The sequence below is a fragment of the Podarcis filfolensis genome (assembly GCF_964270895.1).
Source record: "Podarcis filfolensis genome assembly, chromosome: 1".
Taxonomy (NCBI): Eukaryota; Metazoa; Chordata; class Lepidosauria; order Squamata; family Lacertidae; genus Podarcis; species Podarcis filfolensis.
In genome coordinates, this window is record NC_139604.1 from 51,875,510 (window position 1) to 51,941,168 (window position 65,659).

Consider the following 65,659-nt stretch of genomic DNA (forward strand, 5'->3'; position numbering starts at 1 on the left):
CAAGGTCACTTAACAGCAATGCATTAATGTTAGGCAAAGTCACCTTCATACCACTCTAAATGCTCTGATTAGATAAGAACATAATAAACCCTGTTGCTAGTTCAGACCAAAGGCCCAAGCAGCCCAGCATCCTATTCTTAACAGTGGAGCAACCAGATGCCTATGGGATGAACAAGAAAATAGTTTAAACTTCTAATTAAATTACTCATCTGTATTAAGTGCACTTGTGAACACTTCCTTTTGCAACAATGGATTAAGACACTGTTAGTTTAAATAGCTTTATTAATGCAGAGAGAAACAGCAGCCCCAGCTGAAGGGGGGCAAGGAAGCCATGGGAGTGAGCAGTCAAGCTCAGGGAAACCTCTGCTGTTCTCTCAAACACAGGAAAGATCCATTAATAAATGAGGCACAACACTTCCCTCCAGGGAAACTGTGCATGGCCTATAGTCAGAGACCCACATAGGACCAAGATGCTGGGGACGATGGTGGGAGAATGTCAGGTGACACCAGTCTCCTGTCTTCAGGAGTGTATGTCCAGTCAATGAGTAATGGAGGCGCAGGGCCTGCCACAGAGGAGGTTATAGCCAACAAGTGCTGGAAATTGCCGAGAACCAAAGTTTCAGAAACAATCCATTTCCATGCTCTGGGGATCCAAGGCAGTCCAGAATGAACCATGTTCCCTCAAACCCATAGCAGGCTTGATTATGCTCCCTGTCTTTGGATTCTGTGGCAAGTTGGGCATCATCCTTGCCCTCATGCTCTGGGCCATCCCTGCCCAGTGTCCTTTCTGTACCCACTCAAATGCATAAGCTGTGCTCCTTGCGTACTGTGCACTTCCGGCACTGCACCACACAGCACCAATGGAAGCGGCAAAGGCAGTTCTCTTCCAGGAGAAGTGTTTCGTCGTGGTGGCCGCGCCCACAACATAGCAGGTCGCAGCCACTCATGTCCATGGCGGTGCTGTTGCACACTCGTCCACGCGTGCCCAGCGAACCTGTCTTGCGGTTAGCCACGCAGAAGTCAGGTGAGTCGGCAGAGTAGATGAGGTCCTGCCGGTCCGGGGGCTTGATATTCCGTCCCACAGGGATGAGTGTCTTGCCATCGTTGCCGCCCATCACTTTAAAGGCCCCATTAAAGCGTTCAAGGAGGCGGTCTCCCACCTCCCGGAAAGGGGGCATCTTCTTCCAGCAGGTGCGTAATGCACAGGAACCCGAAAGTCCATGACACTTGCACTCTGTCCGCATGTGGTTCTTCACTGCCTGGAAAGAGGAAAAGAAACAGCCATTGGAAAAAACAATATTGAGGGTGGTGGGTTGAAATTGCCAGTTGCCTAAATCTACCCCTACAGAGCTTGTTGCTACTGGATTTGATCCAGGCTCATGCACCTCCCACATTTCAGTACTACATCACATGAGCTCTCTATGCATGTAAGTGCATAGATCTGTCTGCTTTGCATACCTGTTCATAAACTGTCTAACTGTCCCCTCTGGCCTTGTGTATTATTATCCATTGATAAATTGATGGTTCTGATGGGGATCATGAAATCTTCTTGTTCTGCCAGCCAGTATGTTTTTGGTGGTAATCCAGCATGAGCCCCAGGAATGATTGAGGGGATGGAAAAGACAGGCAGAGGCAGGAGGAGGAAGAGGATACCTAAAGATTACAGAGGGAAATTTAGGTGGCAGGCAATGAAGGCAGGTTGAAAGAGGCATCTAGCCTATCAAGGGAACATGCTTTGGTTATAGGGCATACAGGGTTGAATCATGAAGTTAGAAGCAAGCTTGCAGAAAGGGAGGGGAAATACAAAGAGTTTGATGTGGGTGGGTAAGAGAGAGAGTGCATGCTTGGGATGGAGAGTTGGGAATAAACACTTCATCCAACTCTAGCATTTTTGCACCATTAAAAATGATGGCCAACTAAAGTTAAGGAACAACAGCTTAAAGCAGGCCTGATCAGCTAAAGGATGATTTTTAGATATGAATTTGAGGTGGGTATAAATACTTTTGATAATCAGTTGTTACTCTGATGTGTGGGATTTTATGATACAGCTGTGTACGGATCCTCTGGCAGGGAAGTGTTCCTCCAACTCCCAATAGTAAAAAGTGTCCAAATTGTTCTACACATATTTCAAATGAATTAACAGTTGGGGCAGGAACTCTGGCTTGCTGTGCCATGGAAATGAGGCCCAGTGAGGCAGGGATGGCCAAATACCTGGCAGTGGCACTTGTGCCCTATATTGCCACCCACTGCAGGCTGCAGCCCTTGATCTAATTTTATGTTGCCTTTGGCCAAATCCCTCTGCAAGCGCTGAATTCAGCCCTCTGGAATGAGCAATCTACCCAATTTCTGGCAGCCTGCAGGGCAGTGAGGAAGGGGGCAGGGGAAGAGAGGGAGAGGAAATTGAGGGTGTGTGTGTGAGAGAGAGGGGGGTGTCAGAAAGAATGGGGAGAAAAGAGGTGGACCCTTCCACTTTTGGCTCTGGGCCACTGCTGGCTTTCCCCTCACTCACCAACAGATTACCCCAAGAAAATATGCCCAACAGAAAAACCTAAACTGATTTTCTCCACTTGTTGGTACTAAAGCCCCTACCTCCAGGTTTATGTGCACATATAGATGTGCCTGTACAGTATTAGCAGATAACATGGCAGCAGTAGTGACAGTGTCTGCAAGCACAAGGGACTACAGCATGCTGCTGTAGCCACAGGATACTCTGCCCCATTACTGCATGGAACAGAGCATGGCCAAATGCACATGTATAACAGCAATCCTTAGCCCCAGAACTGGATGAGGGCTCAAGCTGTGTGAGAGCAGTTGGGGTGATGACCTTGACCATAGAAATAGGTCTCAACACAAGGCAGGGCTGCGTCACTGGAGTGGAAGTGAGGATGTGACGGGCAGCCAAGTTAAGCCTAAGCAGGCCATGTTCTGGCAAGTAATGGGGCAGTCACGGTTCTCTCCACCCACCAAGGAAGAAGGCAGGGTTGCCTGTGGAAGGAGGATTCCAGATACCCAAGTAGTGAGGGGAGGCTGCCCTTACCAGGCGTCCCGCTTCGTTGTTGTGCAGGTCAATGAGAGTTCGAATGTCGCTCTTGCCACGCTTGCGCTTAGCGTCCATGAACTGGCGGGATTTCTCATAGCCAAAGTCAACATCATCCCCGCAGCCGCCCCACTCCCAAGCGGAGCCCTCTGACCCTGTGATGGCGGGGGGCAGAGGAGGCGACCGGCTCCGAGTCGCCTCACAACCGCATGGCAGCAACTCGCCCATGCTGCAGGCCTGGGTGACGGCATGGCTCACGCCGGCTGCTGTGATGGCATAGACAAAGGCTGTCTCCCGGATATCTATGTAAGAGAGTGAGAGGGCAGAGCAGGGAAAGAAGAAAGAAATGGAGAACATCAAATGGAGTCAGGTTTAAACAAACAAACAAGCCACTAGTTCATGGGCCTGCCAGGGGTGAGTCTGGCAAAAAGCATGGCCTTTAAAAAAGCATAACAAGCAGAAATCCAACCAGTGAAGATTCCCCCACTGCAGTTCCAGGTGGGGTGGGTGCACCTGTTCAGTTTCTGCCTCCCCGCTGTTAAACACATTTTAAAAGTAGGGCGAAAGGAAGTAAACTCTGCTCCTTAGTAGAACTATTTGCCAGGCTTAAGAACCTCTTGGCCCTGCCTCCAATCAGCTATCACCCAAAGAGGCCTATCTCGGCCTCCAATGTTAATTTCAAACTCCAGCTATCTGTACAAGTCTAACGTTGCAGCCTTATGCTGGGAGTAAGGCCCACTGTAATCTGTAGGCCCGCTGCTGACATTTTAAAACTAGTGAACGCACTTCCCCACCCCCCAAAAAATACTGGGAATTGTAATTTATTAAGGGTTTTAGGAATTGTAGCTCCGTAAAAGGTAAACTACAGTCCCCAGGATTCTTTGGAGCGATATGCTTTAAATGTCTGCCTACGGCTGCGTGGGACTGGACTACACAGGAAGTACTGCAGCTTTCCCCGCTGCGGGGACACGAGGGCTGGCTGACTGGGCAAGAGGCTGTCGCTCGAGTGGCGACCACGGGCTGTTTTTGTTCGTTTGTTTTTAACCCGAGTTAGGCAGCAGCTTGGGGTGCCATGCAAAGGGGGCAGAGCGGGAGGCGGTCATAGTTGCCTCACCCGGCACAGTCCGGCGGGAGATTATCCCGCGCAAATCTCAGCGGGCAGCTACGGACGAGAATTGCGCGGCCCCGGTTGAGCTCTTCTTGTTCAGCAGCCCGTCGGAAAACGCGGCGGGTGGAAAAATCAATCTACTCCAATAAGGAATTGCTTTGCTGCCCGAGCCCGGCAACCAGGAGGGCAAGGCCGGGTTGGAATGCCCCCCGCTCTCCTCCTCCTGCTCCTCCTTCTCCACCCCAATAACCTGGATTCTTATTGACAGCGGGGCGCCAGTCGCCCCTCCGCCGCGGGACACGAGTTCCAGGCATCCCTCGCCATGCCGGGACCTGCCACAGCCAAAGGGGGATTCTCCTTTTGCTTGCTCCGGCACCAGGCGCCGCACCCGCCGGGGGCTCAGTCTCTCCCGTCCGCCCGCCCGCCCTCCTCCTCTCACTTTGCCAGCAGTCGCCCGGCTTGTTACAAACGCGGAGCCGCCCGCCGAGCTGAGATACCAGGAGCGAAGGACACGGAGGGAGGACAGGATGAAAACGCGCGGGCTTCTCTCTCTGCGTTGCAGGAGGGCATTCCTTTACGTGGCCGGCTACCCGGCTCGGCAGCAACAAGCTCCCATGCATTTTGCCCGCAGCATCTTCGCGCAATACCTTCCTGCGTTGCACAAATAACACCACCCCCGATCCAGTTTCTATCCATGCTCCGCTGCCACCAAGGTTCACTTGCTTAGTCCCTTGGACTCTAAGCGTCGCCTTAAGACATATAAATGTCCAAGGGAGAAGCGCGGGTGGAAACACAATGCCGCAGCTTGCTAATTAGGGAGTGAAATGACCGACAAGGGAAAGAGCCTTCCATTCTTTTACTTCCGTAGGTTTCGAACTACACCTGATGGGCTTCTGCTCTGGCTGGAAAAGGCTCTGAAGATCAAATATCTAAGGGAAATAGTGTCATCGTCAGCATGTGCTCTCAATAGAAATGTCAGCCACTGTGTATAAGCCCCTATAGACTGGTGAGGGTGTGGGGTTTTTTTTAGGGGGGGGTTGCGTTTTGCAACATGTTATTAATGCAATAATGGGGCATTGGTGGTGGGTTTATATTGGATCATCCCTGTACCATTCTGCTTTATTAGTTGCATTGTAATGCTTCCCCAGTATTAATGTATTATTGCCATCTGAAAGGGCAGAACAAAATCAAGAAAAACAACAGCACGAGTGGTTTAAAGTTATAGGATTTCAGTAGGAAGTTATGGGACATGAACTGATTGGAAGCAGAGCAGTATGTCCACCCTGAGACTTTTGCAGGTATTGGGAGTGGGATGTGTAGAGCTACTTGTTTTGTATTCCAGTAGATAGAAATTATAACACTGACCTCCCAAGTTGGTGTCCAAAACGTCCCATGAAATTTTCCTCAAAAGGTGGCTCTTATTTTTACGAACCCTTTTTTATGAGCCTGACAACATTAGTCGTGCCCATAGTGTGCCTGTTGCTGGCCCTAGGGCAGTGCACCAGGATCCTGCCATGTCCTTTTGACCTGCCTGTCCTCTTACATTTGGGGCAGGGCTGAAAAAAAAGACACCATCCAGTATTGTGGCAAGGGGGCTTCCTGGAGTGTGTGTTATTTATTGCCCAGGCCCCTATTCTGTCAGGTTGCTGGGAAGCCTGGAGGAAGCTATAAGGACATGTAGGAGCACAGTCTAATTTGGGGGGGGGGGCGGAATGGGGGGGCAGTAAATCACTCCCAGACACGGATACATTCTTGGGCTTTATTAAAAGCTGCTGTATTGTCTGGGAGCACCCATAATTGCTTCATTACAAGGACAGTGAGACATGTCATAGCAGTAAACCTTCGGCCTGTAGCAATAACCTGTGCCGCCCTGAGGACCCAGCAATTCGCTTTCCTCACATACTCTAATGCAGTGTTGTCCCGTGCCTTCTGTGGGAGCGAGGGGAGGGGGAGACACAAAGCAACCCCCCCACCTAGGAAAATGTAACAGATCCTTCTGCTCCCAGAAAGGTCCTAGTCCAACATCTAATTCCCGTACCACACTGGCTATTGCATCCAGCCACAGTGCAGAAAATATTTGGACAGGGGAAGTGTTTTTCCCCCATGATTGACCTTGATTTCATGCACAAAGCAATGAAAGGCAGCACCAAGTTTCATTTTGAGGACTGTCCCCAGATTAAAGAAATCTTACTAAATCAAGTGTTTCAATCAATCACTTAAATTTGTGTGCATTTGCATATGAATAAATCGGTAGCTATACATAAAATGCATATTTCCTTTGCCTTTCAGTGATCTAGGCATCTTAAAAGAGCCATTTCTTCCTTTGGATGAGAAAAGGAGGGCTGCTTCTGAGAAGAGCCTGCTACTGTGGTTTTTGTAAGTACCTAGCAATTAAAATAATTACAATTTGTTTTTAAATATCTGCTGCCTGGAGGAACATTTTTAATTGATCAAAAAGGTTTCAATCAATTAATCAACCATGTTGCAGCCCTTCAGAAAAATGGATAACCCTTCTTCCCTTATAAATGATATAAATGAAATTAGTTGTAGGGCTTGTAGCATATAAAGGTTTCTTCCCAATATATTCCAACATGGAAAGCACTTCGGTGCGGGAAATGATTTGAAACCCTTGTGTGTATCATCACATGCAACAGCTGCAGAGACATGTACGTTTCATCCAAATTATGAAATGCACGTGGCAACTGACATGCAGAATGCAGACTACTTCGTACCTTGACATATTTTCTGTGTACACACAAAGTTGGAGCTGGTGATGTGTGAAGTTTTTGAAGGCTGACTGAAAAATATGGTTGCTGTCTGGAGGCCTCAGTACTTTTCAGCATATCACAGTGGGGAGGGGGGATGCTTCTCTTCATGGATACACTTCAGCATTCAGGCATAGACAGAAGGTCACACACACACACACCAGGTCTCCTATTCCACTTTAACTACCATAGAGAATTATGGGAACTGCAGTTTGTTAAGGGCTCTGGGAACCGCAGCTCTGTGTGGTCAGCACTTTTAATAAACGACACTTCCCAGGATTCTTTGGGGATTCCATGACTGCTTAGTAGGATACTGCTTTAGATGTATGGTGTCGATGTGGCCAGACAGAAAAGCATTTCTGCTGATTCTGCATCGCTTTGCCCAGTGGTAGAGCTAGACCTGCCTTCTAGTCTCTGGGAAAATCCCAAAGGGAGAAATTGCCTCCCCAAACAACAGCTCACCCTGCTGTAGGATCTTGCCGAAATATTTGCTGTGGCTGGTGCAGTTCCAGCGACGAAAGCGGAATTGGTACTGGCACTCCCGCACGCCCAGCCTGGCCCCCTTGGCCACCTCCTGCATGATCTCAGGCTCCGTCTGGCACAGCTCAGCCTGCTTCCCAGCCAGCCGCTTGGTCTTCCGGCAGATGCTGTTGGGATCCATGACCAATGGGCTGCCCACTGCCCTGGAGAGGTTGGAGGGAAAAGAAAAGGAAAAACACTCTAGCTACATAGAAATGGTTAGGCCTAGGATAGGCATCAAAGATATTGGGTGTTTTCCAGGGGACATTTTCATTGAGCATTAATCCTGATTTGTTTGCAGGGAGTTTAGATGATGTTGGCTATTAAATGAGCATTCATTCTGCTGTTATGCAGGGAAGCTAGACAATGTAGCATCAAGGCAAGTGTTATTCCACACCTCCCAGTCATGGGCATAGAAACAAGAAGACTTTTTTTTATTTCCCCCCTGATTTTTAGTAAATTTGTTGCAATTTTATTAGTTTTAATAGTGGCACAGTTATTAGAGGTTTTGAGTCCACATCTTCCAGCTGACAATTGTTCTTTATTGGGGTTGTTGTTTTGGACAGGGAGGCTCCCCCTACATAACTTTGGGTTGGGTTATTGATGTTCCTTTTTAAGTCCATCATATTTATGGGCTTTATTTCCTATTTTGTTCATAGTAATGCCTTGAGGTTTTAGAGTAGGTGACACTCAAATAACTTACACTGATCTAATGAGAAAAAGGAGGCAGAATAGAATGCCGTCTTCTAAAAGGATGCAAAGCCAACTTTAAAAAGCATTGGGGTTGAGTATTTTACAATACAAATGCTCTTATAAGTAATTAAAAAAACACTTTATTGTATTCAAAGTTTGACAGTATGTATTTTCAAGGAATATGGATGACTGATGTAAATCCTAGCTAAAGTCCCAGGAATAAGCGTAAACCTCATTATCTGAGGAGCATCCTAAGTGCATATTGTTTCTGCTCCTACTTGGTGACTTTACTGTACTTTGAATTATATATATTTTTGTATTGTTTTGTTTTAATATTTATTCTCTGCTCTGGGCCCTTTAGGTGAAGAATGGATTACAAAAGTTCTAAAATACCTAACTACTACAACAAAAACACCTGCTGTTCTAGGTCAGACTGAAGCATACTTGCTGTCTGTAACAATGGCAAACCAGATGCCCTGGGAATACTCACTAACAGGGCAAAAAGCACTCATTGCCTGTGGTTTGTCCTCAGCTTAAGTACCGGTACATAGGAATTGCTATGCTGGCTCACACCAAAGGACCCTCCAGCTCTGAATTGTGCTTGGCCAATGAAATTACTTCCGGTATATACAGAACCGGCATCCACACAAACAGTGAGGATTGGGACTGTTACATCTACCTCCCTGAAGCTTAGCACTGGCACCCCACAGGGATGTGTGCTAAGTCCCTACCTGTACTCATTGTACACATATGACTGCATATCATCTGATCCATCCACAGTAATTATTAAGTTTGCAGATGATCAGATGATACTACCATAATGGGCCTAATTGCAGGTGGAGATGAAACAGCGTACAGGGGGGAGGTTCAAAAAGTATCTACATGGTGCTTAGAGAATAACTTGCACCTAAATATTAGTAAGACAAAGGAGATGGTGTTGGACTTCCGGAGGAAGAGAGGGGAACCTGCCCTGTTGTATATCGGGGGGGGGGGGCTGTGTGGAGACAGTCTCCTCCTTTAAATTCCTGGGAGTTTACCTTAGTGAGGACCTCACTTGGAAAATCAACATAACTCAGGTGGTCAGAAAGGCCCAACAGAGACTTCATTTCCTCAGGGTCTTGCGAAAGAATAATGTTAAACAACAGCTGATGAACTTTTACCGGTCCACGATAGAAAATGTCCTTTCATATTGTATCACAGTGTGGTATGCTGGCCTGACAGCCACGGACAGAAAGTCTCTACAGAGGATGGTGAATACAGCACATGATATCATGGGCTGTCCCTTGAGTCTGCTAGATGACATTGCAAGGGATGGTTGCCTTAGGAGAGCGAAAAAAATTCTCAGGGATGACTCACACTCGGCTAGGTAAAGGTAAAGGTACCCCTGCCTGTATGGGCCAGTCGTGTCCGACTCTAGGGTTGTGCGCCCATCTCACTTAAGAGGCCGGGGGCCAGCGCTGTCCAGAGACACTTCCGGGTCACGTGGCCAGCATGACAAAGCTGCATCTGGCGAGCCAGCGCAGCACACGGAACGCCGTTTACCTTCCCGCTATAAAGCGGTACCTATTTATCTACTTGCACCCGGGGGTGCTTTCGAACTGCTAGGTTGGCAGGCACTGGGACCGAGCAACGGGAGCGCACCCCGCCGTGGGGATTCGAACCGCCCACCTTTCGATCGGCAAGTCCTAGACACTGAAGCTTTTACCCACAGCACCACCCGCGTCTCGGGTGACTCACACTCGGCTATCACCTCTTTAATCTTCTACCCTCTGGCAGGAGATATAGAAGTATATTTAATCAGCTGTACCAATAGGCTAAAAAATAGCTTCTATCCGTGGGCTGTTAGGCTGTTGAATGGAACAGCGAAATTGACTTGCGAGGTGGTGTGTTGTTTGAAAAGGGATTGAGTGTTTGGGGGCAGAGGCTTGTTTAATTTCATTGTACACAGGTTGTACAATGACAATAAAGGTATTATTATTATTATTATTATTATTATTATTATTATTATTTCTTTTCCTAACTGCCACTTTCTCAATCTGACAGCTGTTTCACATGACTCCACCCCCCCAAAAAAAAAAATCACCACCAGTTGACTTTTAGGTGGGCTTTTAGTGAATTGCTCTGACATAACTTGAGACTTGTTTTCCCCCTTAGGCCAGGGCAGGGTGATCTTCACTTGTCACTGGGAAGCTGTTCTACACACTGGGAACCATTCTACACAGAATAGAACAGGAGACTTGGGGTTGTAGAATTCTGGGCTGTACTTCAGACTACAAGTAAGAGGTGGGTCATATTTTTTTTTGAATACTTCCCCATATTTTCTTTTAATTCCCTGAATGTAGCAACCTTAAGGAAAGGGTTACACTAAATCTCTTCTTCAGCCATGCTTGTTTTCTATAGACAGAGTGGGTTTTTAAAAATAAAAATAAATACTCTTATCTACAGTCTGACATGGTATAGTCTAAGAACAGGTCGTCTCACTATCACTTTATTCTATGCAGAATGGTCCATAGTCCTAAGCAAGTCCATAAAACACAGTGGGTTGTATTTTACCAAGTCATACCCAAGAGCAGACCAATAGAAATCAATTGACTTAATTTATGCATAAATAATAGCTGTTCTCAATAGGTCCATTCTGTGTATTACTTAAGTTGGATACAACTTAACGAATTCTAGAAATGTTGCTTGTTCTGGGGTAGGGAACAGCACAATCCAGAGAAACAGGGGAAACATCTTTATTGCAAGGAAACAGCTGACTGGCCTTGAGAAATGATAAAGGCCAGTAAACAAGCTCTGGGTTTATGCCAACTTTCCTCCTTGGTTTACCAGGCGATTCTCAGTGCAGGGGTTTTACTCATCACACTTAAGAATGTGTTGTCAACTTTTTGGGGAGGCTAGTCCCAGGAATCTCCTCACCCTAGAATCCAAGGGGCTTCAATTCTCCTGGGAGAAACTTACAAACCTGTTTCATGTCAGATGGAGTCACATGCAACATCCAGATACTGTAATCTCAATGTTCATTTCTAAAAAGAACAATTTTGCTGCTTTCATGGTCATGGAGAAGAACTTGAAAATAAGCCATGTTTCTGCTAAATTTCAAAGGCCAGAGAGGGGGTTTGGTGAGGCTCCCTGTGCTCAGGCACTTGGTGTAGCCCACATGCTTCCTTGTGCATCAACTCCTGAACATTTTCCTCCATCATATTTACTACCCATCAAAGAAACATGCAACTTTTTCAGTCTGCAGCATGAAATGCAATGCATTTTAGATATCTGAGACAGGGCTATGGGCTAGGAAGGGATGGATTGATACCAGGAAGGCAAAGAATAACATTAATCTGCTGTGCCCAGTATTTCATTATTGTCCATTCTTTGTCTAGTGGCAGGCGGCTTAACAGTGTGTGATACCTGATGGTGGTATATAAATAGCAGCTTATTTCAGGGGAAACCTCAGCATCGCAACACTTAAAATTCAGAAGGCTGTCAGCCTGTTCAGAGTCCCAGATAGTGGAGCTAACAGATCTTACAGGGGATTTCCCCACTTGGATCTCTGCCTATCTTGTTGGATAAGAGGGCACAAAAAGGCTCCTTACTGCCTGGCTCATCTTCTGCCATTCTCAGCAAGTTCTGGAGGAATCAAAATGAAGAAGATGAGTCACTAGAGAAGCTGAGGCAGCCAGGGGATTTCCAGCAATGGTTCAACCCAACTCAGTGACCTGGGTACATGTCCAGAGAGGAAGTTATAAAGCACAGGGTTTAAGGAATCCATGTGCACCACCCATGAACTTTGAAGGGAATGGCTGTGCTTGTGAACGAGACCACACAGGCAGCGCTGCACTTTCTATTTGTCCTATCTTCATAATCCATTATGATCCTGTCATGAGCTGCTTCTGCTCTGCATTATGCTGGCAATAGCTCTACCCCTTGTGTAACGGGGTGTGGTACAAAAACATGCAGCCTCTTCATAACATAGGGAGAGCCTTGCTGGATCAGACCAAAGGTCCATCTAATTCAATGTCCTGTTTCCCACAGCGACCAACTGATGCCTCTGTGAAACCCAAGACAGCAACAGGCCTGCCTTGATCTTGCTCCTTAGCAGCAGGTCTAACCTCATACCATATATCAGACATATATAAGACCTATCTTGCACTTAATGGAATCCTGAGTACCAGTGAGTACTGATTGGAAATACAGAAGGGTCATCATACAGTGGTACCTCGGGTTACATACGCTTCAGGTTACAGACTCCGCTAACCCAGAAATAGTACCTCAGGTTAAGAACTTTGCTTCAGGATGAGAACAGAAATCATGCTCCGGCGGCGCAGCGGCAGCGGGAGGCCCCATTAGCTAAAGTGGTGCTTCAGGTTAAGAACAGTTTCAGGTTAAGAACGGACCTCGGACTTAACCCGAGGTACCACTGTACTTCAGTAAGGCTAAGGAAATGGAAGGACTGCAAATGGGCACTGTTCTCATAAGCACAGCAAAGAAGCAGAAACCAGGAAGAGCATTCTGGTGCAAATACTGCATGCCAACCTGGGCATCCCCCAGCTCTACTACACATCCTGTCTGCTTTGCCACCCCCTGCATTTCTACCTCATCACCATCTCTACTCTTTGGCCATTTCCACAGAATCACTGACAGCTTCCAAGTTGTACTTTCCTCTTTATTCAGGAGTATGTACGTTGGGTTGCAGAGCTGTGCAAAGTCAACTCTGAGCTGTTTCCCATTTGGAATGTGTGCTCAGCATTATGTAATCCCACATGCAGATTAGAGTGTGTAATCTGCATCATCTGGTTTTGACAATGTCCCCAAAGTGTTGTTCACACACGCAGCTATAGCCATAGAGATGATGCATTATATGTTTTCCTCGCCATGGGAAACATAATGATGTGTCCTGAGTTCAACAGATCAAGAAGAGTAAACAGTCCATTTGCCATTTATTGGTACATGTTAAAAATGTCTCCATAAATCAATTTTGTAATTTTGCTGGGTCTGGCTAAGTATGAGCCAATCTACACATTCTGAAGAATCACACCATACGGCTCTGTTGAGACTATATTTTTCAGATTGCAACAAAACTAGGGGCAAACTGACAGCAGGCCCTTGAGCTGGCGCTTTGTTGTACCATGAGACAAACTAGATATTTGCTAGATATATGCCATAGCTGACACAACGTCACAAGTACAGGATGTGTAACTTCTGTGCAAAGAAAAGAGGGGATGAGGAGCTTGATAAGGTATCAAAGAAACCCAAATGCTAGTCTCATGATAACTAATGCACATCATTAATTGATTATAAACTATTGCATTTTTACAGATTTTGGAGCAGCAGTCCCATGCAGCCATGAATAAGAGTAGTCAATGGGCACTGAAAGATGGAGAAGGGTTGAAGCTGAATAAGCACCATGGAGAGAGGCAGTCACCTGCTCAGGACATTGAAGCTCCACTCCTTGTGCACTGAATGCATTGTCCAGTCTATACATTTAAGGCAGCATTGGACAAAGCTACCCGACCATTCTCAAAATGTTTCTCTCCAGCCACAAGGGCTGGACATGCAATCCTTTGAGATCTTAGTCAAATGTATAGGGACAGCAGGGCTCTTTTCAAATACATCTCATTGGTCTGCACTCAGTAAAACAGAGGAGAAAACAGCCATTTTAAAAAATGTGGGCTACAGGTGCCCCTTATATAGAATCATAGACATATAGGAGTCAGCTCCTAGGGACTGAGGTTCCTTCAACCACAATAAAATATTTGAGGGGGCTGCCCCCCCAAGTTGATGGGCATTGCCATTCAAATACTGTGCCACATATTGTGATTGATTGTGCAGGGCGGAGATTACCTCTCCCCCCCCATATTTTATTCAAGCTGGCACCCCTGATCATAGAATTGTAGAGCTAGGCATGTTACAGCTGCAGCATGGGAGCAGTTTTGGGGGGTTAAGTCCATGCTGCTACTGTAACTTTTACAGGCCCAGCAGTATGGGGGTCCATTGCTCCCTCTGTTCTTAGCCAAGTGACAATAGGGTGGGAAGAACCTATGCAGCTGGCCTTTTCCAGAAGACACTGGGCCTTTAAATATTAAGGCAAAAGTGTGGGGCGATACCACAAACAAGCAGCTCCTATGCTGCTGTGGTAACAAGGGGCACCATACAGATGTAAATCAAAGCAAAGGGAAACAGAGATACATATATCACAATGGAACTGCATGGGAAAATACCACAGTATCTGAACAGATAATACTCAGTCACCACAGAAATAGAATTAGGGCTAAAAGCGGCTTATACTAACTCATTCTGATTGTCATGTACAAAAGAAAACTTAAGTATGTAGGGATAATAAATCTACCTTTTGTGATGTTCACTTTGTGTCCATTTTGGGGGTGGAGTGTTGTTCGCCAATACAAAAGGTGTAAAATATGTAAGGCCAGACCTCTTGATGTGTGTGTGAAAGCGAAAACAAGTTTTATATTATCAATTTGCTAGGTTATCTCTTACCTTTAGGATCAAGTACAGTGGTACCTCGGGTTACATACGCTTCAGGTTACAGACTCCGCTAACCCAGAAATAGTACCTCAGATTAAGAACTTTGCTTCAGGATGAGAACAGAAATCATGCTCCGACGGTGCAGCAGCAGGAGGAGGCCTCATTAGCTAAAGTGGTGCTTCAGGTTAAGTATAGTTTCAGGTTAAGAACAGACCTCTAGAACCAATTAAGTACTTAACCTGAGGTACCACTGTAATACAAGTCAAGCTAAAGGGAATTGCATAGGCTCTAGAATCATGAGAGCAACTATGGTAACAACTAAGAGGGCTGAGGTGACATGGGGGGGATTATCAAAACTCCCTCTATTCCTCCAGCAACACACACATACTGCAAGTTGCAGCATGAGGTGCTGGGGTTTATGTATGCCTGAAAAGCTCTCCATGGATACAAACAAGCATATATATTCCTCCTTCCCAATATTTCTAATCTTCAAGGCAGCTCACAACTAGAATCCAACACAATATACAACAAGCTCCAGGAGAACTAGCCAGAAAGCACCCCTTAAAAGTATATAAAAAGATAACAAACTCTAAAACAGCCCAAGCTGTTGTAATAAGCTTGTTGGGAAAGGACGGCCTGGTGTCTGAAATGTAACAAAGGCTGAACCAGGCATACAAGTCTGAGAGGGTGCTTCCATAATCGGGGCATCACTGCAGAGATGGCCCTTTCCCCTGCAGCCATCTGCCTAACTTTTGAAGGTAGGGATGCCCAGAAAAGGGTACTTGACAAAGGACCTCAGCCCATCAGGTATGGAGGGACCTACCTGGTCACAGTTATATTCAGTTGCGGAGGAAAATTGCTTTGTGGCTGCTCAAAGCAGCTTTAATTTATTATATACATCCTGCCTTTTCTTGGTCTGCTAAATAAAATTTACATTGGTTGCTCCATCCACTTTTGCCTGTGGCCTCACCCACCACCCACATGTGCTCTCCCTTGAATAAAAAGTTGCCCAGTGTGGAGTGCATCCTTCCATCTTGAAAAGGATCCCCAGTCCAAGCATGGGTTGTTCTACCACCCCGGCATTTTATCATCACAACAACCCTGCCAGGTGAGATAGACTGAGGGGCTGCAGCTGGCTCAAGGTCACCCACTGAACTTTGTGACTGAGCCGAGAGTCCGAGCAGGGTCCCAGTCCCTCGAGGCCAGAGTCTTTCATCACCAGATCCACCCCATATTTCCCATCTGACCGCTGCTGCCATAGAAAGCAGGTTCTGGACCTGGGCGTAAAGAGCCCAGGCGATCTCGAGCTGAGACTTTACTGCGTCGGGGGTGGAGTGGCGCGAGGTGGGGTGGGATGGGGGGTCGCTCCGCTGCGCGCCACACCGGAGTTTTGGCCTGGGCAAGGGTATCATTAAGCAGGGACAATTTGTCCTCCTTTTAAACATAACGATCAAGCCCCGGGGCGGAGGATCAAACGCTGAACTGTGGTTCACCCCGGCGAGATCCGACGGGGAAGCGCCCAGCCAGCGGCCCTCCTCTCCCTCCCACCCACGGTGGTCCTCCTCGGAGAGCGCCAAAGGCCCGCCCCCCGGCCCAGCTCGGCTGCGCCCGTTGCGCGCTGACCAGGACGCACGGCGCGCCGAGGGCACGGGCAGAGAGAAAAATGCGGGCGCCCCACCGCAGCTCTCTCTTTTTATTATTAACCTACGGCGCGGGGGTGGAAAAATAGAAGACAACAGGAAGCTGTCAGCTCTCGTCCGTCCCCCACCCCCGGGAAGGCGGCGAGGGTAGAAAAATGCTGCCAAACTGCTACTGCTTTGGTGGGGGAAGCCGACAGCTCCCGCGGGGCCCTGCCTGAGCTTGTCCCCGGCGCAAACCTCGCCTGGGTCTGCAATTACCGCGCCCTCGGCCCCGCCTGCGCCCAGAAAGCGGCCCCCGAGAGCGGAGTGGGGCCTCTCTGGGGCCGAGGTGCTGGGGAGGCGAGCAAGCGGCGAGGGGGGCGGGTGTGGATCAGGGTGGTGGACACAAGCCCCCGCCCCCCGCAATCGAAGGTTTTCCCCTCCGAAGACTTTTCAGGGCACAAGCATAGAAAACATGCACGCGCGCATCTACATGCTCACCGACGGGGCGCCCCGCAGAAAAGTCAAACTCTGCATCTGAAATGAAAGGTGTTGATTGTGTTGTTTTTAATGCCGCGGCGTCTGTAATAAGGGACTCCTGTGATGCTTTGTAAACAAGGGCTCCGTTTGAGCCAGGGGTCACTGGCACTTAGTCCCGGAAATTGCTCGGTAAGCCATTGCGGCGCAGTGGTGAGCGTTCCTGGGGAGGGTTTCAGTCCTTGGATCAGGGAAACTGGAGTTCGAATCCCTGATCAGCTCCCAACCTGACTGGGTGGTTGTGGGCCTGCCACACTCTCTCATTCTAAGCTACCTTGTGGGGATAATAAGGACACCAGTGTGGTTAAATCTTTTTAGAAGGTTGTTTTTAAACTGTTTTCAGCTGTCCTTTATTATTGACCCTGGACTCTTTCTGGAGAAAGGGCAGAATAGATAAGTTTAATACTGTAAATAAATAGGATAAGACCAAAAGTCCATCTAGTCCTGGTGGGCAACTAGAAGTGGAATTAGCTACTCCTCCCAGTTTGGAGTCATCTGCAAATTTGATGAGTATCCCCTCAATTCCTTCAATCAAGTCATTTCTAAAGATGTTGAACAACAATGAACCCAGGCACCCCACTTGTCACTTTTTTCCAGGATGACAAAGAACCATTAATGAATACTCTTTGGGTTTGGTCCGTCAACCAGCTACAAACCCACCTAACAGTTACCTCTTTCAACCCACATTTTACCAGCTTCCTTGTGAGAATATCATGGGGGACTTTGTCAAAAGCCTTACTGAAATCAAAATACCCTATGTCCACAGCATTTTCCTGATCCACCAAGTTTGTAATTCCATCAAAAAAAGAAATCAGATTGGTCTGGCATGACTTGTTTTTGAGAAACTCATGCTGGGTCTTAGTAATCACAGCTTCCTTTACTAAATGCTCACAGACCAACTGTTGAATTATCTGTTCTAGGACCTTCCCTGGTATCGATGTCAAGCTCACAGGTTGGTAGTTACCTGATCTTCCTTTTTCCCCTTTTTGAAGAAGAGGAAAACATTTGCCCGCCTCTAGTCTGCAGAGACCTCACCTGTTCTCCAATAATTCTCAAAAATAATAGACAAAGTCTCTGAAATTACATTCACAAGCTCCTTTAGTACCCTTGGTTGCAGCTCATCAGGCCCTGGAGATTTGAATTCATTTAAAGTAGCTAGGTGTTCCCTTACTACCTCTTCCTTACTACCTCTTTTCCTATCTTGGGCTGCAGCTCCATCCTTACATCATTTATTCTGTTATCACCAGGTTGGGCATCACTTTCCTTTTGAGTGAAGACAGAGGCAAAGTAGGTGTTGAATAGTTCCACCTCTTCTCTAGGTGTTGAATAGACCCACCACTTTATTATTTTTAACCTTTCTTGCAAGCTGGAGCAGCCAGCCTGACTTTCCCCCTCCAACTGTTGGCTAATCATGTATATGCCTCCTTTGTAATTTCCCCTCTCTTTCATTTCTTATACTGTACATGCCCTTCTTAACTCTCAGCTCATCTGTAAGCTCCTTATGCAGCCACACCGGTTTCCTTAGATGCCTCCCACTTTTTTTTTGTTGTTGTTGGTATTGTCTGCATTTCGACTTTCTAAAAGGAGAAACTCCCATCCTTCTTGGACTCCCTTCTCATTGAGTATTTCTGACCATGGAATCACACCCAGTAGCTCCTTCAGCTTTTTGAAATTGGCCTTCTTAAAGTCCAGAGTGTGTGTCCGATTATAATCAGTTTTCCCTTGCCTCTGTATCCTGAAACCCAGGAGAACATGATCATTTCCTCCCAAATTTCCAAGCACTTCCACTTCATCAATCAGTTCCTCCCTATTGGTGAGGACCGGGTCAAAGATAGATGATCCTCTTGTTGGTTCTTCCACCTTCTGGGAAATGAAATTGTCAGCGATGCAAAGGAGGAATTTGTCAGACCTTACACTCTTGGTGGAGTCTGAGTTCCAACAGATATCGGGGAAGTTGAAGTCCCCCATGATTACTACCTAGGATTATTTGCCTGGGAACAAACTCAACTCAATTAAATAGGCCTTGAGTTTATATGGTTAGGATTGTGCTGTAAAACTGTAATCCAAAAACACACTTATGAGTGAATTAAGTTTTATTGAACACAGCGGGACTTGTTTCTGAGTGAACTGGATGATGTTACATGACTTTCATGAGACAGTGCTGGCTTGGGCTGCATACACACAATACATTTAAACCACACACACAGCCAAAGATTCCTGGGAACTTGTTTGTTAGAGGTGCTGGGTATTGCAGCTTTTTGAAGGGTACACTAAAGTTCCTATAATTATTGGAGCTGCTCTTTAAATGTATGGTGTCTTTACATTATTTCCAGAGGTGTTGTTAAGGCGCGGGGGAACGGACAGCTGAGCTACTGGTCTTTTTTTGCCAGACCTTCAACACCTTCTCATCCTTTTAAAAACTTGATTTAAAAAAACCTCTTTGCTTAAAGGGAGGCTGGGTATGCTGTAAAACACAGTGCTGGTGAGCCCCAGACACTCACCATCCTATTTTGCCAAGAGGCACATGCAATAGCTGAATGGGGTGGGGAAGAAGGAGACATGTCACGTGTGGAGGTGCGGGGGGGGGGGGGGAGGAAGAGAGAGGTTATGTTAGATGTTGGACAAGAATTATCATTTTAATATGTACATAGGCAGCAGTTCTTAACAACAGATTGTGAGTGCAGTAGACGGCTCAATCCACATACAGTGCACTGTGTCCAAAAATAAATAAGTATTGTTGACACCCCTTGACAATATTGTTGACACCCCTTGACAATAAAAGCCACAGGATTTCCCCCCTTCTGAGTCAAACTGAATTTACATCTATGCATATTATGTGAAAAATTCTTTGGGCTTTTGCCCCAAGTCTTTTAAAGTAGGTAGCAACACTCTCAGTTACTTCTCTGATAAAATACATGCTGTTTCAGGGTTGGTTTTCAAAGGAGCATTTTGAGGGAATCTATCACATCATTAAGGGACGCGGGTGGCGCTGTGGGTCAAACCACAGAGCCTAGGGCTTGCCGATCAGAAGGTCAGCGGTTCGAATCCCTGCGATGGGGTGAGCTCCCATTGCTCAGTCCCTGCTCCTGCCAACCTAGCAGTTCGAAAGCATGTCAAAGTGCAAGGAGATAAATAGGTACCATTCTGGCAGGAAGGTAAACGGCATTTCCGTGCGCTGCTCTGGTTCACCAGAAGCGGCTTAGTCATGCTGGCCACATGACCCGGAAGCTGTACGCTGGCTCCCTCAGCCAATAAAGCGAGATGAGCGCCGCAACCCCAGAGTCATCCGCGACTGAACCTGTCGCGGGGATTCGAACCACTGACCTTCTAATCGGCAAGTCCTAGGCTCTGTGGTTTAACCCACAGCGCCACCCACGTCCCCTTTTGTAACTTAGATAATAGTTATAAACCTGCCTTCATTTTGCCACTGTAATTGCTGCTTCATGGCCTAGATTATATAAGTAAATACTGCTTTTATTTCTTCACAAACCAATGTGTATGTGATTGTTGCCTTTAAGGAGGAGAAAAATGGTGATACCAGGAATATCCAATCTGCTTTAAAGCATCCTGAATTATTGTTTCTAGAAGGTTAAATCAACCTTGTCTTAGCTTCCAAGTTTAAGCTGCAAAGAATGGTATTCTGCTGATATCACTAATGTGAGCAAATAAAGATATAACAGTATATCCTCTCCTAGTGTCAAAATAAATTTCTACAAAGGCATGGCCCCACCAACATGTGCCTGTTCTCAGCCACCCCACCAGCCTGACTTCTTTCTTACAAACTGTCCAGGGCTGTGGGGGCACTGCCTGTCAGTTTCCTCCTCCTAAGTCTCAGGGTTGCCTTAGTAGAACCTGGAATGGAGGAGGATGGGGACAGAACTGGAGTTAGTTGGCTCTGTGTCAGGGCTAGAGTCAGATGCAGATCAGCAGAAAAAGCTATGCTTGTCATTGCTTCTGTCTCCACCAATCACTGGCTCTGACTCCACCTACTGTTGGCCTCCGTGCCTTGCACCTTACCTGTTCCAATGGGGAACAGTCATCACTGCCTTCTCTAGAGCTACAGTCCTATTCACAATTACACAGAAGTTAATACCAGTGAACTCAGCAGGATAAACTTCCAAGCAAGCCTGCCCATCCTTCTGCAGATCCAAAAATCTACATTTAAAAAACAACATATGTGAATGAAATCCCCAGTATCCGGGCCCCTGTAGCTGGGGAGTTCTCTCCTGGGCTGTGTCAGACTACTCTGCAGTCCGTGGAAAAGGTCCCTGGCAGGATGCTTGCTTGCTTTCTCCCAGGATATCAACCCAGCAGTAGCAGCTCCTCTCCCACCTCAGTATAAACCTGAAGCTGGCCTAGTAGGGTGAATTACTCAGCTGTCAGTGTGCAGGAACTGAGAAAAGAATCTGCTGCCTCACTTTGGTGCCTCACTTCACCTCTCAAGAACTGAGTGGTCCAGGCTTTGCATGCAAATGGGTTTGTGTGCAAAATGCAAAAAACTATAGGGAGACTGGGGGGGGGGCAATGGGGAGCGGAAGAAAAACATGACATACTAAAAAATGCATGCAGCTTTTGAGTTTTGTTTTTTCACAATGTGCTGTTATTATTATAAACATTATGCCCAGAGATCCCTGCTTGGCATTAGGAAGAAATAATAGTTCCACCCCAGAAAGATGAGGGATTCCTGGGCACTGACAAATCACCAGGAGGGCTTCATGCTTGCATGTTCTGAGAGTGTGATATATTTTCATTGGATGGGATTATGTAATTAAGAACTGGGAACACCATCAAAGAGGCAGAGCTAAGGTTACATGTTGCAAACTTCACTGTGGTATTTGTTCCCTTGAGTGCTACCTTAATAAAGAGTGCGTGTGTGTGCGTGTGTGTATGTACACTTTACACTGCATACAATTAGGGAAGGGGGGGAAACCAAATACAATGTGAGTTGGGCAGTGAAAACAAACAAAACTTTTTGGTGTGCAACCTCTGAAGTAAAAACAACTGCCCTTTAACTTGGAAAAGAAGCAACCAAAGGGTATTTTTGACGTGTTGTGTGACTGGGCTCTTTCTCTCCTGTGAAACAGAAAGAGAAATCACTGAATTACCCACTTCCACATAATTATACAATTGGGATGGGGAAGCTCCCTGATGTCCCACATTTAATTTTTATTTCCTGCAGTGTGTATCTGAATTGTGGAACTCTCTAACTTGTGGACATGACACTGATGACTAATAGAATAACAAACACAAGATGGGACAAATCAATGAAAGATAGAAATATCAATAGCTCTTAATTAAGGGTCTCTGCTCGTGTTATTGCTTACACTTCGAGACAGCTGCAAGTAATTCCAGCAATGAAAACTGGACTATTGCAAGAACTTATATGCCCATGTCTTTTGTCAAGTCATAGAAGAGGAGGCTGAGAATCTTGGCAGCAATCTGACATTCCTTAAAACAGGGGTGGCTAACCTCCAAATTGGGGGCCTGATTGGCCCACCCACCCCCAAGCAAATTTTCTTACCCTTTCCAATGCCACTGATCTTAGCAGGGTGTGTGTGCATGCGAGAATGTGGGTGACTGTGCCCACACACCACTGGCATTCAGCATCAAGAGGGTTGGCCAAGGGTGAATGCCACCCTCAGGCCAAAAAAGCTTAGCCACCCATCTTATAAGAACATAAAAGCAGCACACAACAGTGGTAGGCCTTGGGGTCTCAAATTTCAGTGGTGCCCTGTGTGACACCAACATTCGGTGTGTGTGTGTGTGTGTGTGTGTGTCCCCGCCTCTCACCTTCCATTCTACACCATAATTGTGGCACCCCAGAGGTGCCCCCAAGGCTCTGTGCCCAGTGAATCAAACTGGTTTTACTTCCCTAATTCTGCCTCTGCACACAAGCAGGACAGGAAGGCAAAAGCCCTTTCCTGTTGTTGCTGCCAAGCAGCTGGTATTGAGAGCAATGCTGCCCCTGAAACTTGGAGGCTTGGGCTGCTTATGGCTATTAGCCATTGCCAAATGGGTACACTGGAAGCTAGTCCCTGAGGGCAAATGAGGCACCGCCTCACTAACCTCAATCTGCCCTCCTGCAGATTGGTGGGCGCTTTCTTAAAATCAGTCCAGGGAGTGGCACTGCCTGTCACCCTCCTCCTCCCAAGTCTCAGTTTTGCCCTTGTAAAATAGGTAAAAAGTAAGGGTAAAGGACCCCTGGACGGTAAAGTCCAGTCAAAGGCGACTGGGGGTTGCGGCACTCATCTTGTTTTCAGGCCAAAGGAGCCAGCTTTCTGGGTCATGTGGCCAGCATGACTAAACCACTTCTGGTGCAAAGGAACACCGTGACGGAAACCAGAGCGCATGGAAACACCGTTTACCTTCCCGCCGCAGCAGTACCTATTTATCTACTTGCACTGGCATGCTTTCAAACTGCTAGGTTGGCAGGAGCTGGGACAGAGCAACGGGGATTCGAACCACCAACCTTCCGATCAGCAAGCCCAAGAGGCTCAGTGGTTTAGACCACAGCGCCACCCGCGTCCCTTCCTTGTAAAATACAGCAGGGAGAATGGGGACAAAACCAGAATGAGTTGGTTCAGCCTATCATTGGCTCTGTCTCTATTATTGCTCTCCCTGCTTTCCGCCATACCACTTGGCTATGCCCATGCTCTGGGAGATGCTCATATCTTTCTCATCCTCACTAGCAGGGCTTTTTTTTTTAGCTGGAGCTCACTGGAACTCAGTTCTGGCACATCTTGGGTGGCTACAATGCCATTCTAAGAGAACAAGGGAGATGTTCACTAGTGATATTTATTTTGCTGTGAGGTGTTTCACACATGAGCTATCACACACACCTGATAGTGTGGTTTTCCCACACAGAAAGGAATGCCCACATAGGAAGTCATCCTATATGACCTGACCTCAGGCAAGCTCTGAGATGGTCAAGGTACATAAACATATGGTGTCCCTAGACCTCAGGCTGCAGAAAGCTAGGAATGAACATGATATTATTAACATCCTTATTTATTTATTTATTTATTTATTTATTTATTTATTTATTTATTTATTTCTCTATACTAGCATTCAATACTGTCTACTGTGGGTTGGTCCTAAGCACTTTTGACGCCTTAGAGAACTATTAAGATTGCTGTGCGCACATAGGCCCTGGGATCTTCAGATGAAGAGTATATAAATTTATTCAACAACAACAACAGGCTCCAGAGCCTATTTAACAGCTGCATTCAACAAGGAATTTCTTGCATCACTGCATTCCCAGTGGCACCAAAAACAAAAGGTGCATGTTGAATTTCTGCTGATTATGCAGCTGTTAAAGGCAGAGACAATTCATATGAGGGGAAATGATGCCAACTCTACTGGCCAATGGTTTTGACTGATTTCCACAATAGTGCAACTCATTGGTCATAATAAAATAAAATGGCCGAACAGTTACAAAACATAAAATCTCCGAGCAATAAATAAATAAAAATGCAAGAAGTTCCAGGATCATGAAAGGCTTGTTAGAAAGATTTTTTACTAGTTGCCTAAAATTGTCAACAGATTGGACCTGATGAATCTCCCTTGGGAGGGATTTCTCTAACAGTGTGACTGCTGCCTATCACAAATAGTTTGCCTGTCTGTCCTGCCTTTCCTGTATATGGTCCAGCCTTGCTCCTTCTCCAGACTGGATCCTGCCAAGGCTTACTTTCCTGGTCTAGTCCTGATCCTGTAAACACTATTCAAACCCAAGCTAGTCCTTGGCATCCAATGGTAAGGCTATTCAGGCTAGTCTTGAAGTAACAAAAAATGTCAGAACCATGAACTGAACTCAAGCAGATCTGATCTTATCTTTCGATCTCAATGAACTCTGTCTGACTTTGAATAATTGCATAGTTCTCAGTCATTAATATGTAACTTGGGGATGAATACTTTGCCATTAGTGGTAACATTTACAGTGCAACTGTTGTTAGAGGTGCCTAAAAAAGCCATTACAATGTCACAATTTGTTTAAGTCATTTGATACACTTCCCAGAGGGTTAGGTCTGCTGCAGCAAACACAATCAAGGTGCCAAAGCCTCTGTTTTTGTGTTTGCTTTGCTTTGTGAGTTTCAAGCACAGATGGGAGGCAACAGTGTGTTTGCATTTGTGTGATGTGGTCCATTCCAACTTCATTCTGAGTCATTAAAATTAATAATGGGAGTATGCTGGGTTGGCCAGGTGCAAAGAAGGACAGGACTCGTGCACCTTTAATAGAAGCAACAGCTGTCCTGTCTTCCACAGGACTATTAAAGATGCAAGAGCCCTGAGCTCTCTAACATCTGACTACCCTAAAGCATGCAAAATCTTGGTTTGCAAATTACATAAACAAAGAAAATGACATATTGGGCTTTGGTAGCCAGCACTACTGGATAGACACTTGCTGAATATGAAAAGACAATATTTTTGCATAAAGATTACTTTCTTGAAAAATTAATATCATAAAAAGATTCCTGAGAGGCAGGTTGCTCAATTTTAACACTTCACCCACAATACTTGATAAACATAATGAATGAATGCTGATGATATCCAACATCTAAAATAAAAATGGAGTTGTTACAGTTTATACTCCACCTTTATGTCTTAAGCTCACACACCCAAAATTTGTGAGATACAGGCAGAAGTTCAACAGCATAACCTTTTCCTGTCATGGAGAGGCAGTGAAAAGAAAAGCTGTTAAATGAGAAGCACCAAAGCTTGCCATAAAACAAGAAAAGAGCAGCCACCCACCTGACACTTGCACAGTATCATACCCATTGAGACACTTCCTGAACATTATTGACCAAGAAACTCCTTTGTCCCCAGTGGGGAATCCTTTCCTGTTCAGCATCATCATGCCCTGGCTGATGTCTGCCTTAATGAGTCACACCATTGCTCTGTCTAGACCAGTATTGTCTACACTGACTGGCAGCAGCTCTCCAGGGTTTCAGAAGGGAGGCTTTCCTAGAAACACCTGGAGTTGTCAGGGATTGAGCATGGGACCTCCCGCATGCAAAACAGGAGCCCTGCCACTTAACCACAGCCCTTCCCTTGTATTTAAGCCCTTGCCTGGTAGCCATAGGCAATGATGAATCACATGCAGGTGAGTGAATGGGCTGTTGCAGAAGCGACAGTCCTCCATCCCTCCTCTGCACCCAATGTAGAAGCTAAGACAGCTGCCAGAGGAGACAGGCTGGTAGACATTTTTGCAACCCTGGTAGCAAACTGTGCAGGTCACTCAATCGTCACTGCACTCTTCAAAGACACATTACCAGCTTAAGAAGCAGAGAGATAGGTCATTCTTTTGCTTGTTTTGGATGAAAGCTGGTTGTGTGGTGGGATGGAATGCATCAAAATGTGGTATTTTATAAGAAGCAACAGGATATATATGGATTGTGGCTAACATCATCTATACACTGCTTCCCAGACCATTAGTGGGAGTGCACTGGATGCAGAATGAATGGGTGTGTGTACATAGCCACACTGTGAAGGAGCCATATATCCAGTATAAAAGATAAATATGTGAAGCATAAGAACCATTGTTCTGATGTGCCAATTGGTGACAGAAAACTTCTAATACTTCTATGGGAAGATCAATATACAAGATTACAGATGGTAGATACAGGCAAACCTGTTGTGGGGAGTACCAGCATCACCCCAGAGGGGCCATTAATACTAGGAGTGTATCAGACTCAGATTATTCTCTTAGCAATCCTCTCTCTGCAAAACTAAGGATCTATTTGACATTGGTCCTACTGGTACAGGTGAGTTTCCAAGGTAGTCCCATTTCTTTCTGAAGTGGCAGTGTGTTTGACCCAGTACATGCACCTGCCAGGAGTGGTTATTTCTGCCTAAAATATTATAAATTAAGATCTTGGTCACAAATATATGTGAATGCTCCTTATGAAAAACAGTGTTTGCAACAAATGTATAAGCATTTTCACGATTTGTGTGTAACAGAAAGAAAAATGAGCATTTATTATGAGAAAGATGGCCGGACAAATGCAGACAAACAGGAAGCATGTTATTCAAGATCCCCCAGAGAGTCGCTGACAGATCTGGGAACCAAACCCAGATCTTTCACCAGCATCCCGGCCTTAGCCACAGGTTTTCCTCCTCCTACAGCTTTGCAGTGGAAAGATGGTAAATAAATACACACAGAGCCACAAAAGCATTTGTGATTCTCTTAGAAGTGGGCAGTCTATGGCTCCACAGCAAAGCCCATAGGTGGAACAGGCAAAGTGACAAAGGGATTTGGGGCTAAAGGAATTATTATAACCACACAACTGGACTCCAGCAGCCCCAGGGCAGAGAGTCTTGACTCCACTGCTTTGGGTTAAAGAATTTCCTGGACGTCACTCATGTGCTTGACTCATCTCTGCCTTTGCAACTGAGTAATTAACCAGCCCAAATGCTACACTGATAAAACCTCAATCCCACGGTCCAGCATCTAACGTTGGGGGGCAGATCATACACAGAGATGTATTAGTCTAAGATGAGCTCTGAGTTTTCAGCATCTTGGTACAAATTCAAAGGCATTTGATGCCGTTCCTTACAGCTCCACCATCTTAAATTTAAGGGAGAACCTTGGGGCATTTCTGAGAGTTACCTTAAACTTTGTAAAGTAGCAATTGATACGCGTTCTAGCATCAATGTCTGAAATGGCTCCTTCTCCATGACAAAATGTTTGACTGCAAGTTATGCCAGGTCCCTTTCTTAACAAGATGTCCCACAGAAATATATTTGAGTAAGATGAGAATCTAAGGTCAAGGAGCAACATGAGGCATACTAAGAAGTAAGCCTCACAGAGTTCAGTGGTATTCCTGTAAGTGAAGACAGGATTGCCACATTAGCATCTCTGGGTTTCCCCCTAAGGTATGAAGCTAGGCTCTCTGTCTGTGGGAGACAAGGGTAGTCTTTAGAAGAGATGGTCATGCCTCCATGATTCCCACTCCCAAATCTAGTGCTGTCATCTGCTGTATCTTATTACATTACCATGATGCAACAGGCCAAACTACCCTCCGTCATACCCCATCCTGCCTTCTCCACCTGTGTAATAGGTATCCATGTGGCTCCACATTTGTTGCTGATCAATAATCAGTAGGTCAACTGGGTAGGTGCAATAGATACATAGATATGCAAGCCAGTGATATGCTCATATGCTGTGATTCAAATAGCCCAGCTCTCCTTTTTACCTTGAAATCCCTGCTCCAAAGCCCATCACAAAGATAAGCTCTCACACAAACACACACCTCTGTGTGTGCATGCACTGTCCCAAGACATTTTGCTACTTGTGGTGAAGCACAAGATGCCCACTGAACTTACGTCAGCACTGACAATGGGATGGCATCTTAAACCACACCTGAGGGCAGGAGGCTGCCTCAGGAAATCACTTGTTGCACAGCCCACCCAGCTTTGTTTTCCAACAGAGAATAATGCACAGGGGGAAGTGCAGTCACTGTCCCCACACCCCAGCATCAGAGGCTATGTCCATGCTATATCTTTAAGTCACATTCTTTCCCTCAAAGAATCCCAGGCACTGCAGTTTCTTAAGGGTTGCTGGGAATTGTAACTCTGGGGAGATTAAACTACAGTACCCAGAATTATTAGAAGCAAAGGATGTGGCAGAAATATGTATTAAAAGTATAGTGTTTATACAGCTCAAGGCAGCTGCCTCGCTCTGCCTAATGGTGTGGCCTGCACACTCTTTCTCTCATCTTCTGTCTCAGCAAGTTTAGGCCTTTGGAAACACAGTCCTGAAATGCCACAAAGCAAGCTAGCAACTCCAAGATTCTGTTAAGTATTTAGTGTAAAGTTGGGTTGACAAAAGACTTTATATTTTAGCTTGTTCTAGGAGGTCTGATTTTATCTTCTTTTTATGCAAAAGCTTGTAAAATTTTTGTCTTCCTGAAGCTAACAGAGAAGCAATCCTTGTACAAGGACAGGGTGGCAGTGGGAATAGTTTACAAGTCCTGAAATAAATACAGAGAGGTTTTTCTTTTTACAAATAATCCAGAATTGTTTTGGAAAGAAGCCTCAGGGGTGGTTTTGCTCATTTGCACCTTCATGATTGTTAAGAACATTAGGAAGTACCTTCTTAACTACTTCATCCACACACCAGGTTCCAACAACAAGGAACTAATGTAGAGAGGCAATGGGGTGAGGGGATAATCAGGACCACATGTGCCCACAGCAATGGAAAATTAATGGGTGTACAGGAAACCCACTGTCCACCCTAAACAGTAGGGATGATCCTTCAGTTTCTTAAGCTAATAGAGTCACAGACCAGGTAGGATCCAGAACTGGCTCAAGACGTATCACTGCCTAAAGCAAAGGACAAGATTGTACCACCACCCCACTCCAGAAACAGAAAATGGCAAGAGCTTTATTTCAACACTTGGAGATGGGGCAGCATCCTCCCGGGGCAGCAGACTGCTTTAAAGGACACAGGACAGGCTTCCAGACCTATACTGCTCCAACATCTTGCCACTGCTCCCCACTGCCTGACATTACTGCCTGACGCAGCCACCTTGCTTTGCCTAATGGCAGGGCCAGCTCTGGTGGGATGAGAAAAGTGCTCGTGCTTTTCCTGACAGTTGACTATAGTTCCTTCTAGGGGGTCACGGGGGCTTATTTTGCTCACATTGCAGACTGTTACACTATGCCAGGGATGGCCAGCTTCTCTATTCTCAAGGGCCATGCTACACTCCAGACAGTGTTCTGGAGACCAGAAGTATATTTTGACACACATAGCCTGACCGCTTCCTGGGTGGTAGGTCGGGCTTTACAATTGACTCAGCACACCTAGCAATAAGGGCCTCACAGCTATGGAGCATGCACACACATCCAGGCATGGCTGAGGCATTGCATATGAAGCCCTCAAAGAGGTGTAACATTAAAACGCAGCTTCAAATAGCTGTCTCACACACAAAAACTGAACACAATTTTCTTTTCTTTCAGTGGAAACAGTGGGCAAAATGTGTGCCATGCCTTTATCTGCCACAGACCAGATAAATTTGCTTCTTGTGTTGCATCTGCCCATGAGTCAGAAATTGGCTAAATAAACCAATAAACTCATGTCATCTAGATTACAAAATGCCAGAAGCACAGACCAAGAGGGGCCTGTAAGAGAAGGAATACATTTGTGAAACCAAAATCTATGTGGCTCAAACGATTTGACATGATTCTACGGGCGGGGGGGGGGGTGACTGTTGGGAGGATTCAAATTGGAGGGTGTTCAGGATCCATTGGCAAGGGAGAAGAGGAAAGTGAGGCTTTGTCTAGACTGAAAAATTCTATGCTTTTAAAATACTTGTTTCACTAGATCAGAGATCTGGTGTAGTGAGGTGGCTAAGACAATGAGTTGTGAATCCCTGGTTTGAAATTTGCCTTTCCTGTGTCTTCCCTTGACAGCCATAGGTAGATCTCTCTCTCTCTCTCAATCTACCCATCTACAACCTGGAGATAATAATACTGACTGCTATATTGATGTAGTAAGGATACACTACCACCAAAATCCATAGAGCAAGGCTGTGCAAGCTGTAGCCCTCCAGATGGTTGGACTGCAACTCCCATCAGCCCCAACCAGCATGGCCAATAGTCAGGGATGTTGGGAGTTGTAGTCCAGCAACATTTAACATTTGGAGGACCACAGGTTTCCTCTCCCCTACCACTGAACATAATATAGATGCGTTCTCAGCATACGCATCAGTGAGTATAATACAGTGGTACCTCAGGTTAAGTACTTACTGTATTTTTCGCTCTATAAGACGCACAAGACGCACCTAGCTTTTGGAGGAGGAAAACAAGGAAAAAAATATTCTGAATCTCAGAAGCCAGAACAGCCAGAGGGATTGCTGCGCAGTGAAAGCAGCAATCCCTCTTGCTGTTCTGGCTTCTGTGATAGCTGTGCAGCCTGCATTCACTCCATAAGACGCACACACATTTCCCCTTACTTTTTAGGAGGGAAAAAGTGAGTCTTATAGAGCAAAAAATACGGTAATTTGTTCCAGAGGTCCGTACTTAACCTGAAACTGTTCTTAACCTGAAGCACCACTTTAGCTAATGGGGCCTGCCGCGCCGCCAGAGCCTGATTTCTGTTCTCATCCTGAAGCAAAGTTCTTAACCTGAAGCATTATTTCTGGGTTAGCGGAGTCTGTAACCTGAAGCATATGTAACCTGAAGTGTATGTAACCTGAGGTACCACTGTACTTCCCATATGTGGTAGGGGGGTTAAATTATGGGACTCACTCCTGCCGGACACAGTGATGGCCACTGACTGGGATGGCTAAAAGATAGACAAGGCTATAACTAGCTGCTAGCCACAATGGCCCTGCTCTGCCTTCACAGTTGGAGGCAGTAATGCTTCTGAATGCCAGTTACTGGGAATCACAAGTGGACAGAGTGCAGCTGCATTCATGTCCAGCTTGCAGACTTCTTACAGGCATCTGGCTGGCCACTATGAGAGCAGGACACTGGACTTGGTGGGCCACTGGCCTGATCCAACAGGCGCGACGGTGTGAGCTCCCACTGTCCCAGCTTCTGCCAAACTAGCAGTTGGAAAGCACACCAGTGCAAGTAGATAAGTATGTACCACTGCAGCAGGAAGGTAAAAGGCGTTTCCATGTGCTTTGGCTTCCAGCACGGTGTTCCGTTGCACCAGAAGTGGTTTAGTCATGCTGGCCACAGGACCCGGAAAGCTGTCTTTGGACAAACGCTGGATCCCTCGGCCTGAAGCGAGATGAGTGTCACTCCCCATAGTTGCCTTTGACAGGACTTAACCATCCAGGGGTCCTTTATGTTTACCCTTTTTATTAGAAGGGGAGGAGCAGTTCTGAACTGGGTTGTTTTTTTTAATATACTACATTAAGTGGCAGTTTGGGCACAAGCAAGAATGCCTAAAATGAGAATCTCTATCAGTGGCTGTTTACAATGGTAATCCCCCCACTTCCAGTCTTTGGGGTACAACAATGGGAGGTTATGGCCCTCATGTCTGCTGGAGTAGACAGGCCTTTTGTTTGATTCAACAGGGTTGTTCTTAACGGTGATGGAGCGGTCTGGATCCTCAGCCAGCAATTGTGAATTTCCTGACAGTTCCCTTCCTTCTGCCTTGCATTTTGTGGGTGTAGGTGGTGAGAGAGAGAGAGACAATTCTCTCTCCCAAGATGGCTGTCCCAAGATAGCTTTTCAAGTTGGTTGTGCTACAGACTCCATACTCTGCTACAGAATCAATGGCTGACTTGAACAAGTCATCTCTGTGTCAGTATTCCCACCTGTAAAATGGGTTGCTGCTGTCTAAAGGGTCTTTGAAATGCTTAACCTTTTGCTGGATATAAACATTATATATGGGACTTCATTGCAATTGCAACCAGTGGCTGTGTTTACTTGCAAGGAGAACAGGTTCTGGAGTTTACCTATTTAGGATTGGGGAGGACCATGCCTTAGTGGCAGAGCACATGTTTTGCATGTAGAATATCCTGGGTTCAATTCTAAGCATCTCCAGTTTGTAGGAGTTACCAGCTTTACCCCAGGTAGGGAATACTAGGCCTTGTATAAGGAAGCTTCCACTGCTCCTACTCCTACAGTTAGACTAAATCCATCTCCCCTCCTGCAGCATATACCTATTGCTCATTGCTATGTACTCGAAACTACCATTTTTAAGATAGGGAGGTAATAATATTCTCCTCAGTAAACAAAATCCCTTTAGACAAGCAGTTAAGTGAGAGTCCTCCTGTTCCCAAAGAGGACCCAGCATTGTCCAATGAGGCTTCAAGGGGAGGGACATAACAGAAGAAGGCGTGGCTTAACAAATCCTACACAGCTGGCCTGCTTCAGAACCTGGAATGATACTCTTTGCCACCCATTGCCTCTTTTGCTGCCCCCTGCTGGCTACTGATAAATTCTGTATAGATGCTTCCTTTCTCTATTCAAATCATGTCCCTGTAAAGAAGGAGGACTTCAAAGACTGTGGGCCCCTTTCGGGATCCAGAGCACAGCCTCCTGGGACAATCCTGCGGCTATTAAATCTCAGTCTGCATTCCCACAAGCCCCAGTGCTGACTGTCCAAGGCGTTAATCTCTGCAGCTATATGATCCATTATTACTCAGATCAAGGGGTCGGTTTCCTTTGCCAAGTTGTCTGTGGTGGGAATAAGTACATCTTGTCAGATCTGAGATGACGCAATTAGGGTTTTCTTGTCCCCCAAGGAGCATGATAATGTCAAAACCACTGGATGAGATCAATCATATATTGTGCCCAGAGTCCACAGTAACCGTGGCCAAGCTTTTTACGAGTGATTAGATTACTCCAGGAAAAGCCAGATCCTGAGGAACTGAGCACCTTTCCATTTCTTTACACCAGCAGAGATTCTGGCGGAGAGTGTGAAGGTTCATACACTTTTCTCCACTAGAATCTGATAGAGCTAAATTAAATATATCCCTAATACATTTGTTTTGTGTCTCACACCCCACAACCCAAAGGACAGCACACCAGAGAGTCAGCTGAACTAGATGGACTAATGGTCTGGTTCAGTATGTTAAGAATCCAGAGTCTTCTGGATCAGACCAATGGCTCATCTCACTGTGGCCAACCAGATGCAAGCGGGGAGCCCACAAGGAAGCCCTGAGCACATCAACACTCTCCCTTCTTGCAGTTTCCAGCAACTGGTACAGTATTTGGAAGTGTTGCTGCCTCTGACAGTGGAGTGTTCAGCTTAGTGTATTAAGGTTATCAGGTAAGATTCTGATTTAAATGCTAGGACTGTTCAAAGTTAGGTTGCCTGGCACAAGATGCAGCCCATCTTGACACTTGCACCACTACTGTGGAAGAAGTCCCTCCTTGGAGAAGCTTAGCAGAGCCGCTCACCTATGATCTTCAGGAAACAAGTGAAGACCATTTTATTTCAGCACGCATATTTTAATTTTTAAAATGTATCCAGATCTCTTACTGTTTCTTTTTGTTGAGAGATGTTATGGCTGCTTTGACTTCATAGTATGATAACAGCTACTGCCAGTTTGGCTTGTTTTTTTGAAGGTGTACAACTATTATTATTATTATTATTATTATTATTATTATTATTATTATTATTAGATTGCTGTATATTTCCCTCATTTCATCATTAGCTCCCCCCCCAAGTGCTTTTTCATGTCAAACAGGTGGGATGCAAATTTAATCTATAAACAAACAGCATTATTTTACATGATTACATACCCCACAGGGCCACTTTTACCAGAAGCTACATTGACAGGCCCAGCCCTATGGCGGAAGTAGTCATATCCACATTAGGAGGGTTTACAGACAAAAAATGGTGGGTGTCAGTGCAAAGCCCAAAATGGCTACCACTGAATTAATTTTTTGGGATTTTTTTTTTAATTAGGAGAGAGTTTGTTATTTGGATTTTCTGCTGCAGATACAGAAACGTATTGGGTTATTTCTGACTAAGTGCCTATGGTCTTGCCAGGGACTGCAGTTTTTGTTTTACGCAGTTCTGGATCTGAGTCACCTCTGGAAAACGGAAATAAATCAGAGGCAGAAATAATCTCAGGGGTTGTGGTCCCAGGAGTACCTTACAGTGTGAACTAGGGATAGGATATCTGTGTCCCCGCCAGATGTTGCTGAACCACAACTCCCATCATCCCTGACTATTGGCCATGCTACCTGCAGCTGATGGGAGCTGGAGTTCCAAGAACATTTGGAGGGCCACAGCTTCTCCATCCCTTGTTTAAACAGTTCCTCAAGAGGGCAAGTTTCCATAGGTCCCAGTGAGTGACTGCTGCCCACACATACTTCTCATTAAGCATGGGGACCCACTCTACAGCTCACCTGCTCTCTGCTACACAGCCACGGATGCTCTATCTGTTGCAGGCATCACAGTATGCTTTACTTCACCAAAGTAGGCTGTTAATAATAATAAGGGCTTTTTGCCATTCTAAGAGAACAAGGGAGGTGTTCATGGTGAGTTTCAGCACCTATTTTTCTAGAAAAATAGCACTAATAATAATAATAATAATAATAATAATAATAATAATAATAATAAAAAATCTGTGTTGCAATGTAACTTTAATTATTCACTAAGAAAAGCTCAGTTCTGAGGACTGGATAAAATATGCAAATTAAACAACATAGGAAGCTGCCTTATACTGAGTTAGTCAACAGGTCTGTCTAACTCAGTATTGTCTATGCTCACTGGCAGCAGGGTTTCAGACAGGGATCTCTTCCAGTCCTGCTTGGAGATGCCACTTACTGAACCTGCAACACTCTGCAAGCAAAGCAGATGCTCTGCCACTGAGCTATGGCCTGTCCCCTACTTAGGCATTTGATTCTTTGGAGCAATTCCTTCCTCTAATCATAGCAAGGGCAAATATTTAGTAAGAGTGTAAGGGACATTCAGCCCTTCAGATGTTGCTGAACTACAACTCCCATCAGCCCTAACAATCACTGCCAACAGTTTAGCAACATCTAACTGACCAAAGGTTCAACACACCTGTTCTAGATGGGCGAACACTGGACCTCATCTCTGGACCAATTCTTTTGAGCGTTCACCCCATGTTACCTACACGTTACCCATGTTAAAAACCTTTCATCACATTCTTCTTAACTAGAAAGCTGGTGTTTCTTTCACACATCTTGGGGGGTCTTGGGGTGCTGAGCTGAATTAAGCATGCAGCTGCCTTTGTTTGCATTGTGCAGCAGCAGAACACACACAGACACAGCGCTGTCAGTACACTCCCAGCACTAACTGCTGCTCGCCTCTTCCTTGCAACAGGAGCACACCAACACCGATAAGCCAAAGCTAAAGTGCTAAGACCTATCCATTCTCTTGGATCGATTTAGCCTTCCTGATCAAGAACTAAAGTCGACAAGCATAGCCTGGACAGACTCTTTGTGCAATGTGTTTTTGCATCCAGGCTTGTTTTCTTCACTGTTTTGCAGCTGGGTTATTTTTTAAAATTAATTTTAAACAAAAGCCAAGAAGAAGCCAACCCATGCTGAACCTCTGCCCTCCTCTGCATTATCCCCTTAAGCTTCCAGCTCGATCTCTGCCAATACACACAAGACGGTCACAGTTTCTCCTTCCAGATGAGTCTCCAGCTCTCTTTTGCCATCCAAGATCCCAACTGCTTTAATCCTGAGCATCCTGGTCAAGTTCCAGCTCTGGGTCTTTTGCATCCTTGCTTGTAGCTGTCCATTCCACTCTCCCCTGTCTTCAGCTGCCAAAATGTTCCTGCAACCAACAACAACAACTACAACCCCAGGCCTAGCTCCATCACTGTCAGAGTTCTGGGGGGAAATGAGCAAAAGAAAGCACTTAGGAGTGTAAATGTATGTGTTAAAATAGCAAACATTTTGGTATGAGAGCGGAAAGGGGGGACATGGCAAGGATGGAACAAAAATGTCTAGAAATGGTCAGCAGCAGAACGCCATGCTTGTCACTCAGTGGGAGAAAAGAGTAGCTCCAGGGAGTTAGCAATTGTGCCTAGTTTTGACATGCACTGAGTATTCGTGCAATACTCCCAGCTCCTTCCCTGCTGCAACTCCTCCTGATGCTACTGGTGCCAAAAGAGAAACCCAGTGTGATCCTCCTGGTGTGTATTAAATTTAATATCAATTCACAAATCTCCACAGCAGGGGTTCTCAAACCTTTGGTGTTGTGATCCTGCCTAAGTCAAGAAAACAATGGTCCAGGCCTCCCCCGAGTGCAACAAAGGCCTTCTCACGAGATGGCCACTGTGCAGAGACAGCTCAAAGAGGCAGGGCAAGCTCTTTGGTGTGTACTAGCAGCAGGCACCAGGCAACAAAACTGGGCCCTCTACCATGTTGCTTGCTTGTTTCCCGTGCTGTCCTAGGATGCTGCTGGGAGTGTCTGGTGGCATGTCTTGGGAATTGCCTGAGCTATGATGCAAAGCAGTAGTAGCTGGTTTGGGGTGTCCTTAAGAGGAGCTCATGTGGGAGACAAAGAAATATGGCAGACCAGCTCCAGTTGTTATTTTAGAGGGTCTTGGCAAGAGGCCCTTTGTGCCCATGTCCCTTGCTCCCTTCCCACTCTTGTCCTCCCTCAGGGCTCCTTCTGGAGAGCACCTGTCCTAATGCTGCCTTGACATGACAGTGGCAAGCACTCTTCAAGTGGCTTTAAACGGTACTTGCTACTGTCACAGCAGCGTGGCAGCGATGCCTTCACTCTCTGGGGCAAGCTCTCCCACAATGCCTCACTCTGAAGAAAGGCCCATTCATTGGAAAGCAGCATTGAGCTTGCCAGGGTTGCTGCTGGAGGAGGAGGAGGTGATGGAAGGAGATGGCAGCATGGTCTGTCCACCCAGTGGCGTAGCGTGGGTTGTCAGCACCCGGGGCAAGGCAAGTAATTTGCGCCCCCTAACCCGTGGATTTGCGCCCCCTAAACCATGGATTTGCGCCCCCTAACCCATGGATTTGCCCTAACCCCAGATGTTGCGCCCGGTGCGGCCCGCCCCCCCTGCACCCCCCACGCTACGCCACTGTGTCCACCCATCTCAGGCAGTATAATACAGGATTGTACCAGTCCTGTGAAAGTCAGTCCTTTCTTAGTGTATTGGCTCAGTAGGTGTCCAACAATGCCAGCTCCTGACACTAGCCTTGATAAGGAGGCACTATCCACTAGGACTCCTGTGTAGGCCCGACTGAAATGACTAAGAGCTGCACAAGATGCACTCTGGTGCAGCTCCTATTCATTTCAATGGGCTTGAACAGGATAGGGTCTCCTGTGGATTGTTCCCCATGTTATTTAAAGGGGAAGGATGGTGCCATTTGTCTTTTCTAATGCAGGTGCCAAAACATATTGAGCCAGCCCTGGGTGTTGAGTGGGCACACTCCAGCCCACTGTCTGGAGCAGCTACTGTGTGGATGTGAATGGCTTCCTTGCAAGATCAACATTGCAGGAAGAAGCAGCCCTTAGACGCTAGAACAATAGTCTTCCACCTTTGGTCTCTAGGAGTTGTTGGACTAAAAAACCCATCATCCCCAACAACCATAGCTAATGGTCAGTGGTGACTGGAGTTGTGGGGCTCCACTGCTCTAAAGGATAATCTTTAATCTTTTCAGACCTAGGACCCACCCTTAACTCAAACATGCATTTGGGGACTCATTTACTTATTTTTTTTGTAGAACTGTGGCTGTTGTGACCCACCTTAGATCAGGCCATGATCTGATTTTGGGTTCCGACCCACCAGTTGAAGACCAGGAGAGAATGCAAAGGCAAGCACCCCAAATAAAGGAGTTTGCTCCTAAACTTAGCCTGGGATCAAGAAAGGCAGAAGCAAACAGAAGCACCCACTATGGGGGAACAAGGGATTCAAAGGGCAAGCAAATAAACCCTACCCTTGCTCAGTAGCCCCAGTGCTAAGGGAAAGGTGCATCTCCCACCTAAAGGGGACACCAAACTGTTGATTCTCTATGCAGAAAAGCCATCTATTGCTGTAATTTTAAAACCAAGCTCTTTTCTCTTGCTGCAGCAAACTCAAGCAAGGTGCACCTCTGGAAGAGAAAAACTGGGGCATGAACTGGCAGAACTGGGGATCAAATCAGTGAATGAGGACTTCGGCCCTAGGTCCTATGGGTGAAGGATCACTTGGTATTTCTGCTTTCATGCTGGCTGCCAAGCTCTGAAGACCAGGAACAATTCTCTGATTGAGAGGGTTAGGTTGTCCCTCTGACTTCTCTTTGACTATGACTGCACAAAAGTCTGATTTTATGTATATGAACGTACGTGCAAGGATCTTTTTGGTCATTTTAGGTTCACCATACTTGCCTAGATATTTTTCAGTAGAATGCAATTAGTATTAGTCTGTGCACAGCTGCTGAAGCTCCTGTTTATTTGGTGAGAACTCACACACATACATAGCAAAAAAGGTGCCACCATTGGTCATCTGTCGATGGCTGCAACATCAAGTAATTTGCGCATGTGAATAGGTCGTCCAAAATTAACTGCTGATGAGTAGAACTTTCATATGGCTTGGCATCACCTCAAACCCAGTGCTTTTCAATGAAGTCATTTCACATTTTCAGTGACCAGCCTCTAAGTTTTGGATACATGCATACATTAACAGGAACATAGGATGCTACCTTATACCAAATCATACTGTTGGTCCATTTAGCTCAGTGTTGTCTACATGGACTGACATTAGCTCTCAAGATTTCAGATGGGAGATGCCCTCCCCTACTTGGAGATGTTTGAGATTGAACCTGGGGCAGTCTACAGGCAAAGCAGAAGCTCCAGCACAGAGCTACCACCCTTACCCCATATAGGAGAACCAACCCTATGTGTGGCAAGCACACCTGCAAGTCAAGTCTATTTCTTCAGGACCAGCAAAGACACATGCCTGGAGAGATCAGGAGATGGTAGTTGTAGCCCCTGTACACAAGAAGAGCTATGCTAGATCAGGCCAATGGCATGTCCAGTCCAGCATCCTGGTCTCACAGTGGCCAACCAGATGCCTGTGGAAAACCTGCAAGCAGGACCTGAGTGCAAAAGCACCCTTCCCTCCTGTGCCAACTGGCTTGGGCTTTCAGCTAGATAAATGGCCCTGGGTTCCTCTGGAGGAGATGCTTATGATGGAGCAATTGTTGGTTGGTGATGCATGGGACTGAACCTGGGACTTTCTGCATGCCAAGCAGATCCCACCCTTTTACTTTAAAAGCCTTCAAAACTTGTTAAGGGTCCATATCTCATGGGTCAAACCTCCTCCAACTTCTGAAGGCTCCAGGAAGGAGCTGGCTGAGACAACCAGGCAGTGAAGGAAGGAAACAAGTTCCCTCAGGAAAAGAGGTGTGAGAGGGAGGCAGGGAAAGGGTTATGCTTTCAGGGCTTGATTTTGGAGGTCAGGCAAGTGTGACAACGTCGAGATGAATCACCTTAGCTAATGAATTATGTCCCGGATTGCATGGAAGGAAGCGAGCCTGGAAAGCACTTAAAAAGGGATCAGGACAGGTTGGGTGAAATTCTTAATAGATTTAAATAGGTCATGTTTCGACAGATACCTGGGCTTTTCCGAGGCTGGGTCCCAGCTCCGGGCTCGTTCGTGTAATGAACCCCCCTTCGCCTGCCCCTTCCCTCTGTCTCCCTGGCTTACCTCCCCCGCACACTTTGATGAAGGCCCCACACAACAAGGGGGGGCAGAACCGGGGGTGGGCGTTCTCCGAGTCACCTTGCGTTTTCCTTGCTCCCTGTCTTTTTAATTAAAGTTGACTTACTGGAGGGGGAGGGCAAGGCAAGGTGCCCCCCGCCCGTCTCTCCAGAAGGATCCGGAGGCTTTTCGACAAGGGGTCGGTCTCCTCGCCTTCGACATCCAGCCAGCCACCCACCCCTGCTTGCCTTCTCTAGGAATGTAGCCCGAGGACAACTCAGCGCTCGCCGGGCGTCTGCTGCCCCATCCCAACAGGAGCGACTCGCGTTTACCTGAAGATCCCTGGGGACTTGGATGGGGCGGGAAGAGCAGAGGAGGGTAGGGCTACAGAAAGAAGGGGCGCCCTCAGGTTGGAGGGCTTTTCGGTGGGACTCGAAGGGAGAGAGATTCGGAAAAGTGAAGAGGTGGGTGGGAACGAGACAGCTCTGTGGAGATCCGTCAGTGTTCTAAGATCTGAAGCTAAGGCAGAAAAATCTTTTGGGAGGGGAGGCGCTCTCTGAAGTTCTATGGGTTCTTTGGGGTCGCTGGGAATACGTGCATATAATTGCAATTCAGTTGGGTTCTTGAGGGGGTCTCTCTGTCCTCCTCACACTATAAAGTTTCTGAAGCCCAGAGTACTACTGATTCCATGGGACCCTGTGGAACTGGAGGAGTGGTGGTGGATTCTGCTCCTTAAGACCCTGTGCATCTATGGAGCTGGGATAATGCCTGCCCCGTCGAGGATTCTCACATCCAACATGACCTCTCTACAAGCAGCCCCAGTTTGAAAGCCAGTTCTGGCCAAAGATCGCGTTCCCCACGGGATTCGTAAACACCTCTCCTCTTCGGACATCCCAGCTCCCCAAAACTGCCCCCGTAGCCCTCCGAGCCTCTCCAGTCTAGAAAACGGTTCGTGGGGCTGACTGCTGCCCCGACGGCACTCCTCTGAGGCTCTCTCCCTGCGCGAGTGCAGCGCGCAGAGCAAACAGCCCTCCCTTGGCCCACGTTCCATCTTCTCCTCGTTCTTCTCCTTCCCCTTTGGAGAGCCCCTTCCTTCCCGGGACTCGCCCTCGGGGCGCTGCGGCTCAGCTACTCACCACCACAGCCCGATGATGTTGGCCGGGCAGAGCAGGATGAAGAATAGCCCCAGCTGGGTCCGGGACGGGGGCAGCATCCTGGGTGGGGGCAGGCAGCAACGCGGAGCTGGAAGGCGGCCGGCAGTTCCAGCGCCGGTCCCTTCTCCAGCGCGGCGCACCGTGCGCCCTCGGAGGCGCAGCGAGACCCGGAGCGAGAGCGCACAGGGCGAGCGGGCTCCGGCGAGCGGCTGCTCCTCAGCCCCGTCCCGGGCGGAGGAGGAGAGCCAGGCTGGGAGGGAGGGACAGACGGACGAGGCTGCTTCCCCCTGACAGGCAAAGCGGAGCGCGGGGAGGGGACGGCGAAAGACAGAGAGAGGGAGAGGGCGGAGGGGGAGGGGGCTGAGTGAGTGCCAAGCGGCGCATTCCGAGCGCACCGATTGCCATCTCCCTCCGGCAGCCCGGACAGAGGGACCGGGCCGGGGAGGCAGGGGGAGGCGGAAGGGAAGCGCTCCAAAGGAGCCGACCCTGATAAGAGGCAGGGTTCGCTTACCCACCAGTCCTGCTAAGGCCATTTACTTAGCCTGGCACAAACTGCTCGCCGCCGTGCCCTCACCGAGATCCCAGATTCCGGTCAGGGTTTTAAAGCTGCCTCCTGGGGTTCTGCTAGCAAAGCGGCTGATTGTACCCCGTCGGGGCTCCTTCTGGGGTTGCTTTCGTCTGAATGCTAAAAATAAAACCCTAGGCCATTGTAGTGCCCGTGGCGGGGGGGGGGGGGGGAGCGAGCAAGCGCCCAGCTGCTCTCTCTAGTTAGGCCCCCAAAGGCTTCCTTTCCTCTCATTTTGGAAGCAAGGGCTCGGTTTCTATTCTTCTTTGTCATATGCATTCTATAAACAACAACAACAACAACAACAACAACAACAACAACAACAACAACAACAACACTGTTTTACTTTATATTCCACTCATTCAGCTTAAGCTCTGGATTCAACCCAGGCATTTCACTCAAGTACTAGCATTAGCCTCTGAGCATGTGCAGAATGCCCATCACATAACCATCAACACACCCACCCACCCTTCAATAAATACATACACATGAGAGAGACAAAGAACTGTTCAGGGGCTAAAACCAGCTTTGGAGATAGTCTTGACATCTCCACCCGTGAAAGTAGTATTTTCTTCTATGTAATACCAGGATTGTTTAACAACAGAGTTTGCTCCACACAGAACCTAAAAGAAGTGGCACAATCCCTACTGACAGGTTTTGCAACCCACAAAAGCCTGTAATCAGTTTGACATATTCAGCATACTGGGATCCAGGTTTGACACAACCTTGCCCTGTCAGGCCTATTCTATCTTTCTTCCCCAGGCTGCCAAAGCTGCACTTCACCATCTCTGTATAGCATCTGTCATGGTCAGCCAGGCTGCCCTCTGTATCTTTAAACGCATGGAGATGTTGCTCTCAGCCTGGCTGTCTAACATTTCTAACAGGCTAGACCATATCTAGGCCTGATACCAGAAAGAAATGCCCAGACTGTGCAGGTGTCACAGAGTGAATTGGCAGTAAATCACACCATTCAAAGTTGGAGTTAACTCTTTATTAGCAAAAACACGATCTTCACAGACTTGGCTGAGTGTCAGGCCTAATGAGCACAGCAGCTCATACCCGGTAGGTCTTGCCCCATGAATCAGTTGCTGAGACTGAAAGTCCCCTCCTCTCTAGGGCTTTTCCCAAGCAACTGGAGACTGCACCTGCATGCAGCTGGTCACTGCTCCAACTGTTTCAGCCTTCTTCTGGTTTTGGGAGACGGGGTGTGTGTGAGAGAAAGAGGGGAGTTTGTCGCAGCAGGAGGGAGCGATACCCATGACTCTTCACCAGCCTGACTCATCTCTGCCCCTTAGTCTCCCTCCTCCCACTTCAGCTTCTGCCTCTGATTCTGGACTTCCCTCTGCCACAGGCTCTCCCAGTTCACTAAGCCCTGTTACCCCTTCAGCTGCCGACACCTCTTCATCCCAGTCTTCTCACTCTAACCACTCATCGTCATGCCACCACCAGTCCCCAGGCTCTGAGCCTTTTCTCTTAGGTGGTTCCCCAGCTGGTTCCTTCCACCATTCCTCTACATCCACCCAGTCCATGACCACAGGTGTGCATGGACATCAGAAGTTGCCCACATGCGTCAATGTGCCTGTCATGGCCTCTTATTGCACCTGTGAAAGGTCTCAGTAAATATTCATGCATGAGAGACTTTTGCTCTCTCTGCTCAGTCCCTGTTTAAACTGGCTTGGCCTCTGCTACAAACACCACATGGCAGCCAATTTGTGTTATGCCACAACTCCGAGGAACCATGTTGTGACTGACCCCCATGACACTTTTTCAAAATTCCAGATGTATCCATTAGCCCAAAAAGCTTGGTGCCCCTGCTGTAGATCCTCCCAGAATCTCTTATGCTTTGTGTTATAAGGAAGTGCAGGTGAGCTAGTGTACCACAGCAGTCAAGGGCACCAGCTATGAGCCAAATTACCTCCCGCCCCCCATAGCTCTTCTAGGCCTCTTGCTCACTTGGTAGGCATGGGCCAGCTTTACCCTTTGATCTGTACTATGTGGGTGATAATACCTGCCCAGCCTGTCCACTGCTCTAAAGATTGTTGAACCGTGTTGCATGAAGTGCTTTATTTATTCCTGTTGTTAAAAAACTTAATTTTCAAAAGAAACTCAAGACAGCTAGCAAAACCAACATCACAATCATGTTAAAATATCTAACAATCCCCATGCCAACCCCAATCGTAAGATGAAAATATTCACATCAAAAACCAAATCCACAAAAACAAATTCCAGTGTGCTTTGAGCACTTAGAACAATAATAAAAATACTTTTTCTTTCCCAAGAACAGTGTTAGGATTTGGAGTACTCTGATTCTGAAAGCATTTTTATTATTAAAAACATATCAAAAGACCTTCTGCAGCGCACAAGAGTACAGTATCCTGAGGAGGCAGTGCTGCCTACAACATAAGTTCTTTACAAACAAAAAGCATAAAGAGAAGTAGATAAATTCCTGTTGCTGGGTGCATGATACTAAATAGGAAATTTACTCCTGCATGTAACTTCCCCCAAAGAATCATGGGGATTGTAGTTTGTACAGTGTGCTGGGAATTGTAGTTCTGTGAGGGGGTAAACTAGAGTTTCCAGGATTCTGTGGGGGAAGTTGTGAGCTTTAAATGTATGCAGCCACACAACTGTGAAGAGTAGACTGAAATCCTCTGCATACTTATCTCAGAGTGTGAACACTGAGGGACTTACTTCTGAGTAAATGCATAGGATTGCATTGTGAGGCTGTAGTCCTATACTCTTACATGTGAACAAATCTCACTGAACAGTGGCACTTACCTCTCTGAGTAAACATGAAGAACTCAGACTGCCGGACTTTGCAGCAAGATCTGTAGATGATTGGAGATCACTGTTCACAAGCACTGCCTGCAACACAGATCATCACTGTGCCCATTTTACAGAGGGACATAAAGGGAGCCTCCAGACATTCATCTGCCTTGATGGAAGAGCTGGCAAACTGAACTCGTCTCCCAGGCTCAAGCCCCAGTTTGCAATGTACGGGTATTTGTCAATCAACTCATCTACATTTGTCTCCTTTGAAGTTTTCCCGCCTTGGCATAAAAAGCAAGGGAGAGGGAAACTATGCATGAGTCATATGAAATGAAACCCTTCTTGGTGACAAAATTTTATGATTGAAGGATGATTGCTTTGCTTTTGTTTTCCCTTTTCTTTTTAAAGAGCTCCAGCTCTTTCTATAAATAAACACTTTCAGAATTTCTTCCACGCTGGATATTATTTCCTCAGCAGCATTCCTCGTCCAGGTCCCCAAACCTGGCTTCATTAAAACAAAAACCAGATCAAATTGGGAGGCGGCAAGAAGACACACTTTGCCTGTCATTCTTTCCCTTCTTCTTTCTTCCCCTTTCCTTTTCGCTCCTTTCTTTAGCCACAGACGCCCTCATGGGCATCGGTGCCCCATTGCTACAAACGGGGGGGACGGGACGGGGGATCCCTCAAAACGAAACCCCAATGATAAACGATCCTGTGGACGGGGCGGAGCGAGCTTGGACTCCTTGGTGTTAGTACAACGGGGGCAGGAAGGCTGGGGCTGTCCATGAGGGCAGGCCTCAGAAAGGGCGAGGAAGGAGCAGGCGCTTCGAGCCGCCTAGGCCCAACCCCGACGAGAACTCTTCCCCGCGCCCTCCTCCCGCGCTGCTGCCTGCGCCACGCCGCCCTCCCGTTTTAGCCAAGGGGCCAGCGGGGCAGGTGAAGCCCCTTTATCTGATTTCCTAACCGCCCAAAAATCCCTTTGATGCCCCTTGTCCCGGGGAGTTCAAAGCGGGAAGAAAGCGAAACTCTGTTTGACGCAGCAGCAGGTGCGTCCGACGGCAAATCTCCATTCATCATCGCGGCTGCGTTGGGGTGGGAGGACCGCGGGGCGGGGGCGAAGGCAGACAGGCCGGCTGGCGGGCCCGTGCAAGAGCCCTTTGCATTGCAGCCCGGGACACATACACACACGCACACAGAGCGAGAGCGCGAGAGCGCTACAGACACCCACACCCCTCGGTGCGGAGTGTCCGGATCCCACCAGCATCGCCTCGAGAGCCACCACCCGCGGTCAGAAATGCCATTCGTTATCATTGTTTTTATTGTTGGGCTGGAAGGATTCCAGCGCGATTATTGCATGATGATGTGGTCGGAGGCATAGCTGGATAGTTCAATCAGTAGCATAGGAGCCAACTCCTAGGAGTCGAGGAGTCTTCGCCCTCCCCCAATAAAATATTTGAGGGGGCTGCCCCACCACAAGTTGATGGGCCATTCAAATAGTGTGCGTATATGATCCACTGTTCGGGGCGGGGCTTACTCCCACCCCCCCCCACGATGTTTTATTTAAATTGGCAACCCGATCAATCTCTTAATCTCAGGGCCATGGGTTGAGCTCCAAGTTGGGCAAAAGATTCTTGCATTGTAGGGGGTTGGACTAGATGTCCCTTGGGGTCCCTTCCATCTCTACAATTCTAGGATTCTCATCCCCCTCAACACACACGTGTTCAATTTTTTGCACATAAGAGAGAACTCTCTGAGAGCTGGTGACTTGCCCAAGGCCATCCAAGAAGAGTTGGATGTGAGCCGGGGACTCAACAAGGCTTAGCCCAGGAAAACAAACTCTTTTGGAATACCAGAACTTTCAACTCCAGATCGACTTGTCACCTCCCAGGGTATGGGGCGGGGCTTGTAGGGCGGAAGGCGTGGCCTAGGCGGTGCAGCGCCGCTCAGACATTTTAACAGGCTATGGACCCCGGCCAGATTGGTGTTTTATTGCGAGCGGTAGCAATGTGCCATAGTTGGTGGATTTATTCCTGTTCCACGATGCTTCCCCAATGCTGCCTCATTAATGCTGTCTGGAGAAGCTGTGTAGTGCAAGAGAAGCAGAACAATCCCCGGCCCCGACATTTGTGGTATAAAAAGTTGGGAAATTTCGGAAGAAGGTTAGTGGATACACACTGATGGGAAATGGTGGTGTGGCCACTCCAAGCCTTTTGAAGGTGCAAATATTATTGAAAGCGGGATCACGTATGACTTTCCTGGTAGCATCATGAGCTCAAACAATCATACATTGCAATGAAAAAGATGGGGGGGCCTTCTGATTACACTGGGAGGGGCAGCTCCACCATTAGACAAACAGAGGTGGTTGCCTCAGCCAGGCTAGCCAGCTTTTTTTGAGTGTCATGAAAGAACCACAGATTTGTTTGTCATTTTATGTATTGTTATTACTGAATTTTTAATTCCTCAGAAAAATGCTTCTGGGATTTTTCTGAGGTACCAAAACAACTTGGCTGACCTGGGGTACTTTATGCACCTCGACATGGACAGGGGTGTTTGCTACAGCACCTGAGGCAGTAAAAGGTCTTGGGTTGTCCCTGTTTGGGACACCAAGAAAAAAGACCGACACAAAAGTGCAAAAAGGTAGGCTGCCTCCCAAAATACATTTTCTTCTGCATGTGCTAGCATGAGAAACCTGTGATGATCCAGGTACTGCTGAACTTCATTCCCATCATCCCTAACCATTGGTCTGAGGGTGATGGAAGCTGAATCCAATAACAGTACAAGCCAGACTTTTTGAGACAGAAACCTGGGTTTCTCAACCCGATTGTTTGTAACATAATAAGTCACAATAAATTCATGAGTGTCAACAGAATATCAGCAGAATATCATTCTCTCTACAAAGACACTCCTGAGATTAGGAAGCAGGGGTTCCAGGCAGGCTCCAGCACAGCACTTCTTGCTAGAAACAAACCACTGCCCTGCAGGTATTTCAACTCTGCCATCAGAATAAAGTTTTTTTATTTCTGAAACAGCCTTGGGGGGAAATCCTGGCTTAGTGAAGGAAATGGATGACAGCAAAATCCCCTTGATATTGGTGGGAATCAGGAATGGTTGCCTGTAAAGAAGCTATGAATAATCTTTGGCCTTCCTGATTTTATTGAACTGCTTCTTCCATCATGTCTGACCACTGGCAATGCTAGCTGGGGCTGATAGGAGATTGAATCCAACATCCGGACTGGAGAGCGACGGGTTCCCCATCTCCGCTTTAAAGGGACAAAAAAAGAGGCTCACTGCACCACATTGTGTCCATCAAGTCCAGCATCCTCTTTCCCACAATGGCATTTCAGGGAAGGCAGCACATTCCCCATTGCTTGTTCCTCACAACTGGTATTCAGTGATACACTGTCTCTGAACGTGGAGTTTCTATTAAGTTATCACGAGTAATGGCCACTGATAGAGGGATTCTCCATGGATTTATCTAATCCGCTTTTAAAGCTGTGGGTTAAACCACAGAGCCTAGGGCTTGCCGATCAGAAGGTTGGCGGTTCGAATCCCCGAGACGGGGTGAGCTCCAGTTGCTTGGTCCCTGCTCCTGCCAACCTAGCAGTTCGAAAGCACATCAAAGTGCAAGTAGATAAATAGGTACCGCTCCGGCGGGAAGGTAAACGGTGTTTCCGTGCGCTGCTCTGGTTCACCAGAAGCGGCTTAGTCATGCTGGCCACATGACCCGGAAGCTGTATGCTGGCTCCCTCGGCCAATAAAGCGAGATGGGCGCTGCAACCCCAGAGTCGTCCACGACTGGACCTAATGGTCAGGGGTCCCTTTACCTTTACCTTTCAGCTCAAACCCAGCATGTTTTATGGGGGCAAATTCTGTATGGGTTTTTTGGTCTACCACGTGGGTAGGCAAACTAAGGCCCAGGGGCCGGATGTGGCCCAATCGTGATCCAGGCATTCATGTGATGGTAATTATGGTGATGTACTCCAACTTTAACTCCCCCCCCCAAATGCTCTACATCAGATGCCAATCAAACGTATCCCTCCCTGCTGCCATAGAACCTTCTGTACCTGTCCACTCTCCCTTCTTTGTGATGGGGATGGCATTATGACATCAGAGACAAATGTTCCAGTATGTGAAATGTTCTTGGTGCACGTGCTTGCCTAAGTCACAACATAGGATTAAAGCTGCACTAAAGTCCAATCATCTTTCTTTCTCCTGTCCTTTCTCCCTAAAGGTACCAAGCATCGTTTTGATTCTACACGATCCCTCACATATGTGCATTTACTAAAAGTGTTAAGAGTATCTAAATAAGAGGCCTTCTAAATCCATCTTTGGGGACGCGGGTGGCGCTGTGGGCTAAAGCCTCAGCGCCTAGGACTTGCCGATCGAAAGGTCGGCGGTTCGAATCCCTGCGGCATGGTGCGCTCCCGTTGCTCGGTCCCAGCGCCTGCCAACCTAGCAGTTCGAAAGCACCCCCGGGTGCAAGTAGATAAATAGGGACCGCTTACTGGCGGGAAGGTAAACGGCGTTCCGTGTGCTGCTCTGGTGCCGGTTCGCCAGAGCAGCTTCGTCACGCTGGCCACGTGACCCGGAAGTGTCTGCGGACAGCGCTGGCTCCCGGCCTCTAGAGTGAGATGAGCGCACAACCCTAGAGTCTGTCAAGACTGGCCTGTACGGGCAGGGGTACCTTTACCTTTACCTTTACCTAAATCCATCTTTGCTAACAGGTGCTCATAATATGTAGACAATTCCTTTTTGAGAGAAGCGAACTCTCCCTTGTCCTGAGCAAAGCAACTTTGAAATATTTACATGTCTCCTCTCTCACACACTTTTATGAACTGAGCATATCCACTTCCTCCAGTATAGCTTACTACAATTTTAACCCTTTAGACTGCTCTCCAGTTGCTGTTTCCAGACAACCTTGACCCCTGACAACCCCTTTTAGAAATTAAGCAGGGATGATGAGCAACAACAAGGACTGTACTCTACTCCCATGTTTCACATCCGATTACAACTCCTGGTGAGTCATTTGAATCCCGGTTGCTTTTCTTTTTATACATATAATTTTTATTAAATTTTCTGTTTTACAACTTAAAGTACTCATTGTTGCACCCTTGAGATATCAATGACTTCCCTTCTTCTCTTTCCATGGTTCAGTTTGCATATCATAAATCCCTGCATATTTTACAAAAACTATACCATTCAGTATTCCATTATCACATCCATCAAAACTTATTTACACTGTTGAATTTATCTTAATGCTGCCAGCGTTTTCAGCTGTACAGTTATTTCCCATATATTCAATAAACGTTTTCCAATCTTCTCTAAATGTATGTTCTCTTATTCTATATGTTAAGTTTGCAAGCTGCGCCTATTCTGTCAATTTAAGCTGCCTAATCCCGGTTGCTTTTCAGTGCAATCCACCGGATCAAGGTGGGCAACTTTTTAAAAAAAACAGTCGATCCCGTTGTTTTTCCTCATGCCTAAACTGGGGACAACCCCCCCGCCGCAATTCCTTTCTTAAATAATAGAGAGCCGGGGAAGGCCTGCCTGCCTGGAACCTTCGCGTGGCTCCGCTTGCAGGAGCACAGCGACCCCTAGCAGCCAGCCTGCCAGCTTGCAAGAGCAGCCTGAGGGGCGGCGGTGGTGGCGTAGTCCGGAGGGCTGTGCCACCTGCCGCCCCTCCGGCGCGCTCCCTCGTTGCAGCGCCGCCTCTCTCCCCGCGAGGCGCCGGTTTTCGCGGCTGCGCCTCGGCCCCCTCCTGGAGGCCGAGAAGCTCTTGGCTTCTTCGCCGAGGCTCCGCTGTTGACAGAGGACCGCCCTCCTCCCCGGCCGCTCCGCCGACCCAGGGAGGGGCGGGAAGGGCCGGCCCCGCCGCGGGGAACGCTCGCCTGTCTCCAAGTCAAACAGCCGCCCGCTCCGCGGCCGCATACTTTCCCATCGCCCAGGCCGGCGCTGATGGAAGGCCGGTGGGCCCGGCGTCCCGCCGTGAGGTCATCGAGGCATGTTTGTGACATCCCCGGCCGTCTCCATAGCAGCACGCTGTGATGTCATCAGCACGGGGTCGCGACCTCGCGGCGGGCGGAGGGGATGATCTGATTGGAATAACAAAAGGCCCGGCAGAGAAGGTGGCGGCGCGGGAAGAAAGCTCTGCGCGGAGGCCGCTGGTGGGCCCGCCGGGGTCGGCGGGGTTTGCTAGGAGTTGCCCACTCCAGCCGCACACGTCCAGCAGGGCGAGGGATTGGCTGGTTCGAGGCCTGGACTCCCATCGCCCTGCCTAACTCCCGAGTTTTTAGGGCATGTGTGTGCAGCGCTGGCTCGCCATTCTGCCTTTTCCCTGCAACCGAATAGCTAGGGATTAATTAAAAGTCAATTGGCAGTAAGAGGCTGTGTTCACACTTCAGCCCAGGTCTCTTTTTTAACTCCATCAATACTAGACTCGCCATATTGGCAGAATCGGTGAATCCCTCAAGTGTTGTAATTCCTATTTGCACCCGGTCCACAATGGCCAGCGTTGGCTGAATGTTATTGGATGGGGAAAGGCAGTAAGACAAAATACGAGGAGTCTGTGGCCCTCCAGATGTTGTAGGACTGCAGCTCCCATCAGTCCCAACCAGCATTTTCAGTGGGCAGGAATGCAGGGAGTTCTAGTCCAGCACCATCTGTGAACCCACAGGTTCCTTGTCCCTGCTGTATGAGAATTCCTTCAGTTTTTCCTCTTCCAAGAGGTCTGGGTAACTTTTTGACCCTCCAGTTGTTGTTGGATTAGAAATCCTATCATACATAAACATTGGTCATGCTAGCTTGGGCTGATGGGAACTGGTGTTCAGGAACATCTCCAGAGCCATGGGTTCTCCATCTTTGCTTTTTCTACTGGGAAAACAAGGCCGCAAGACAGTAGCACACACGTATACCTCCTCCTCCAAAGCCCTTCTGCAGGGTGATGCCAGTAGAGCCCTGGAAGGTTTTCAGGTGAGGCAATTTTTTGCATAGATCCTCTGCTGCTGTAGGCCTATTTTATATATGGGGAACCTCCAGATGTTGCTGGGCTCAAAGTTCCATCGGCCCCAGCGAGCAGAGATGATGGAGCTGTAGCTCAGCACAGATTCCCCATCACCAAATCAGAAGACATCAAGAAAGGTGAGGAGCCTTGTATATGTGCTGAGTATAGTCACAACCATAATTCTCTGCCTTGGTTTTGAAAGGCACAAGACAACCAACATCTTTGCACTCTGGTTGGAAGATAAGATGGAATGAAGGACAGGGCTATTCAACCTTTGGGTCTCCAGATGTTGTTGGACTGCAGCTCCCATCATCCCCAACCAGCTTAGTCAGCGATCTGGAGATGATCAGATGGAGACCCAAGGCTGAAGAAGACTGGCGTAGGCTCTACTGCACTAGATGGGACAATGGTCAGACTTAGTACTGTATAAGGCAGCTTTGTATGTTCCTAACTACAGCATTGAGGTTGAAGGAGCAATTACACTTCCATTCCATAGAATCATAGAATCATAGAGTTGGAAGAGACCACAAGGGCCATCGAGTCCAACCCCCTGCCAAGCAGGAAACACCATCAGAGCACTCCTGACATATGGTTGTCAAGCCTCTGCTTAAAGACCTCCAAAGAAGGAGACTCCACCACACTCCATACCCAACTGCCACCCACCTTGAGTGACAGGAGCTAGCAAGTCACTGCAAGCTGTCAGTTGATCTCATGAAAGGAGGGCAAAATAACTGCTTCAGATAGCAGAATTTTGCCATCATAAAAGGGCAACAAATAACCAATTCACTTATTTTGTTTCTTAATTACAACTGGGAGCACCATTTGGATCCCCCCCCCTTGTGCATCAAAAGATATTGGGTTGGCCCTGATGCTCAGAATAGATTCACGCTCAAGTCTTAGCATGAATGAAAGTGTAGCCTACACAGTGTTATAACTGGCACAAATTCCTCCATTTATCTTTTTCTCCCTAATAATGGACTTGTACTCTCATCGTTACTTAAAGCACCATTCCTGTGGCGAAGGAGCAATTTCTTCTTGCGTCTTTGTGCCCCATGGGACTAAGATCAGAATGAGCCAGCAGGCATTAATAATACCAATAATACTAAGAGTACAGTGCATTTTGGAGTGTTCAAAGCACTCCTCGTACATAATCTTATTATAATCCTTAAAGGAAACCTGTAAAATTGGGCAGCATTATTATCCCCATTTTGCAGATTAAGCAAGGCTGAGGCTTAAGAGAGAGCCGTTTGCCTGTGGCTACTAAATGAGTTCCCGGCAGAGACAAGATTTGATTCATGACTCTTAGCCACTATGATAGTGTCACAGTTTTAGCAGCTGGTAAAAACTGAATGACACACAGATACTGTGACATGTTGTAAAGGGCTGTTGCGTAATATCTAGATGAGTAAAATGGGGCATTTCTGTGATGGTGGAATATTTGCGATGGTGGAATATTTGCACTGCAAGGCAAGATAATACCATATTTTCTCAAATCTAATGCTCACCTTTTTTGGCCAAATTACGAAAATTAAGATGCACATTAGATTCAATGGCACATTTACATTCGCCAAGAAATACTTTCTTTGGTTTCAAGGTTCTGAAAATGTGAGGTGCGCGTTAGATTTGATGGCGCATTAGACTTGAGTAAATACGGTATATCCTGCTGGATCATCATTCACATTGCCCCGCATAGATCTGTCACTGTTGAGATTCTAGAGTTCAGCATATGTTATTTTCCTATGTTATTTATTTTTTTAAAATAGGGTACTTATATACTGCTATTCATTAAAAACTGTCAAAAACAGTTATCAGATGTTACTTGATTACTGCAGGGAAGGGGAATCTTAGTAACAGGGGCCAAATGTGCCTCCCCCAGGCATCCATGTCTGGCCCTTGGGACCCCCCAGGCCACACCCCTTTCTCTAAGCCACATACATTACCAGCACTGGTTTGCACCCTCCTTGAGTGTTGTTACCTGGCTGGAATGGAGCCTTGGACTCTCATGATGCATCTGGCTTGTCTAGCTGGGGGAGAGGGAGGGGGTGTGAGTGTGCATAGAAACTAGTACTCTACAATATAAAGGTAACTTTCGCATTTGTTGCTCTGTACACTAACATGTGGCTCCTGGAAGACCACCCAGAAGGGTGTGTGGCCCTTGGGCTGAGAGAAGGTCCCTTTTTGCAAGATTACAGAGAAACTAAGCCCAAGCTGGCATGGGGGAAGGAGTTGCTCCCCTTGGTCTCAATTCCTAACCTGTTTTAAAGGGCAGGGTCATTGGGCATTGATGGGCCACTCTAAACCTGTGGGCCCATAGCATTTCCACACTGGAGGCATCCATTCAAACCAGCTGCTTGCTCTGCTACAAGGGGCAGTCTGAACCAGACTCAGGCGGAGGCACAGTTCTCAAGCCCAGGGTGATATGGCGCAACCATTCAGGACTGTCAGGCTCCCCACAATCTCCCTTTTCAGGGGTTGCTGGTGTGCTGACTGCAGCGCTGTGGGCTGCGCAGTCTCTGGACGCAGCCACCTCCGGGCCTCTGCAGCTGGGAGCTTATCGAAGCAGGAGGCCCTTTCATGTCCTGCCGGCCCAGACAGGCAGATGAGCTGCCAGCAGGGGAGGGGGGCTGGCTGGCTGCTGAGCCAAAGCCTGTCCACAGATGACTGTAGGCTCCTGGCTGTGTGTACTTGAGGGGCTCTTACATCAGACAAGAGGCCTGTAGCATAGGCTAGGGTTGCCACATTTCAAAAAGGAAAAGCCAAGGCATTCCGAATGTTGTTGAGCTTTTCTTAGAGTTCCTTTTTTACGTGATTTTTTGATTGACTTGTCTAAGATCCAGGACAGAGTGCCAGACGTATGGCAACCCTAGCATACACACCTTCCTTGTGACAACCCCAGCTCCTCGTGCTTGATGGGGGGGCCTGTGAGTTAGAGGAATCTTGCATAAGGCTCTCAACCAACTGAAAACTTAACATGCTTAATCTGGGTTCTAACCGGTTCACTGATAGGGTTTAAATTCCTTTACGGATTACAAAATGGTTACTACCCACTGTTGGAGGCAATATGCCTCTGAATGCCAATTGCTGGGAACCACAGATGTGCTCAGGGGCTTCATCTGCCCCTCAGCCGAATCTCAAAAGCCGCCTGCATGGATCAAGTCAGACCTGGCAAAAGTGATATTTTCCTTCTCCAGCAACCCAAATGGTGGGCGGGTGGGGGGGGGGAGAAATAAGAGGTGCCAAAGTGAAGGAAATAAAGTGGCAGACCGAGAGCGAAGGAGAGGCTGTGTACACACCAGACATTTAAAGCACATGGCCTCCCCCCAAGAATTCTGGGAGCTGTTACTTACCCCTGACAGAGCTATACTTCCTACGACCTTTCAGAGACTATAGTTCTCACGATTCTTTGGGAAGACTAATGTGTTTTCAATGTATAGTGTGCATGCAGCCAGAGAAGAAGAGATGGTAGAGAGAGGGGGGTAGAAAAGGTTACCTATCCTTACAGTAAGGAGAGAGCAACCAATCACAGCTTAGGTCCTACCAAAGCATAGGGCACAGACCCAACTAGGATTGTTGAAAGGGTGGCATGAGGTTTCTGAGTCCTTAAATCTGGGCAGCCCACTTGCCAGCCTCAGGCAAGATGGAATGTGGCAACTGTTGTGTGTGAGTGTGTGTGTGTGCAGGAATTGATTAAGCGAATGAAGCAGGAAAAGAGAGGTAGAGTGTAGGAACCAGCAGAGATGGGGGAAAATATAAGTTAAGGCAATGGAGGAAGCAACCAAGTATACTCAGTGAAAGCAGGGCACCAGTGGTGGTGGTTACAGAAAACCTAATACAGTAAGTTCCAAAGGAAGCATGATCTCACAATGTTTGAGAAAACTCTGGCATAGGGAAGATCTATATCTGAGGAGTGCATTACTCAGATAACAGGGTTAATTTCTTAAATAATCAGAAAGGCCCACACTGCTAGATTAACCGTGGATGAGCATTTCTGTAGGCATATCATGAAAATAGTGTGCACAACAGGCTTGGGGAATAGTCTCACAAAACTACACACAAATCGCACCAGTCTTTGAGCTGGACATGTTTTCCCCAAGTTTTGCTTGCATACATTTCCAGACATAGGTTAGGCTCATGAGAATACATTTCTGCATTTCACATGGGAATGTTTTGAGGTTCTGAGGATCTCCAGGTATTCTCCTATGGTCTTCCTTCCTGAAACAACTTGAAACGTTGGCAAAGCCTACAGAGTCAAGTGGCAGCAGTGTGGTCCAATGGGCAGAGCACAGCAACAGGTCAGGAGATGCAGCTGAGTCCCTGTTGCTCCCTCTCTCTCTCTCCACCCTTCAGAACAGGTCGACAGAGGGTAGCCCCAGCCACCTTCTCCCTCAGCCTCAGTGGGATGCTTTGTGGGAGCCCTGCAATTCCTTCAGGCATCAGCAAGGCTTTGCAAACCAACCGCCCCAGCTTCCTTGTCCCTGATTGTGTTTTACAGTTATGAGCCTCGCCTGCGTAGGAGGCATCTAGCAAGGGAAGGCGGCCAACTCCGACTGGAGACGGAGATAAAAATCAGGTTTGCTTAGGGCTGAAGGCAAGCAGCCATATGCAACAGGGGCAGGGACGCTGCTGCCTCCTTGGCTCTGCAAATTCACTCCCCACCCCCACCCAAGAGGGTTTTTAAAAGAATGAGCTAGAAAGTCTGTAGGATGCACGGTGTGTGTGCTTTCTTACAGCTGGGGAGGCCCCCCTTTGCAACTCTCCACCGGACAGGACAGATCTCGACTGGGATTTGGCTGCAGAGCACGGGGTCAAGGGCCAGGCCCACTTGGTCTGTGATTATTAGGCGCACTGTCCCGAGGCTTCTTGGAAAACGCTTCTCTTTGATACTGTCTTGTAGGCACTTCAAGCCCTAATCAGCCCAGCCCACTTGAAAGGGAGACACGCAACTCTTGGGGGACTGGGCCTTGTCACTGCCAGGATCTTCCTGATGAGAAGGACCGGGCAGCACTCTCACTGATACTGACCTCAGCCTGTATGTTTTGCAAACTGGGGGTGTGCTCTGCAAGGTTTTAACCCTTTCCTTCTTTTGAACCTCAGCATCAACGAGGAATGAGACAAAAACAAGCAGCAGCAACCCACACAGCAGCAATCACCAAACCATAGCTGATGATGGAATTCAAAGCACCGGTTTGTCATCATGCCCACCCAAGCAACATGGAGATAGAGGGAAGCTTGAGGACAGTCATCTGAGATATTTATGGCAGGAAATCACCAGTATGTGCTGCTGAACAGCCACAAGTGCAATGAATAGCAGCTGCAGGCTGCCATAGTCCTGGGGTGTTAGTTCATTTGCGCTCTCTCGCTCTCTGAAAGGCAGCACTCTGTTTCACAAAGAGAACCTGAAAGGAAACCAGGAGTTGACAATTAAGCAGTGAGAGGTGTGTGTGTGTTGTGTGCAACAGTATAAAATGTGTGGTTCTCCACCTCCCTCTGGTGGCTGTTCATAACATAAGAACCCTGCTGGATCACTTCCCACTTGTGGTTCTCAGAGGCAGCTGGTATTCAGAGGCATATTGCTTCCACTACTACAGATTCTGGCCTCTGATAATTAAGAAAGAGAAAGAGAAATTGTTGCTAGCCCTACTCTGGGGCCCTTCAGCTGGTGGATTAGGGTCCACCGCTGGACAGCTTCTTGAATGCAGCAGCAGGAAAAGTGGATCCTGAAATACATGTTTGGGATGAAGGTGGGTCTCTGGAAACCAGGGTTCTCTTATTTATTTATTTATAAAAAATATTTATATATCACTATACAGAGGCATACCTCGGCTCCCTTGCACCTTTGCCTTTGGCAAGGAGCTGTATTGTTGCCTCTGAAGCAGGAGAGAACATGGACCAGAAATTCAAAAAGCTTGCTTTTTGTTGCCTTTTGCGCTCTGTCCGTTACTTCCTCTGTGGCCATTGGGGTTGGGTCTGTTCTTTTCTGCCTCACCTTCTCCTCTATCAGTCCATCTGTCTGCCTGCCTACCTCCACTCACCTCTTTCCATTCTGCCTCCTTCCCTCCTTCCTCCCTTCTCAACTTGAGTGGCATTAACTGAGAGCATGGCAAGCAAACTGTACCTTCTGTTTCTCCCAGCAGCAACCACTAGAGGGATACAGAGAATTACACATTTTGAACAGGTAGGTAGCCGTGTTGGTCTGCCGTAGTCGAAACAAAATAAAAAAATTGTATCTGAAGAAGTGTGCATGCACACGAAAGCTCATACCAATAACAAACTAAGTTGGTCTCTAAGGTGCTACTGGAAGGAATTTTTTTATTTTGTTTTGACTATGGCAGACCAACACAACTACCTGCCTGTAACTAGAACTATGGAAGGCACCACATTGAGCCGCATGAAATGGAAGTCCATCAACCTCACCAAGAAAAAAAATCAGTGTATCTGAAGAAGTGTGCATGCACACGAAAGCTCATACCAATAACATTTGGAACATTGAGGCACTATATAGTGTTTGGTCTTGTTTTCAATTATCAGTGTCTATTTTATCTTAGTGGCTATAATTGGCTTTGAAAGCCAAGTCAGGTAAAAATAAACAAACAAAGAGAAGAACAGTAGAAGAATAAACACAAACACTTTCCCACCAAAGCCCTTGAAAAATAGGTTGCAAGGACAGGTCTACCACAAAGCAAGCAATGTTAAGCAGGTTTTCCCAGGTGACAGATTTGTTTTCCTGCCTCCAACCTCCATTTAGTTTCTAAACTGGATAAATCAGTTCCATTCAAAAGGGAAGGTGTGGGTGTCTTCTTCATTTTTTCATTTCTCATGCAAAAAATTATAGGACCGGTACTAAGAGTTTACATTCTCTGCCGTAACTACACTAGTACTGTATTGCATTGTCTGAAGCAGGAGCGCTAACATCACAATTTTTGTATGAATGATGCATTGTTGCTGCCCTCTTGTGGATGCACCACTTCAGCTGAAACATTAGGCTTTCTGCCCTAAAATTGAAATACAATATGAAGTGAGCTGCCTCTCCCATGGAAATTCCTCCCCAGCTCAAAATGGAAAAATGAGATCTTGGTACCTGCATAATCTGCATTCACAGAATAGTCCCTCGAAGGCATTTACCCTAAAGGTGCATGCTTAATAAAGGGTTTGAAAACCACATCTTCCGAAGGTCATTAATAAATGTATGGGGCAGGTATAAAAATTTGTTGGAATTTAAACTCCCCCACTGGATTTCACCCTTAGAAGTGATGAGCGTAAAAAAGATCAATATGAGGGGGAGGTGGATAACATATGGAGAATTGACAGTTAAAGAAGGGGGGAAATGGAAAATGAAACCCTATGAAGAAGTAAAAGAATTTGTTTATGATTGGTTGCATTACTATCAGGTCTGTGAAATGTTTAAAAAAGATTGTAAAATGTATGGATATGGAGAAAAAGAATCAAAATTTCAACTAGAGATATTGAATAATGAGTATAAAAATTTGTCTAAAATGTATAAAATGTTGCTGGAGTGGTATACAAAAGATGAAGAGGTTAAATCGGTAATGATACATTGGGCCAGAGATTTTGGTTATAATATACAATATGATGAATGGTCAAAATTATGGAATGAAAGACTAAAATTTACGGCATGTACTGCGTTAAAGGAAAATGTGATGAAAATGGTATATAGATGGTATATAACGCCAGTAAAACTAGCTAAAATGTACAAAACATGTAATAAGTGTTGGAAATGTAAAGAAAAAAAGGGACATTCTATCATATGTGGTGGGAGTGTAAAAAGGTGAGAGACTTCTGGGAAATGATATATAATGAATTGAAAAAGATGTTGAAATATACGTTTATTAAGAAACCGGAGGCCTTCTTATTGGGATTGGTAGGAAATGAGATAAGAAAGTAAGTAAGTAAGAAAGACTGTAAACTTTTTCAATACGCAGTTACAGCAGCGAGAATACTTCTGGCCCAAAAATGGAAACAGGAAGAGAATGGAGACTGAAATTGACTGATTATGCAGAGCTGGACAAACTAACAGGGAAGATTCAGTATCAACGAGACCAAAAGTTCATCGAGGACTGGGGAAGATTTACAGATTATCTGAAAGGCATATGTGATGAACAGATAACGTTTGTTGGTTTTCAAGAGACTCTGTGAAAAACAGAGGAATATTGTTAAAAAGAAAATAAGAGGAGGGAAGGAGATATCTAAAGGCAATACTAAGTTAAGAAATGCGTTAATAATATTGATGCAAACGAAAGATCGGCAGAGAAGCTGAGGGAAGTCAAAAAAAAAAGATGAATGTGTGATAAAATGTGAATTGATTGTATAAAAAATGGCTTTTTTTTCTTTTGTGGAAAATGAATAAAAATATTATAAAAAAAAGTGCATGCTTAAAAGTGGTTGACTCTGAATTGGCAGTCAATGTGTTGCTTTCTCTCTGTGCAAGTGACATGAACATTGTAATTTAGAAAATGAGACCTTTCTGGATAAAGAACTAAAGGAATTGATTCAACTGCCATGCCAAGTTTGAAGACAGGCATGTATCTACAGCAATTAATCTGCCATGATGATGCCACTCCTGCCAACAGAGCCATCACCATGTTTGACAACAAGGGGCACCAGCCAATCACTAAGCAAAGGGCTGTGATGCATAAAATACTGTACATGGAGGACCAGCATAAAAGACAAAAGCACAAAACAGTAGGTATGGCTGACCTCAGCATGGAGATGTACAAACAAGCAATACTGTGCTTTGCCTGTTGTGCAGTTGTTGGAGGTGTACCACCTTTGAATGAAGGAAAGAAACTTGGCAGACTTTTCCATTGATTGACAGACTAGCACATCTTTAGCAACATTTATTAACTGTCTCCCACACATAAAGAGGTCTGCAGTGCCTGGACTTGTTTCAGGCTCAACTTCATCAGTAAATTCAGTAAAGTGAAATAAACAAACAAACATGAACTAAACTTAGAGGAAGTAATGCAAGGTGTGGTCCCTGCTTATCTGCTTGGCTCATTTACATCAGGCCTGGGAGAGCACCAGCTAACCAGCTACAAAGGTTGTTTCTGCTAGAGATCATCAGGGTGGGGCCTTGTTCAGAGGTGGTTGCAGGACTCAACGTATGTTTTTTGTACTGCTGCTTGAATGATGTTCTTCTGCTTTTGTTGTGTCCTACTATGGATTATTAGGAGATGGTTTAATCTTAGTGTATATGCATATGAGCTATGTTGATCAGTCTGTTATTTGTACATCAGTCTTCTTACAACGTGTAACTCGTAGTGAACTGCCATGAAATAATATGTTTTATTTCGTAAACTTTTCTGATCATGTGAGCAGAATGCTGCTTTCCATGGGGAAATGGTATACAAATAAGCTATGATGAAATCAGAAGAAGGAAGAAATTGCACGTACACCCCAACTCCTTGATTCTATGCTCAGCCTGCATGTTTGCAAATAAAAGCAAGTCTTACAATAGGCCTCCTTACAAAGAGAACGAAAAACTATCCTGGCTGCACCCCTGCACCTACTTGGAGAAGTGGGATGAGCGTGTGCTCTGCCTGTTACTGGCTCTGACTTCACCTACTGTTGGACTCTCTGGGTTCAGTCCTACTGTAGCTGCCCCTACCTTATGAAGTGAGCAGATGCAGAAGAAGGAAGAACTTCTGCACCTTTAATTATAGTTGTACCTGCAACTTGTCAAGCCCCCTTCTCCACCTCCTGAAATTTCCATTTCTGTCCCATGTTTATTAAAGATGCAGGGGCCCTATCTCCTTTTACATACAGTCCCTCTAATTCCTCATTAGAGGCATTCATCTCCCTATGTTAAGGGTTACATTAGGGTGTTCACCTTTTTCTGAGAAGGCTGCTGTGCCTTCAGTAGCTAGAGTTATCCTAGTCTTTGTCCTGACAGAGCTACTGTGCTTTTTCTAAGGAGTGACAAGCCCTTGGCACTGGGATTTGCCAACCAAAAAAAGGCAGACTGAACTTCATCCTCTCCCCTTTCCAAATCACTGTGCGTCTTTCAGTCAGTATGACATGGACATAGGCTTCTATTGCAGAAACTCTGAAATTCACAAATTTGGCAGCTCCGCAAGGTGTGTTATATACCTGTCAGAAGTGTGATTTTACCTCCTTGGCAAATTTCCCTTATGTTTGGCAGAAAATCTTATTGTTTAAGATAGCAGAGCAAGCCATTTTCTCAAAGCAAATGTATTCTCCTAGCCCAGAATCATCCAAATAACCCTCCTCTCACACAAATTTGCTTGAAAACGAAGTGTACTTAAGATATAAGTTTAGATAGAAAAGATGGCGATCTGAGTTCAAACTAGGTAACTGCACTGTCATGGACTCATCTTTGGATTTGGACTGCAGTTGTGAAAGTAATTTTTGTTGCCTGGGTGCAAACCTTGAGGCAGAGCTCCTTCCCAGATACCACCATATTCCACTCCTTGAAGAGGTGATTTCTGACACCTTTTATTTCTTGTAGAAGAAGGGACCTTTTGCTTCTTAGCTTACAGCTCTAAGCTAAGAATGTTAACAACAAATGCTGCCACGCACCCCAATAATTTTGCACACCTATTTCTCTTGCAATAAAAGAAAGTGTTGCTTTAGTTTGGTTTAGATCTATGTTCTTGGGTTACATACACACATCATTCAGGCACATTATTTCTGGGCAAGTACCTGGTACATCTCTAGCAAAAGATTCCCCTCCTCTCTAGGAGTTGTGTTGATAAGTGGGGAACAGGTTCACTTACAAGGGTTTCCAACAGTCACATGTGTTAACATATTTAACAGACGCATGATTGGGAGTCGAGGTGGGAGGATGACAATCTGCAGTGAGAGATGTGATGATGGAGATACTCCACCTGTTGTATTTCTGCCTGTTGTGCATATGTTTAAATTACAGGCGCCCTCCTGGAACAAAGGTGGAAACTTTGATTATTATAGGCTGGGCAAGTTGCTCAAGTTCAAGGGACACCCCAGAACAAAGGTTGGCCCTCTAAGGATGCCCTTGAGCCAAGATATCTGATAAGGGAACTTAATAATTCCCGTGGCTAATTATTAAGTCTGCAGAGTAATAATAATAATAATAATAATAATTTTTATTTCTACCCCGCCCTCCGCAGCCAAGGCCGGGCTCAGAGCGGCTTACAAGCAATAATAAAAACAAGTTGAATGATTACAACTTAAAAACAAAATTAAAATACAATATTAAAATATTGAAACATTAAAATATTAAAATGTAGCCTCATCGCAGGAGGAGAAGGAAAAGAAAAAAGAAAGAGCGGGAGGGAATCAAACTGGCTCCAAGCCAAAGGCAAGGCGGAACAACTCTGTCTTACAGGCCCTGTGGAAAGAAATCAGATCCTGCAGGGCCCTGGTCTCATGAGGCAGAGCGTTTAGTAGCAGGAGTGCTGGGAGTAGCAGGAGCTGGCTCTGGGGGACTGGAGCTAACATATCTGCAGCTGTACCTACTTCAAGGATCCCACAAAATCTGCTTTCATTGTCGGGTCTCAACTCTAAACGAGGAAGAAATTTCTGAAAGAATACTACCCTTGGTTTAACAGCAACTGAGATCCTGGAAATAATGGAACGTAGCCAATATTTCTATTTGTATCCATCTTTTGAAAGCAGGTCCAACAAAAGAGAATTACTTTCATTTTTCAAATTTTTTGTTTCTTTTAAATGCAAAAGGCAACATTGGAATCAATTTGTTTCTCTTCTTTAACTATCTGTCAAAAGACGTTCCATTCACAGTTAATGAACTTCCCCAAAAATCTCTGTCTCTGACACCCCGTTCCCAGGTTTGAGACGGTGGAAATTTATCTTTCTTTACGCTCTCTCCTGCAGGTTTGAACAATCAAAATTTCCCCTCTTTACTCCTGCTTCCAAGAGGGGTTTTGGTGGTTAAAACTGGAGGAATTTTAGACCTTTATATATGACTTTCCAGACTTTAGCTTGCACAATTTTTGCTTCAGTCTATTTACAAAAGCGGAAGGCGGACTTCCTGCTTAGAACCTTCCCGCTTCAGTGCCAAATTAAAATGTTTCTTAATCCAATTTTCCGTTCTACTCACGGGTACTTGTTTAGAGTCCAATTGTCCACAGGAAAAAGTCAACGCTCTCCGGCAACGGCTGTGCGGCTTCACTCCATAAAAATAGCGGTCGATTCAAAACACCGCGCCGCTCACCCCACGTCGCTTCGGATCCCCGAAAAAGGAGTTTCCCTGCGAGTAGGGGAGGTGCTCCTGGTGTCAGCCGAATCCCACGTTCCCAGGCTTCCTCCGCCTGGGATTTTTGAAGGGTCTCCGCCTTCGCCGCGGCGGCGGCAAGACCCGATTTTCGCGGAGCGGGTTCCTCTCGGTCAGAGGAACTCCGCCATTGCCGATGGCGCTAACCCGGAAGTCGCCAATAGTCATTTCTGAAACAAGCACAGAAATATTCATTAATTACTGGAACATACAGCAGATCCACACCACACATCCACACATCCACACATTCAACACACATTCAAAGCACATGGCTTCCTGAAAAGAATCCTGGGTACTGTAATTTCCCTCAATTCACTGTCAGTCAGCAAGGCAGAGCAGTTGACACTTATCCACTGCTACCCATTGTAATCGCTGCAGCTTACTGGGAGAGGTGAGGCAGTGCTGAAGTTGTCATGGTGCAAACACACCAGCAGAGCTAATTCGGTGCTCCCACCAGTGTGTTTTTTATATGCCTGTTGTCTTTGTCCGTGGAGTTTTCTTGGCAGGGATACTGGAGTGGCTTGCCGGTTCCTCCTCCAGGTGGAAAATATGGTCTGAAGCTCAACATCAAAAAAACGAAGATCATGGCCACTGGTCCCATCACCTCCTGGCAAATAGAAGGAGAAGAAATGGAGGCAGTGAGAGATTTTACTTTCTTGGGCTCCATGATCACTGCAGATGGTGACAGCAGCCACGAAATTAAGAGACGCCTGCTTCTTGGGAGGAAAGCAATGACCAACCTAGACAGCATCTTAAAAAGTAGAGACATCACCTTGCCAACAAAGGTCCGTATAGTAAAAGCTATGGTTTTCCCAGTAGTGATGTATGGAAGTGAGAGCTGGACCATAAAGAAGGCTGATCGTCGAAGAATTGATGCTTTTGAATTATGGTGCTGGAGGAGACTCTTGAGAGTCCCATGGACTGCAAGAAGATCAAACCTATCCATTCTTAAGGAAATCAGCCCTGAGTGCTCACTGGAAGGACAGATCGTGAAGCTGAGGCTCCAATACTTTGGCCACCTCATGAGAAGAGAAGACTCCCTGGAAAAGACCCTGATGTTGGGAAAGATGGAGGGCACAAGGAGAAGGGGATGACAGAGGACGAGATGGTTGGATAGTGTCTTCGAAGCTACAAACATGAGTCTGACCAAACTGCGGGAGGCAGTGGTAGACAGAAGTGCCTGGCGTGCTCTGGTCCATGGGGTCACGAAGAGTCGGACACGACTAAACGACTAAACAACAACAACAAAACCAGTGTGTTTGCACCACAAACCCTCCATTCCTTTCCCTCCCAATAAGCTGCAGCAATGCTGGTGACAGGAGGTCAGGGAAGTGCCACCACCCCATTGCCTGCTAACCAAAATGTTAGGCTTGTGCCTAAAGTGCTCTGGCACAATAAATCCACTTTTTAAAACCGACAACTTTTTGCAATTAGGGCAGTGACAGGCGAGTGCACTAAAAAGTGTGGGATAAACCTGATTAACGTGAAGACATATAAGCACTGCACAAACCAGTCAGGATGAATGCTCTTCCCTGCAAACGATTCAGAAAGTTTCTGGCAGAAACGCTCAATAAAGGCCGAACACAGCATATTCTATTTATGTTTGTTTTTAAACCATTGCTCCGTCCCAAGTTTTTAGCTGTGAGCCGCCTTGAGTCCCTGTCAGGAAAAAAGATGGGATATAAATAAATTTAATAATAACCTTCACTCCAGTTTTGTGCAAGCAAAAAATCACTGGCAACGTGCAATAAAAAGGACGCCTGGAGGCGGCGGCGCCCCCCCCCCCCCGCGATAAGCACTGCTCCCAAGCAAGCAACTCGACACCAAATCCAGGGCACCGCTCAGGATGTGCAGTGGTTACTTCGCTTCTGCTTTGTTCCGTAACCATCTGCTGCAAAGCACAATCGCTTATCGTCTGCAGCGCAGAAGGGCTCAGTTGGGTACGAAGGTTAGTTGCCTTTTAAATTTTGAAAAGAGGGTATGCAGCTACCTTTCCCACAAAAGAAGCTTTTCCTGAAATACGCAAGCAGCTCCCGGCCCCTCCTCCTCCTCTTCTTCGCCTTCTTTAGGTCA

General features: G+C 46.6%; 1 protein-coding gene and 1 long non-coding RNA gene across 5 annotated transcripts; both read right to left on the reverse strand.

Moving 5' to 3' along the window:
* Positions 1-264: 264 nt before the first annotated feature.
* Positions 265-45,160, reverse strand: WNT6 (Wnt family member 6; the record flags this gene model as incomplete). 4 transcript variants are annotated; one of them, XM_083624660.1, is made up of 4 exons in its annotated part: positions 265-1,259; positions 3,038-3,339; positions 7,373-7,588; positions 44,346-45,160. In XM_083624660.1, the coding sequence occupies 4 exons, from the start codon at positions 44,359-44,361 to the stop codon at positions 798-800; spliced, it is 996 nt and encodes a 331-aa protein (XP_083480786.1). In that variant the 3' UTR covers positions 265-797. The 4 variants fall into 4 exon arrangements, with proteins under 4 accessions (XP_083480786.1, XP_083480787.1, XP_083480785.1 ...); XM_083624661.1 differs by having other exon boundaries at positions 7,373-7,593; XM_083624659.1 differs by lacking the exon at positions 44,346-45,160 and adding an exon at positions 40,985-41,535 and having other exon boundaries at positions 7,373-7,593.
* Positions 45,161-62,537: 17,377 nt separating this feature from the next.
* Positions 62,538-65,640, reverse strand: LOC310767700. The gene is made up of 3 exons (XR_014551022.1): positions 65,577-65,640; positions 65,093-65,245; positions 62,538-62,943 (listed from the first exon to the last, which is right to left on the reverse strand). It is a non-coding gene; the product is annotated as an uncharacterized lncRNA (long non-coding RNA).
* Between the last annotated feature and the right edge of the window lie 19 nt (positions 65,641-65,659).